The sequence below is a fragment of the Vigna unguiculata genome, chromosome 10 (genome assembly GCF_004118075.2).
Source record: "Vigna unguiculata cultivar IT97K-499-35 chromosome 10, ASM411807v1, whole genome shotgun sequence".
Lineage (NCBI taxonomy): Eukaryota > Viridiplantae > Streptophyta > Magnoliopsida > Fabales > Fabaceae > Vigna > Vigna unguiculata.
In genome coordinates this window covers 5,705,636-5,757,577 of record NC_040288.1, presented here as the reverse complement: position 1 = coordinate 5,757,577, position 51,942 = coordinate 5,705,636, and the positions used below count along the sequence as shown (strand labels likewise).

Genomic DNA, 51,942 nt, shown 5'->3' with positions numbered 1-51,942 from the left:
TTTAAAGAGTAAAATCAGTATTTTAAAAAGTGGACACAAAAACGGAGATCCCCTTTATATATTGTTATAGATTATAAAAATTAAACTTTTGATTGCACACTAAGCTAATCAGGCCGTTACTCAAGAATATCATAAAGCACTTAACAAGTGACACTTCTAATTTGCTATTAACTACTATTAAACACTAATTGGGTTTCCAATATCTAATTTGGTATTTTTTTTTCAATACAAAAGTAATATAGAAATCAAAATAGAAGAGCATAATAAAATTATCATAATGTTTTGGATTATCATAACAGAGCGTGAAAATTGGAATGGAGACGACAATGTGAGTGATAGGATCAATCACTCCTCACCCAACTCCTACTCTGTGTCTCAGTCACCATCATCTATCTCCATGCATTCATTTACAAACAGGATCGATGGAAGCCGCTGCAACAAACTTGTCTGGTTCCTGCAGCAAATGCAGAGTTCGTATGTTACAGCAAATTGATAATGCAACATGTGAGACAAAAACATGTATTAAGTGGAGTTATTGCACCTGGCCAATCAACTAGGTTGTCAGAAAACCACCATGTGAAATGCCCAAGTTGATGACATGATCTATGGCAGAGAGAACATCATTGAAAAACTAAAACTAAGGTCCCACTCAGAAAAGGTAGTGTGTATATATATGCCTAAACTAGCTTATAAGTTAAAGTTTTGTCACGTGCAGGAAGTGACAATAAACCCTAAATCCTAAACACTAATGTTATATTTTCCTTTTTTTATTTCCAACATCACAGAGCAAACATGGGCGTGGAATTATTTTTTGTAGAGATGTACGCTTGAAAGATAGAATATTATATATGAGCATCTCAGTTTGAATGGTTTTGTGTCTGCATCTCTTTGACCGTGTTGCTTTCTCTTCCAACTCTTCATGGCCTCATCAATTCCTTCCATGGAATTCACCGCTTTATCGTCCTCACTCCCACGGAACTACGATGTACTCATCAACTTTACTGGAGAAGACATCCATAGAAAATTTGTTTCTCATCTTGATTCTGCTCTCTCTGCTGTTGGATTCACCACTTTCCTTCATCACCAGAATGCAGTGAAGCCAATGCACATCCAAGAACCTATTGTCAACCTCTGTCGGGTAGCAATTGTTGTTTTTACCAAAACCTATTCTGAGTCTGCTTGGTGTCTTCATCAACTTCAACAAATCGTGAAATGGCACGAAACTTGTTGCCAACACGTTCTGCCTGTATATTACGAAATTGCGCCATCTGATGTACGTCTTCAGCAAGGTGATTTTGGAAAAGCCTTTAAAGCAACTGCACACCAAACATTTTCAGAACAAGAACTGGAGCATGGCATGTCCAGGTGGAGCCACGCACTCACCAAAGTTGCAAATTGCTTTGGATGGGATGAGAGCAATTACAGGTAAAATCACTCACTCACTCACTCAACCAACAATATTTTTAGCTTGTACTTTAATCTTGTTAATGCATGACTTCTTCCATAATTGCTATTATACTTGAAGGAGCGATGCTGAAGTAGTGAACAAAATTGTTAAGAGCCTTCTTAATTTATCAGTCTTCTCTGCTACTAAATTTCCAGTTGGATTACAATCCCGCGTGGAAAATGTGATTCGAACTATCAAAAGTAAATCCACAAAAGTTTGTATAATAGGGATATGTGGAAAGGGAGGATCTGGTAAAACCACTCTTGCCAAAGCCATCTACAATCAAATTCAAATTACATTCAGGGACAAAAGTTTCATTGAAGATATTACACGAGTTAGCGGAATAAGAGGGACTCTTCCTTTACAAGAACAACTTCTTTTAGATGTCCTCAAAACAAGGGTGGAGATACCGAGCCTTGATATGGGAAGTAGAATGATTCAGGAAAGACTTTCTGGGAAAAAGGTGCTCATTGTACTTGATGATGTGCCTGAATTTTGTAAACTTTTAGACCTACTGAAATGTCGTAATTGGTTTAGTGGAGGAACTGTAATAATCGTGACAGCAGAAGATTTAGAGCTACTGGAAAAACATCGAGTTGATTATGTTTTTCGGATGAAGCCAATGAATGACAATGAGTCCCTTGAGCTTCTTAGTTGGCACGCACTTAGAGAAGCAAAACCAAAACAAAAAGAACACGATTACCTTGCAAGAAGAATAGCTATTTATTGTCTACGACTACCTCTAATCCTTGAAGTCATTGGAAGTAATTTATTTGAAAGAACGAAAGAAGAATGGTATGGGGTATTACGTGATTTAGAAAAAATTGGCTCACCCTCTGTTGAAAATAAATTGAACATATGCTTCAAAGGTTTACAGAATCAAATGGTAAAAGATTTATTCCTTTATGTATCTCGTTTCTTTGTTGGCAAGGGCAGAAACTATGCTACGAAGATCCTAAATGGTTGTCAAATAGACGTTGATATTGGAATAAGAGTTCTCTTGGAGCGTAACCTCTTAAAAGTCACGAAGAACAACAAATTTGGAATGCATCCTTTGCTACAAGAAATGGGATTAACAATTATTCGAGAAATTTCAGAAAAGGATCCTTCGAAGAACAGGCCATGGTTGTTTGATAAGGATACAAAATATGTAAGAACTTTTTTATATGTGGTTTGAAATTTCTTTGAAATAGTTTACTTTTTCCTGTGCAACATTTGTTTTTCTTTGCTCCTTTCATGACAGGGGACAAAAGCCACGCAATTGTTGCTTCAGAAACTGGATCAAGTCGAAATGTCGTTAAATCCAGAGTACCTGTTACAGAAACTGAGATGGATCAGTCCGTATGGGTTTTATTCAGAATACCTTGATAACAAATTTTGTGCAGATGATGCAATAGCATTTGATCAGTTCGCACCCCAGGTTTTCATTACGAGCCATTTTTCATTAAGACACAAAGCTTAATTAAAATAAATTACTATAACTTGTACTACTTTTTTTTTATTTCGTTTATAATATTTGTCCAAAAATCTATCTTGGTGTAGGTTTTGAGGTCGCTAAAAGTCCTTAACCTCAGTCACTCCAACTATCTAACAACAACCCCTGACTTTACCAGACTACCATGTCTTGAACAGCTTATTCTGAAATGTTGTCGAAGATTACGCAAAGTACACCAATCTATTGGATGTCTCTGCAATCTTTTACTGCTAGATTTGAAGGACTGTACAAGTCTAAGCAATCTCCCGAAAGAGATATATAAGTTGAAATCTTTAAGAACACTGAATCTTTCTGGTTGTTCGAAGATTGACCTAATGGATAAAGATATAGCACAGTTGGAATCCCTGACAATTCTAATCGCTGAAAATACAACTGTCAAACATGTTCCTTTTTCAGTTATAAGCTCAAAAAGCATTGGATATATATGCCTACGTCGATTTGAGGGATTGTCTCATAATCTTTTTCCTTCTATCATTCGCTCTTGGATGTCACAAAATATGAATCTCATATCTTACATGCATTTGTTTTGCATGGATAAGGAGGATAATAGTTGGGATGATATTGTGCCATCAGTTAGTAGTAGCCTTAGAAATCTTCGAAGTGTTTTGGTACAATGTAACACCGAGTTTCAACTATCTAAACAAGTAAAAAGTATTCTGGTTGAATATTTTGCAAATACTACAGAATCAGGAATTTCAAAGCATCGCGTAAGGTCTTCTTTGATTGGTGTTGGAAGATGCAATGAATTCTTCAACAGTGTCAGCTATAGCATATCTGAGGTTCTTTTCTAGCTTTCCCTTGTTTATTTATTACCTTCACTATCATTTTATCTGTTTAGAGAATATAAAATAATCCTAATGAAGTATCTAACTGAAACTACAATAATAAATTTTAACACTCTTCACTTCTATTGCCACACAACCTCGTCTAGAAGTTTCTGATTTTGGTAATCAACTAACCAACAAGTGATTTTGCTTTTATTTCAACACTTTCTTACTATATTTCCAATCGTGGTAGAAATATACTAAAAGAGAAAAAAAAATAGAAATGCATTGTAAATCACTAATGACAGCGATGATACATACAAAAAAACTATTAATCAGATTTGTTTAGATTAATTAGCATTGGTATGTTTTGATTATGTACTAAATTGTTGTTTCTTTGATAATAAATCCCCACTTTGTAATTCTAAATTTAAAATAATGATTACAGAAGACGAAGCCTTTTATCTTATGATGCAGGTACTGAGAAGCAGTGAGTGGTGTGAAGTTTCTCTCCCAACTGTCAATGATCCTTGTTGTTTGGCCCATATGGGTGAGGGACACTCTGTTTCTTTCATTATGCCTCAAGATCGTGACATGAAGGGAATGGCTTTGTGTGTTGTTTATTTATCAACTCCTGAAGTCATTGAACCTGAATTTACTACTATCTTAATTGTTAATCACACAAAGTGTACATTCCATATACACAACCTTGACACAATAATTTGCTTTAATGATGAGGATTGGAATGGTATAAGGTCAAATTTAGGATGTGGAGACAGGGTGGAGATGTTTGTGAGTTTTGGTAATGGATTGGTGGTCAAGAAGACTGCGGTGTATCTGATATGTGGTGAATCAAAGAACATGGAAAAAGCGTCTGAGCCAAAGAAACATTCTCTCACCAGATTCATAAAGAAAGTTGTAATGTGACTTCTAGTAAGTCATTTATTTTCTGTGACAACAGCAGGATCACTTTAGTGATGGAAATAAGTGTTTTCGATTCCTAGTTATCTTTCCCATACTTTCCTTCTTTTTCTTTAGTGTATGGGTTACAGTTAAGAAATTCACGTTTATTTTAGCCGTGCTTCTCACTACTCACATTGTGTTTCCTTGGCTTGGCTTAAGTTGTTTATTATATGTTGTAAAAACTTATCTAAAACACCAAAAGTTCTTGATTCCTAAGACGTGTATAATCATTACCTTAAGAACTTATACGTGATGTGTTCTGCAAGTTTTTCATATTACAACAGAACTTCTCAAAATATTTTAGGATTCCGAGACTAACAAGAAACTCTGAAAAAGAGTACATAACTAAATCCAAGATCATAAAATAAAGAAAGAAGAAAAAGAGACAAAGATTACGCGAGACAGAAAAGCTCAAATGTGTGTTTTTGGAAGTGTAGAAGAGGATCTATTTATAGACGGGATAACTCCAACATTTTATTTATTTTCTTTTGATTATTTTTTAAGAAAAATAATATTTTGATTACTAAATTTTAATAATATTTTAGATTATTAAAAATAAAAAAATAAAAATTATTTAAAAAAGATCATCTAAAATTATAAAAAAATGTAAATAAAAATTGTTAAAATTTAGTAATAAAAAATCATTTTCCTTGTGTCAATTCTTTTTCCTTTCGGCGTATAATATCTCATCAACAAGACACAAAGGCAGATGATGTTCGGTTTTTTTGTTATGTATTTTGCTTTGTTATCTTCTAGGCAGTCTCTGTTTTCGTTTCACTGTAGCCTCATCCCTTTATTTAAGACTAAATGTAACAAGGTTTAATTTCACTTATCGTTTTTACACTTATTATTTCTTTTTATATATCACTTAAATATATCGTTTTTTTCTTCAATTTACTTTTGTATATAAGTTCCATTATAATTTTTCAATTTTCAGTTTTTAACTAAATATATTTTTTACATAATAATGAGAAACAAAATACAAGGATTTTCAATTTATTTTATAATAACATCATCTAATATTAATAAATATTAAAAAAATATAATAAAAAAACTGATGAAAACTATTAAAGAATAGAAAATATAATATCATTTTATACTGTCTCCTGTTCGTTTTTGTTATTTTGTTAAATATATGCTTTTTGTAACTGCAGATCGTTGTTTAATTTTTTTAATTAGTCAATCGGTCTTCCTAAACTATAGGTGCAAATATGTTTGTTATTCACGTTTCCTGAAATCATGGTTATGTGGTTACTGTCAGTTTTATTTTTTTTATTATAAATGTACTGCTGCTGCGTTGAATAAAACAAGCCATTTCTTCACATCAATCTCATAATACTGTACACTTTACCTGGTTCTGTTTTTTCCTTCTCCCGATTAAATTATTTCCCTTTCAACTCCAACAATCTGGTATCCAGAGCTGTTTTCTTACGGGCCTGTGAAACAATGGACGTTGAATCAAATTTCTCCCAAGTAGCACCTCCGGTCTTTGACAAAGAGAACTACGATGCCTGGGCGATAAAAATGGGGGCTTACCTAGAGGCTTTGGATCTTTGGGAAGCCATTGAAGAAGATTACGAAATCCTTCCGCTGCCCGAAAATCCCACCATGACCCAGATGAAAAGTTACAAGGAGAAGAAAACTCGGAAAGCAAAGGTGAAATCATGTCTCTTTGTTGGTGTTTCGGCAACCCTCTTCACTCGAATCATGACCTTAAAAACAGCAAAAGAAATATGGGAGTATCTAAAGAAGGAGTATGCAGGGGATGAAAGGATTCGAGGTATGCAAGTGTTGAATTTGATGAGAGAATTTGAGCTTCAAAAGATGAAGGAGTCTGAGACCATTAAAGAGTACTCAGACATATTGCTTGCCATTGTTAACAAGGTAAGATTACTTGGCACAAATTTTTTGGATTGCAGAATTATCGAAAAAATTCTTGTAACTGTGCCAGAAAGGTATGAGGCATCCATAACCACTCTAGAAAACACAAAAGATCTGTCCAAGATTACCTTGGCAGAGGTGTTACATGCCTTGCAGGCCCAAGAGCAACGGAGGCTTATGAGACAAGATCAAGTGGTTGAAGGTGCATTACCGGCAAAGCATCACAGTGGAAAGAAAAACTTCAAGAAGCATAAACAAACAAGCGGTGAAAACACGACATACAAAGGCAAGGGCAAAAAGAAAAATTACCCACCTTGTGAGCACTGCGGAAAATTGGGTCATCCACCATTCAGGTGTTGGAAAAGACCAGATGCAAAATGCAACAAGTGTAATCAACTTGGACATGAAGCTGTAATTTGTGGAAGCAAACAACATGAAGTCAATGCCCAAGTTGTTGAGCAAGATGACGAAGATCATATTTTCTCTGCTTCAACTTTTTCAGCAAAGAGTAACTCTGAATGTTGGTTGATTGATAGTGGTTGTACCAACCACATGTCGTATGACAAAACTCTATTCAAGCACTTAAAGCCTACTAAAGTCTCAAAGGTCAGAATAGGAAATGGTGACTATATTTCTGCAAAAGGAAAAGGAACCGTAGCAATTTCAACGAGCTCAGGTACAAAAATAATCTCCGATGTTCTTTATGTACCTGACATTGATCAAAATTTGCTAAGTGTAGGACAGTTGATGGAAAAGGGATTTAAAGTGTCCTTTGAACATCAAAACTGCCTTATCTCTGACATTGCTGGCCGGGAGGTTCTAAGGGTTAAAATGAGAGGTAAAAGCTTCTCATTTGATCCAACAAAGGAGAAGAATGTAGCCTATTACACTCAAGCCAATCTCACAGAACTTTGGCACAAAAGACTAGGTCATTGTCATCTTGAAAGAATGTTGAAAATACAGAAGAATGACATGTCTCCAGGTGTACCAACAGTTTCTGAAAATCTTTCAAATTGTAATGCTTGTCAATTTGGTAAACAAAACAGAAAGTCTTTTCCCAAATCATCTTGGAGAGCCTCTCAAAAGTTGCAACTAATTCACACTGATGTGGTAGGACCTCAAAGAACACCATCACTACAAGGTAGTCTCTACTTTATTTTGTTCATAGATGATTTTACAAGAATGTGCTGGATTTTTTTCTTGAAATTCAAGCATGAAGTTGCTGGAGTATTTATGAAGTTCAAGAAAATGGTGGAAACTCAAAGTGGCTACAAGATTCAATTTCTAAGATCAGACAATGGGAAGGAGTATACATCAACAAAATTTAATTATTTTGTGAAGAAGCAGGAATTGCGCATCAATTGACAGCTCCTTACACTCCTCAACAAAATGGGGTAAGTGAAAGGAGAAACAGATCTGTGATGGAGATGGCTAGATGCATGTTGCATGAGAAGGAGCTGCCTAAAACATTTTGGGCAGAAGCGGCTAATACAGCAGTTTTCTTGCAAAATCGGCTTCCAACCAAGGCCTTGAAAGACAAAACTCCATTTGAGGCTTGGTATGGGTATAAACCTTCTCTAACCTTCCTTAAAGTATTTGGTTGTGTCTGTTTTGTATATATTCCTCAGGTTAAGCGTGATAAACTTGACAAGAAGGCTACTCCAGGCATCTTTGTGGGTTACAGTTCTGTTTCGAAAGCCTACAAAGTGTATCATCCTCAAACCGAAAAGATGACTATCACTAGAGATGTACATTTTAATGAAGGTCAGAAATGGGATTGGAAGAACTCACAAAGCACAACAGAATTCTTTCCAATTATAGAAGATAATCATCATGGAGAACAAACCACATAACTGTTGCAAGATGAATTGGAAGATGATCCTCCAATCAGAGGAACTAGGCTATTGTCTGACATCTATCAAAGATGTAATGTAGCTATTTGTGAACCTGCTAGCTGTGAGGAAGCACTAAGACTCCCAAAATGGAAAAATGCAATGGAGGAGGAGATGTCTATGATTCAAAAAAAAACGTGGGAGTTGGTTGACAAGCCTGAAAACAGAAAAGTCATTGGAGTCAAATGGGTTTTTAGAACAAAGCTTAATGCAGATAGCTCAATCAACAAATACAAGGCCAGACTCGTGGTTAAAGGGTATGCACAAATCTTTGGTGTTGATTATTCTGACACTTTTGCTCTTGTGTCTATATTAGATACAATCAGATTGGTGTTAACTATAGCTGCGCAAAAGGGCTGGAAAATATTCCAGTTGGATGTCAAATCAGCATTTTTAAATGGAGTTCTAGAAGAAGAAATATATGTGGAGCAACCAGAGGGATTCGTGAAGCATGGTGAAGAAGATAAAGTTTATCTACTAAGAAAGGCCCTATATGGCCTAAAGCAAGCTCCAAGGGCCTGGTATAGTAGAATAAATGATCACCTATTAAGCATAGGCTTTACAAAAAGCTTATCTGAATTCACTCTCTATGTGAAAGATAAGGGAAATAGTTTTCTCATAGTTTCACTATATGTTGATGATCTTTTAGTAACTGGAGATGACACAAAGTTGATTGAAGAATTCAAGCAAGAAATGATGCAAGCATTTGAAATGACAGATCTTGGTCTCATGATCTATTTTCTTGGAATTGAGATCAAACAAGGTGAAAATCAAGTGTTCATTTGCCAAAGAAAATATGCAAAGGAAATATTGAGGAAATTTCAAATGGATGAATGTAAAGCAGTTAGCACACCAATGAATCAAAGAGATAAATTCATCAAGGAAGATGGTGTTGATAAAGTTGATGAAGGATACTACAGGAGCTTGATTGGATGTCTAATGTACCTAACTGCAACAAGGCCAGACATTATATTTGTTGTAAGTCTCTTATCTCGATTTATGCATTGTGCTAGTGAGGTGCATTTAAGAGCAGCAAAAAGAATATTAAGGTATGTGAAAGGCACTCTTGATTATGGTGTCAAATTTGAGAAGTGTACAAATTTCAAGTTGTGTGGATTTTCTGATAGTGATTGGGCTGGATCTTATGATGACATGAAAAGCACTTCAGGGTATTGTTTCAACTTAGGTTCAGGAGTTTTCTCATTGTGCACAAAGAAGCAAGAGATTGTAGCACAATCCACTGCAGAGGCTGAATTCATAGCAGCAACAGCTGCTGTAAATCAAGTTCTATGGCTGAAAAAGATTCTATATGATTTACACTTTCAGCAGAAAAATAAAATTGAGGTTTTTGTTGACAACCAGGCAGCAATTGCAATTGCAAATAATCCAGTATGTCATGGGAAAACAAAACATTTCAACATCAAGCTCTATTTTTTGAGGGAGATGCAGCAAAATGGAGAAGTGAACTTAGTTTACTGCAAGTCTGAAGATCAGTTGGCTGACATGTTCACAAAGCCTTTGCCTGTCAGCAAATTTGAATTATTGAGAAAAAGAATTGGAGTGTGCAGCAGTTCCTAAAGCAAGGAGGAGTGTTAAATATCTGCTTTTTGTAACTGTAGATCGTTGTTTAATTTTTTTAATTAGTCAATAGGTCTTCCTAAACTTTAGGTGCAAGTATGTTTGTTATTCACGTTTCCTGAAATCATGGTTATGTGGTTACTGTCAGTTTTATTTTTTTATTATAAATGTATTGCTGCTGCATTGAATAAAACAAGTCATTTCTTCACATCAATCTCATAATACTGTACACTTTACCTGGTTCTGTTTTTTCCTTCTCCCGATTAAATTATTTCCCTTTCAACTCCAACAGTTTTCATTTAAAGAGTAAAAGTTATAAGAGATGAACTTTCTTTTTATTTCTCACATCTTTTCTTTCATTACTAAAAAAAGAAAGTAAAAACAGAAACATATTCTTGACATACTTAAAAGTAAAATATTAATTTCGTAGTATATTTTATTTTATTTTCAATTTTAATTATGACTTATTTATTATATATTTTCCTTTTATTTATGTTTATATTTATTTATATATATATATATATATATATATATATATATATATATATATATATATTAAGTTTTAGTTTTAATTTAATTATTGATGAGTTGAAAATTTTAAAGGAATAAATGACTATATTTCAAATATGTGTGATTTTTTTTTACACTTATAAATTATATACTCATTTTTTTATTAGTGAGAATGATAATATATATATATATATATATATATATATATATATATATATATATATATATATATATATTATGTCTACTTTTACGAAACTTCTTTTAAATATTTTTATTTTCAACTATTTTTACACCCTTATACAAATAGGCCTAATCAACTATATTCATTTGACATGGGTCTTTAATTCTACTATTTTTTTCTAGCGATTATAACCTCAAAACATAAAGAGGGAAGAACCTACTCTTATCATTCCATAATCAATTTTCTCGTGCAAAAATCCTTTTTCTTCCATGTGATGGCTTCTATGGAATGGCAAATGTGGAATTCCATACGCATGATATGTCTGTCACCTCTCTTCTCATCAAAATAGTGAGGACCACTCCTTTGTATCCAACAAATCTGCACTCAAAATCAATATTTCTTTTATCAAAAAGTATCTTGCATAATTATGTGAAAAATCTCACTATACTGATCTACTTTAATATTTGTGCACTAGTGGCGAAGGATTTTTAAGCTGGTTAGAAAAGATTTTTATGCTGATTTCAATATCGAAATAGATACTGGTAGTATATAAAGTTTTCATTTTCTATGTAAGCTATGCGACAACCAGCATAGAAAGTCCACTCTTATTCCATTCCCAAATTTTTCACAAAATCTTAATTTCATTATAAGCAGCATAGCGAGAATGAGAGCTACCATAGAGGAGATACGATTTTAAATTAAAAATAATTTAATAAACTTGTAAATTATAAAATCTATCACTACTTCAATTTACTATGTCGGTTCCAAAGATAATTGATACAAAAAATCATCTACTTTATTACAAAACTGTCATCATCTCACTTTTTATATCGATTTTAGGTGTAACTGACATAAAAAGTCTTCTAATTTATTACGAAATTGTCACTATTCTTACTTTTTATATCAATTTTTATGCTCATTCTTGTAATAACTAATATAGACATGATCATATTTACAATTATTTCACTGTGCTTCACTTATGACAAATAGATTATAATTGTTATAATAAATCGTTATAAAATTCAATTTTTACACTAATAACAAATATACGTTAGTTGATTATGAGATACTTCATAAACAAGATTTTATGCTATGATATTTTTTATGTTTGTTGAGTTCCTTTTTACATGAGTTTTGATATAATTCTCTCATGTTTGTAGTTTTCTTGTTCTTTTTTCTTTTAATTTTCTCTTTCACATGCAACCAATAATAGGTGATTCAGAGAGTGTAAATTTAGCTAGGTTGTGCTAGACAATGATACTTAGTGTTTATAACTTTTCCTTAAATAATTCAATAATTCATGTAAGCGTGAGGTGTCAAAACAAAGTATTCTAAATTTGACTCCATAAATTGTAGATATATCTTCTAAGCTAATCATGAGATATCATTATATGACCAAGAATTGGGGCAATTGAAAGCCCGTTCAAGCTGTTACTTCAATCTTAAGTCCCCAATCAAACAATCCTTATACTCTGTAATAGTGGAAAACACGCCAAAGCACGTCTATCAGTGAGATGTAAAGTAAATATTGTTTATGAATTTATTATAAGTAGTTTTACAGTAAATAGTTTAATTAAAATTTAAAAAAATTATAAAATTATTTATATTGATAATGATAAATTACTACACCAAAAATGGTTATAAAACAATTAAAAAAAATCAATCTTCTTTATTAATAGGTATAGATAATTCGATAACATATTTCATGGCTAAGGTTTTGGCTACACTTTTTAAAATAGTTACTTATAATGTATTATTGACGATATTTAACTTAACTTACTCAAGTCTTAATTATAAATTTACCTAGATCTTATTCAACAATAACTAAATATTAGATTGAATGAGTTTGTCATTTTAAATTTTAAATGTTGAATAAAATAGTACAAATATTCATTTGTTAAATTTTCATATTTTATTAATGAAAATAACAAAAATACAAATTATATCAAACAAAATTTTACATATAATTATCGTCTATGACCTTAACTTTTAGGTAGCAACATGACATGAACATGAACAATTTCTAAAAAAGATATAACAAAAAAGTGTGCATGAGAAAGATTCAAGAAAAGAAAGATTAAGAATATTGAAGTAAAATACACCACCCAACAGGTTGGATATTTATAGCTTAAAGACTTGTATTCAAATTTTCAAGGTAATTTACCAAGAATGCTACTCCCTAATTGTGATGACCAGGAATAAGAAACTAGTCCATGCTGACTGTTGGAAGTAAGAAAAAATCAAATGAAGAAACTTTACAAATGGACAACTGCAGATACAAAATAAGACATAAATAAGTGTTTTGGTAAAAAAAAACAAGTCAGGACCAGAGAACATGAAATTCTTACTTTTATGATGGTATTTCAAATTCTTCAAGTTATAAGAAAATACTTTTAAAATTCTACATATTTATGGAAGGAAAATGATATAATGCCTCAGTTATTTGACCCCAATCTTACCCGCCTACGTGGCATCCATTATTTTAATATTTTTAAATGAAAGAGGAGCAGTGACACGTGAGAGAAGCTCGAGTGAATGTTGAGATTATGATACACGCGCACGTGAGGAAAAGTAAGAAAAAAAAGAACTGAACGTTGCAGTTTAAACTAAAGGCGAGAGTGCAGTTTAGGGAAAAGCGACAGTGCTCTTTTGGGAAAGAATAATAGAGGTGGATCGTTGTCATAGCTTCGTGGACAATTGGAAGCCCTAATTTTGGTGTTCTTCTTCTGCAAAATATATTTCTTTTTGCAGGTTGTAAGTTTAATGGATATAACATTTTTTGGTGGATAGGACACTCTCCACATTGAAGTCCAATGACATTGACAAACACATTCTAAGCTTTGTTGTTGTTGTTTGTCAATGACATTTGATGCTTTTTGCAATGAACAAAAAACCAGAATTATGTATTTGGTGCAGGAATTGCATTTCTTGGATTCAATATTTGTGTTGTTCATCAACATTTTTTGAACAGAAAACATCTTAGTGCAAAAAGGCATATTGTGCATTTTTTGAAGTTATTGGCTTGCAAATGTGTGTTGTTTATGAACAACTTTTTAAGAGATGTTAGTGCAAAATAGGATATTCCAATTTTACCATACTCATTACTAGGAACAATGAACGTCTAACATTTCTGAACTTAATTGGAACTAATTGGAATTGAAGATTGAATTAGAAACCAACTTCTTTTCTAGTTCGAGAATGAAGTGTCCTTCTGTAATTCCATAAGTGTCTTTTTACGCTGAACTTTTTGTACAGGCAGTACTGGAACTGCTTTTCAAGTGTATTATTACATAATTTCTGGTTTGGACACAATCCAAAGGCCATACAAATATTTCGATCATTATGAATCATCACCACACATCTCAAACAAGTCATTGGAATTGAACATTGAAATATAAACCAACATTTCTAGTTCGAGAATCAACTGCCCTTTTATGATTCCATAAGTGTCTTTTTACATTGAACTTTTTGTACAGGCAATACTGCAACTGCTTTTCAAGTGTATTTTCACATGAAATCTGGTTTGGACACAAACAAAAGGCCATCCAAATAATTCCATCTCCATGAATCACCACCAAACAACTTAAATAACTAATTGGAATTGAAGATTGAATTAAAAACTAACTTTTCTAGTACAAGAATAAAGTGTCCTTTTCTGATTCCATAAGTGTCTTTTTACACTCAACTTTTTGCACAGGCACTACTTTTCAAGGGTATTTTTGCATGAAATTTGGTTTGGACACAACCCAAAGGGCATCTAAATAATTCCATCTCCATGAATCATCTCCATGAATCATCACCAAACAACTTAAATAACTAATTGGAACTGAAGATTGAATTAAAAATCAACTTTTCTGGTACAAGAATAAAGTGTCCTTTTCTGATTCCATAAGTGTCTTTTTACACTCAAGTTTTTGCACAGGCACTACTGGAACTGCTTTTCAAGGGTATTTTTGCATGAAATTTGGTTTGGACACAATCCACAGGGCATCCAAATAATTCCATCTCCATGAATCATCACCAAACAACTTAAATAACTAATTGGAACTGAAGATTGAATTAAAAACCAACTTTTCTGGTTCAAGAATAAAGTGTCCTTTTCTGATTCCATAAGTGTCTTTTTACACTCAACTTTTTGCACAAGTACTATCGGAACTGCTTTTCAAGGGTATTTTTGCATGAAATCTGATTTGGACACAATCAAAAGGCCATCCAAATAATTCCATCTCCATGAATCATCACCAAACAACTTAAATAACTAATTGGAATTGAAGATTGAATTAAAAACCAACTTTTCTGGTACAAGAATAAAGTGTCCTTTTCTGATTCCATAAGTGTCTTTTTACACTCAACTTTTTGCACAGGCACTATTGGAACTGCTTTTCAAGGGTAGTTTTGCATGAAATCTGGTTTGGACACAATCCAAAGGGCATCCAAATAATTCCATCTCCATGAATCATCACCAAACAACTTAAATAACTAATTGGAATTGAAGATTGAATTAAAAACCAAATTTTCTAGTTCCAGGATCAAGTGTCCTTATATGATTCCATAAGTGTCTTTTTACATTGAACTTTTTGTACAGGCAGTACTGCAACTGCTTTTCAAGTGTATTATTACATAATTTGTGTTTTGGATACAATCCAAAGGCCATCCAAATAATTCCATGACCATAAATCATCACCACACAACTTAAATAACTAATTGCAATTGAAGATTGAATTAAAAACCAACTTTTCTGGTTCGATAATCAAGTGTCCTTTTATGATTCCATAAGTGTCTTTTTACATTGTACTTTTTGTACAAGCAGTACTGAAAGTGTTTTTTGAGTGTATTATTACATAATTTGTGGTTTGGATACAATCCAAAGGTCATCCAAATAATTCCATGACCATCAATCATCACCACACAACTTAAACAAGTTATTGGAACTGAAGATTGAAAATAAAAACCATTTTTTCTGGTACGATAATGAAGTCTACTTTTCTAATTCCATAACTGTCTTTTTATACTCAACATTTTGTACAAGCAATACCGGAACACCTTTTGAAGTCTACTAATACAATCGAAAATAACACAATTGCCTTCCCAAAATTAAGTATATTGATGGTTAGATTACCATCAAATCATGAATATATCTGTCAATGTACAAACTACATATTAACTCCAACAAATGATTCAACAATATATATAATTGTGCCAACATAAGTGACTTTTTCAATCACACTTTTACTTCTAAGACTGCATGACACATTGCAAGTTAAATAACATATTCCAATGTATCAGTTCCTATTTTATCCAAGTTTCCAAAATACATATACAATGACTACATTCATTATCCTTCGTCTACCTCAATCTAACTATCCCTATCTAAAATTATCTCAAAAATCCTGTTATGGCATTCTAACTTCTACATTTACAGCAGCTATTTCTTCAACAGCAGATCGTAGTGCTGAATAACTTCATCGCGTTGGACATTCAACCAATAAGCATTTCAGAACTAACCGCGTTCGAAAAGGTGTTTTGGACGATAACCTACCAGCCAAATCTTCGTTGTGTGAATGACCTTTAATCAACCAACAACTACGCCAACAAGAGTGCGCCCAAGTAATGCACCGAACGGAACCCACCACTTTCCGCGGAACCCGCCGCCTCCAACAACCCAAACCACTCTCGAGAACTCTGCTATTCGCTTCCACTGCGACCCACAACACCAACCTTTATGGAAGGATAGCCTTTTGGGGAAGAAAAAACTCTTGCAATACAAATGCCTATGTGCTTGTGTGACCTGCTCGAAGAAGAAAGAAGAAACTTACGAGGAAGAAACGAGAGAAAAGAACCAACGCACTGTGTTTTTTTAAAATGTTTCTCCAATTCACCGTGCGTGCACATGACACAAACTCACTTGGGACACTGCCTCCAATTACCGTTTCATTTAAAATTATTAAAATAATGAATGCCATGTAGGCGGATAAGATTGGAGTCAAATAACTGAGACGTTGTATCATTATCCTGAAAATACTTAACACCTTTTTCCTAATAAACAACAAATAAGAACCAAACCACCTTTGCAGTTGTACCTAGATAAGCCCCGGTTGCTTAACTTTTAAGTTGGACCATGTGTCAGTTTTCAATCAAATTAAAGAAGCATAAAACTAAAGTGCTCTATTTATGTATTCATTCATAGGTTACCATTTTGGAAAATAAAGATGTAGTCAAGAAGCAAGCACTTATACTAGGACAAAACAAGGTTCAAAAAAAGAAAAAGAATCTTTTTAGAATATTAAAGAAACAAGGACTTTGATATGTCTTTCATGCTCTCTATTTAAGTTCCGGAATTACACGGTCTCAATTGTGATGTTACAGTTAAGGAATGGAATCAAGTATCATTATAGAATTTGCTCGGTAATTACATTATATTTCATGGCAAGGAGTGAAGAAACTATTTTGAGTGAAAACAGAACTGTACACAAAATATTAATTTTCAATAAATAAAAAGTATTATATGCATATGATAAAGATTCCATATCATACTGCTGGAGTTCAAAGTTGAGTGATTCAAAGGCAGTGGCCGCGCTGGAAGGGAGAAGACAGTGCCAAAAATGGTGTAGTTAAGATGTTAGGCTGCAAAGGCTGAAAAGAAAATCCCGTAGACTGTGGAACTCCAATCGGCGGATGTTGTTGCACTGAACTGGAAACAGTAAAACAATATCTCTATATTCAGGTTATAAAACAAATTATAATTATAATTATAATTCAAATTTTATTTTTATTTTTATTTTTTCCTAAATTTAACTTGGTGCTAAAATAAGAGATAAGAAAAAAACAAAATATCAATGGACAATGAACAATATGAGAAAAGGAAAAAGGCATTTTTACCTGAATGACAGTGACAGTGAAGTCTCTGCGGAGTTAGCAACACCATTTCGATCAGGAGATAATAAGGTCCAGAATACTATATCACGAAATAAATATAACTCGTCATCATCATCGAGTTTTGAACAAGAAACTCATGTCATCAAAAGATTAATAAACTATATCATGTGGCACAGGATTGTTTTACTTAGGCGTCATAACAATGCTCAGTTAATTTGGCCCTTGCTAAAGAGGTTTCAATTGGTTAAATGTATCATCATTGCGTTACACACCTACGCTTTGTTGTCCCATCATAAATCCTATGAGTTTGAGTTCTCATTATTGAGCCAAAGCATGGTTAGGAGTTATTCTCAACCCCATGTAACGAACACACTAAACTTGCTTGTGAAAATAGAATGATTTCTTCTTTATACTAGAAAATTATTCTTTCACCATTACCATAGTTCATATATTGGAACAAAACAGAGAAAGTAGAATGAATATTTCCTAAAATATAAATCAGGCCTGAATATCTTTGTAAAAATAACAAAACTTATCAAAGATTACAACGCAAATAGAAGGTAAGAAACTGATTATCACCTGACTGGTCTGAATGATCATTAAAATCTGAGCAAAATAGCATGTTCTGCATGTTCATATGGTGGATTAAGTCAAAATAGAGGTAAACAACGGTTGTATTAGGATTGCAAAACATTAAATATAACATGCTGCAGGATTAACAGCACCATATACCAACCTCTCTTACACCGTGCGATACATTTTGGACCACATCTGCAGCAAAAAGACAAATTAATGGTCAGCAAAGGGCATTTTATTGATAAAACAAGGAAAATAAAAAACCTTTGAAATGTAAAAGGCCAAAGGGTTGCACAATTTACTAAGTGAAGAATAATAACTGTAAAGATTTAAACAACTCAAATAACTACTCAACATATCAAATTGAAAACCATTTTCAACAAATTGTAACTGACAACAGATGCAGGCCAAGGGTTTCCAGGAAATCAGAATATTTCTCCGGAGAGAATACAGAACTTGTAAATTTCAAAACTCCCGTAAAAGAGTAATTAGGGCCATATCAATTCAAACAACCAAAGTAACAACTACTTTACTAATGAATATTGCCGCAAATGACACCTTCAATTGACATACATTTGGATAAATAAACAATCTAGCATATATTTGCATAAATAAACATTCGAATTAACGATGACCACTATTTTCTCATCATACAATTGAGCCATTAAACCTCTTTGTAAGAAAGCATTACCCTTTTTCAATTTTATCCACTAGAATATTTAGAAGACGACATAATTATATCTCATAATAATTTAGATTATGTTAAATGATACATTGGAAATAGTTTCATATTTATATTACAGTATTTCGTTTGCTATTTAATACTTTATCATTTGCATCACATGACTTTCAAAAAGAAAAAACAGATCAATGTAGACAATATCATATAATTCAAATCTGTTACTTTTACTATGGTTAAATAATTAGTTAAGGTTCTATTTACCTATGTTTGAAACACTGGGCTTTACAGCTAAAGTCAAGCCAAGAAAACAATCATCGGGATCAGGGCCAAAATCCTGCAGTTTCAGCTCGAGATTTGGCTTTGCCCCTGTAAGTAGTGAAAGAAGAAAACAATAAACAGTAGAGCCAAATACCTATAACAGTGCAATTAGCATTTTAAGATGAGACAAACTGAAATGTGTAAAGATAATACGAGGATAAAAAACACAAATAAAAGATAAAATTCCCTACTCTTGCTACTCAGCTTCAGCTCGAGTGGATCACTGAGTGGACAAGGAACCCATGCATTCACCTATATAGAATATATTAGTAAATTGAAGAGATTAAGTGAAGAAGAATAGGCTTCAAGAGAAACTTACATGGAAAAATGGATGTTGTAATGACTGATCTGCATCTGGCCTTCTTGATGGGTCCCAATGTAGCAGTTGCTACAGATTTTGTAGTGAATATTAGAGGATAGCAGTATTTACAAGGTCAGTGTGTGTATACTTGCACAGAGAAAAAAAGAGATTCAATTAACTAAAACATACTGTCATCAAGTCTATAGCTTCCGAACTAGCATTTGGAATGATGTTAGAAAGTTTCACAGGTGGAACCTGCACAAGAATCGGGGATTAAAAATAATAAAGAAAAAAAAAGAATAATAATACAACTGGTACATGACTGAACTCCTGCTACGTGAACACATACAATTTCATGAGAAACCAAATCCAATAATTGAGAGTTGTTTGCCCCGATGGTGAAAGCAGAGGAATCAGGCATCCCAAGAATGCCATATATTTTGTACAATTGATCTATTTCACTGTCAATGAAGAAAAGTAATTTTATAAGATGCAATGAAACAGCATAATAATTCAATCTTATGAATAAACATATACCATCTGAATCAATATCAAATACAATTTACATTGAACAAAAGTTCTATACATGTGTGATAAGTAAAGAAAAAGGAAAATAAACACACCAAGATGAAGTATATTTAAGAGGTGTGAAAATTTTGCTTTTAACAAAAAAAAATTATTTCATATGAAGAAAAACATCAGTACACAAATGCCTTGATCCATAGAACAAAATTTCTGTACATTTCAAATATGACTTCGAAAGTTAGATATGTATAATTAAGCCTTAAAAACAATCTGGCCCACAAGTATATTAGTCATTGAAATCAAAATCATTAAACATTTCATCTAGGACCCGACAAAATGTTTCAAATTACAGAAAGTGAAAATATGCCAATGCACCTTGATCTAGTGGTTACTTTGAATTTCCTTTGAACATGATTGCCCTTTATTATAATATCACAGGTTTTACCTTTGGTAGCAAAATTTTTTAATGCCATCCACATGCAAATGCAGAGAGCATAGCAAATTGACATTTTGTTTATGGAAAATTGTTCAGTAAATGCACAAAGGGCTCAAAAAAATACATTCAACGGATCAAAGCTAAATGTATAACTAACAAAATACAATTATTAGTAACTTTACAGTTAGAGACCAAATGCATAAAATCCAGGATAAAAACATACCTTTCACCAGGAAATAAAGGGGTCAAAGTAAAAAGCTCAGCTAATATAGCACCAACTGCCCACATGTCTGCAAATAATTTAAGAAAGCAATCATACCATCATCTTAGAGTTACAGAATAAATAATGGTAAACAAGTTTGGCCACAGAGATTGTTCACATTCATGTAAAATCCCTTTCTCATTAATTTCTATTGTTGAAGTTCCATGTCAAGTGAGCATAGCTTAAACTTCATTAAACAGTAAAATAAGGCAAGGAAACAAGGTATTTTATCCACAAATAAGCCATATTTGAAAATACTCTAGATAGTACAGACAAACTAATCATCCCCAGCTAATGATGTCTGGATTTGCTTTTGGCAGATCCCATGGAAAAACAGATTGAGGCAGAAGAAACTACATATCTAAACTGTTTCCTCCAAAGCCATTCCATCATAGTTTCCGAATACAAGCACCAGCCCACTATCTATACAAGAAACAAATACAACCAGAAAAATTGAAGTTAAAAGGAGATTTAAGCCTACCGACAGCAGGAGTATAAGAAGGGGCTCGCAACAAAACTTCTGGAGCTCGATACCTTAATTACAAAGATAAAAATACATTAAATTTAATAATGATGATAAGATTATGAGAATAAAAAAGAAACCTCAGGACAAAATGTACACACAACAGTGGATAAAGACTTTTAAGGTGACATCACAAATTGTACATTGAAAAATGTATACTGACATTATAAATGTGCGACAAAAGAATATGACTTACCACCGTGTGGAAACATATTGAGTATATGGAGGCATCGATGATACTTCTCTAGCCAGTCCAAAATCAGCAATTTTCAAAACATCATTTGTTACCAGCAAATTCTCTGCATAGCAGAAATCATTTTTCATCAGTTAAAAAGCCATATCACCTTTTAGAAAGATTGAACTGAAAAGTTTAAACAAAATATTATGCTGTCCAAAATTTGTTAAATGAAATTATATGCCTTACCAGGTTTTAAATCCCGATGAAAGAATCCTTTCTTGTGCATATGACTAAGTCCTTCCAGCATTTGCCTCACAAAGCACCGTATCTCTTCTTCTGAAAAGGGTTTTTCTCTCTCCTTTATTAATTGATAAAGATTACAATCCTGAACAGATGAAATCTAGTCACTGTCAAGCAAGTGTCAATACAGAACATTCAACCTTAATTATAGAGATTAAAGAGTTTTGGATAAACTGCATAGTAGTGTAGTGATAAAACATAAATGACCAGAGGATGACTTTCTTTACCATGTATTCAAAAATGAAAAATAGTTCATTATTTTCTCTAACAACCTCTTTCAACTTTATGATATTTGGGTGATTCATTTTACGGAGGGCCTGCAGAAGGAGCACAATACACATTAATGAAGGGAAAAGCCATCTATAATTTAAACAAAATCTGATTACAGTTCAAGGAAGGGAAAAGCCATCTATAACTCCATAAAAACAAATGCTACAGAACATACCTTAACTTCTCTTAAATTTGTGTATTCTTCCCAGAAACAAAACTTTCTTTTCAACTTTTTGACAGCAACCTGATAGACAAAATCACGAGCATAACATCAGAAGATACTAAAAAATGTAACATCAGAAAGTGCAGGTTTAAACAACAATGAAAGAAGCCACTGCCTAAATGAGTGCAGTAAGTGTACCTCTCAAAGGAGCATCCCAGAAAACAAAAGCAACGTTTATAAATTAAAGCAAAAAGAAGTGTATCCATTTCAATATACAATGTAAACATGATGAATGTTAACATTGTTATCACATTAGTCTAACAGAATAAGTTGTTATCCTTAAAAGAATGTCTTACAAAAAATAGAAATTGTAGATCAGCCTTTTTTTTAATTTTATCAGAGAATCAAACAGATAAAAGCATGAAAGCTTGGAGGGAAAAAAAATCACCAACAAAGTTAATACTCAAAAAGAATATTAAATGGACAAGGGAACTTGAAAAGGCCATTTACTATATAGGACGAATCTAACAACAACAAAAGATAACTGCACAAGAATATTAAAGAATATGAGTAGATAAATACGCTAAATTCGAAAAGAATTGTGCTAGCTAGCAAGATTTTCTTACAATCTCGTATGTTCGCATATCACGGGCTTTATATACATGACCGCAAGAACCATCCCCGAGCTCTCTCAAAATTTTATATCTGAAAAGAAGAAAAGAGCAGACAAGGAAAAATGTAATTTAATGAGAGAATTGAAGGACCAGAAACAATGTACAAGTCAATGGATAAGAAGAAACTAACCTTTCCATTGCTAGAATTACAGCACTATAAATAACACTTCAGAGAGACTGGAACAGATTCCATAAAGAGATGGCTAACTGTCAACACAGTGTCGGCACTTAGTTTGCAGACATGGGTTAGAGTTAAAATATAGCATGAAGCATTTAGTATCATCAACAATCCACTTTTCATTGTAGAAGTTATCTACAAAAAGGGAGAGGTCCGTCAACATGTTGCAACCTTCAGAAAACCCAGTGTCCGGGTGAAGTCTTTATCATTTTAGATGAATATCCATGTTCAGTTTGACTAAACCGACTTCAAACTGAGCCCATACATTGGAGAACAAGTGATAACCTGCAGTACAAAATATAAACGTCCGTGCTTTGAAAATTACACAAATTAGCGAACAATACTTGCACTTAAAAAGTGCATTAATAGGAAAATGCAGTATTATATTATTTCACTGTGCAAAATCAACAGTGAAAATATCGCTCAATTGTCAGACAAGTGAAAGGTTTGTCTTTCAAACCTCTAAAGGGGGGAGGGGGGCCTAAGCCCAAAGAATTCGTGGAATTTACTCCACTAATCTACCCAGCAATAAAATAAAACATTGATCAGAAAACAAAGCTTCCCACGCACACTCGGATCCTAGCAACACAACAGTAATCATTGCTTGTTGCATAAGAATTCTAACGGATGCCTACCCTCTACGCCGGTACAATATTATAACCAACAATTAAACTCATATCACTCTATTTTATCTACCCACAAAAACCAAAATCTATTGGTCGACAATCCAGAGTCGCAACCAGCAAGTAAATCAGACCAAAGAATCCATATCAGACAAGACAACAAAGAAATTAAACAAAAAACGAAAGAAAGAAAAAAATGTAACTTTAACGTGCTTTGTTTAGCCTAAAGTATGGAAAACGATTTTTTTTTAAAGTTATATAAAGAAACCAAAGAAATATAATATAATATATATATATATATATATATATATATATATATATATATATATATATATATATATATATATATATATATATTTATGTACCCCAAATAAGTAAATCCAAACAAGGGCTATAAACATAAACACAAGATATGTATGCATATGTAAAAAAGACTAAGAAGAAGTTTTCTTCACAATCTAACCATAAAAAGTCTTTCCCTCAAAATTATAACAGTTTTGCACAAAGAATACGCGCGCTCAATACAACCTGGTCCGAAACAATTCAGAAAACACAATTTCGGGTATTTTCCATTGTGATGAATCCATAAAGTATTGTTTGAACTCAGAGCAAGTAAGAAAGAACTCGGCTTTCTTTTCCATTCCTCATTCTCCTATGAAATAAACCGATCGCAAAGGAAAAACAGACTACAATTCAAGCTGCATTTGAGTTTACGTGGCAGCTACAAACCAGAGGAGACGAAAGCAACACAAAGAATCGAAATTTGACGTAACGCACGAAGAAAAATTTGGAAAAAGAAAATGAAAAGACGAAGAACTCACCGCGTGTGAGAATTCGAAAGAATCAGAGCGGAATCAAGAGATAAGCAAGCACAGATCGGCAATGTGAATGAACTTTCTCGGTAAAGAAACGAGAAAAATGAATTCGTAGGGAGAAAGAGAGAGAAGAGGAGAGAGAAAAGTTTTAGAGAGAGGAAATTCGGATTTGCGAAGAAGCCATATGAGTGAGAGGGGAAGGATTCCATAGATGAAAAAGGAAGGAGAAGAAACCAAAGAAATAAATAAATATAATATTTTTTACTTTTGTTAAAATTTAAAAATACAAATTTATTTGTAAGTTGACAAATAACATTTTTAAAATATTGGATATAAATGTAAAGTAGGTCGCGCAAGTGTTTGAAAAATAAAAGACCTAAATCGAGTTTTTTAAATATAATTTGATTTAGTCTCCCAAAATAAATAGATATATAGTAATCGGACTTAGTCCACACATTTTATAATTTAATGTCGAATTAAACCTAAAAAATATATGTTAATTCAAATTTATTTTTTAAATTAAGTTTTAATAATAAAATAATACGATGAAACTTTTCAATCCACCTAATTATTTTACTTTTTACATTCTCACAGATTAAATTAAGATTTTCATTCTTTTAGAATCGAATTTGACAAACCTATACAATCATATATCTTAATTAAAAAAAAACTAATTAATTAATAAAATAATAAATTGAAAAAGGTTGATTGTCCCTTTTTCATTTTATTTCAATATTTAAAAAAATTATAACTTCATTTTACAGAGAGATTTTTCAACTTATTCAAATAAGTAATTGAAAGATAAAATCTCAATAAAAATACTCTGTCATACTTCATTGATTATTATAAAAATATTAATAACATAATTATGAAAAAAATATTAAATGTTAAATTTAAAGATAGAATAAAGTTAGACTATTATTATTATTATAATAATAATAATAATAATAAATATTTATATTAATAGAATGATTAAAAAATAGAGTAATATAAATTAAAATTGGTGAAAAATAGAAAGTTAAATTTACAAAAATAACCATGATAAATAAAGGAAAAATATAATTCTGAAACAAAAATACAATAAAGCATAATTAAAATATGGGAGGGAAGAAATATTCTAAGCATTTATTTCATTATTTTATTCCTTTAAAAGATTTAAATAGAGATTGCTTGGCTGTTAGTGGGGTGGGGGCTGTGGTCCCCACATTGATATGAAAATGTTTCCTTGATATTACGCTTTTGCCCTCCAACGACTTCCATAATTACGGAAATACTTCATTGTCGATTTTGCCCCTCACTTTAGCCATTGAAAAGACGAGTATACCCTCAATATCCGATCGCGAGACAATTTTACCCCTTGTGTTGGATGGATAAGGATAAGGGATGTCAAAGTCATTAACAATAATTTTCTGGTTTTATCGTCTTTTCATACAATTATTCCTTAGCATATCCTGTTTCAGATCCGAGGGCTGGATTTGGTCGAAGAATAGTTTCTTTCTAGAATGTTGATGACATCTTATAAATTATTTTTTTATTAATTGAAAATATAAAGTATTTACATTTTTAATGAATGAAAATTTTTATTTAATATTTATTTATAGTCAGAATATTAGGAAATATAATAGAAATTTTAACTTTTCCCTTCGCGAAACAACATTATTTATAGTTTCTTCTGTTGCAATTTTATTTTTTAACATTTTAAAAATTATAAGCTGATTTCGTTCACTGTTGTTGGCTAAGCATATATGCAGTTTTTGTTAGAACTGTTTTTAAAACCCTTTTGAAAGATTTTTGAGTTTTTATTCTTTTCTCTAACGTCTAAACTGGTTGTTATTTAATTGGTTTTAAAACTGAAAAATAAAAACAATTTATAGATTGTTCTTGTTTTCACTTTTGCTATTCTAATTTTGTAATTATGTAAAACAGGTAACATATGGAAAGGAAAAAGAGAAACATATTTTCACAATAAATTTTGAATAATTTTGAAAGCTACATATATTATCAGTATAAATTTCATATTTTCAGTTAATCAATAATTAAATTAAGCGGGACTTTAAAGTAAATATTATGAAATTATTATATTTGTCATATATGATTATTTATATTTAGATGATAGTATAAATTATTTTTACAGTATTACAAATTTAATTAAAAACCTTTATAGATATTTTTAAATTTCAAATTGATTTTAGAATAGTTTATAGGAATTAAAAGACAATCAAAAGCACAGAACCTTATTGTTCGAACATTTTATTTTATACACTCAGATGGCACATTTAGCTTTAAATGTGAAAAATAAATAAAAGACTTAAATATACATTTGGTCTCTATTTTTGTTATTTTTATTCAATTTGATCCCTATTTTCGTTTTATGTTCAATTAGGTCCTCATTTTCGTTAAATTGTGGTCAATTTGGTCTTTTTCACTAACAGCGTTTAAATAGTTAACATCTTTGAACAGCAAATGTCACGTGTCAGCTCCTGATTTTTTTTAATTTTTTAAATTTTTTTTTAAATTTTTTTAATTTCAAAAAAAATTGTCCACGTGTCAAATCATAATTGTGTCACGTGTCAAATCATAATTCTTTTACAACTTTTACTTTTAATTTTTAATATTTTTAAAACATATTTTTTCTTTTACTTTTATAACTTATTCTTTGGTAACGTTCAATCGACTCTACGTCATGAAAACGCGTTGTAAATATATCCTGTATCCACTAATTTTTTTTTCTTTAATTAAGTCTCAAGTTTTATTAGCATGACTCAATTAAGTTTTTTTTAGTTAGTATCTAACACTCAAGTTAGTTACTTACAATAAAATAGTAAGATTATAATAAATGATATTACTGACATATCTCATGAACGGTATATATATATATATATATATATATATATATATATATATATATATATATATATAGTGGTCAAGGACACCTTGGCACATCCTTTGTAGTGAGCATGTTGTGGTCGAGGACACCTCAACCCAACTGTTGTAGTACACATGTTCTAGTCGAAGACATGTCGACCCAAAAAAGAGTAAAGACAGTCCGCCCTATACCAAAAAAGGCCGAAGAGGCAAAGATTGACTCTGCAGTAAATTCACATCAGTAATAAGACAAATCATATCAGAATGTAGACTAGATTAAGGATAATTGCACTAATTAAAAAACTATAAAACGAGGTAATCCTACGAATCCTATGTATTGGACTTAAGATTCGTAGGATTACCTCGTTTTAGAGTTTTTTAATTAGTGCAATTATCCTTAATCTAGTCTACATTCTGATATGATTTGTCTTATTACTGATGTGAATTTACTGCAGAGTCAGTCTTTGCCTCTTCGGCCTTTTTTGGTATAGGGCGGACTGTCTTTACTCTTTTTTGGGTCGACATGTCTTCGACTAGAACATGTGTACTACAACAGTTGGGTCGAGGTGTCCTCGACCACAACATGCTCACTACAAAGGATGTGCCAAGGTGTCTTTGACCACTATATATATATATATATATATATATATATATATATATATATATATATATATATATATATATATATATATATATATATATATAGACACACACACACACATACTAGCCCCACAATCGAGACATGCTAGTTAAGATACTCGGTATGCTTTCAAGAACTAGGTCGATGCATCCTCGACCATGACATATACACTAAAAGGGGTGGGTCGAGGTTTCTTTGACCATGACATGTATATTACAAGAAATATTCTTTTATCTTGGTTGTAGGACCTTTTTAGGTTCGATTGGCATAGTAGCTCCCCAAGCTCGAAGCTTATAAAGGGGATGAAGAGTTTTGAAAGGCGTGATGCATAAGTGGGTCTAGCCCAAAGGTGATATGACGTTTCATGGGGAAGTGAGACAATCACTTGGATATGGACCGATCTGACAGTTGGGATGCAAAGAGGCGTGACCTTCCTTATCATAAAAGATTTTATATAAATAGGCTTATGGGACTCATGGGCGAGCACCTTTGCTTACTCTGGTTGTAAAAGATTTCTATGTTCATTTTGTGCTTGTGTCATGTTTGTCCTCATCCTCATCTTCTATGTTTGGTGGTTCTCTTGATAGGGCCCATTTAGAGTGTGTATAGACATCTTTGACCATTTCCTCTAGCAATACCACTAGTGTCGATACCTCCTCGTTAAAAGAGGTATTGAAAGATTCCCTCTTGTTTACTGGGTATGAATGGGTTGATAGTGGTGTGCGTGAATACTTTTCAAAATACAAATGGTCGTCTTTTGTCTGTAGGTTTGTCGAGGCTTACCGATTTTAGATAAGGATAGTCCAAATGATGTTGTGTCTTTAGACCGGGTTAGGTAGGTAGGTAATGCTTGTCATTGGCAGGAGGAATACTCTGGCGATTTCTTTTATATATACTCCATCTTTTGAACTAGTTTACATGTTCAACTGCCCTTTGATGACTTCATTGTTGGAGTGTTGGGTAAAGCCTAGGCTGCCTTATAGGCGTTTAGAATTTTTTGTAGAGTCTTAGGTCTGAAGTATTCTCCTCTAGTGTTATTACACCACTACAACATTTGGCCTAAAGAACCAGCTAGTTGGTTGTCTTTGTTTGGGTTGCCTTCATGCCCCGTATACACCCTCTTTTAAAAGTTTTAAAAATACCTTCATTACGGTAGTGATAAACCCTCATGGTCACTCTTATTTCTTTAATGGCGATAAGCCTAAATTTTCTTTCTTTTGGACACGTTATATCTTGCATTATGATGAGTGGCGAAGGACTATGAGGTTCTTAGTCTCTTGGACACCTTTCCTCAACGATCATTGTAACATTCTATTTTAATAGCATAATACTACTAAAATAAAATATTTCGTTATGAATATTCAAAAGACAAATAATCCAATGTGTATCACATATTACTACAGTCTTACAAGATAAGACTATAGTAATATCACCAATATACATTTTTAAACTATTAGACAAAAATCCTATTACAAGATTGTACCTAATATGTTCTAAAACTGTTGCACCGCCCAGACAACTGACTCATCAACATCAAGAGGTGTCTCTACACCTACTACTTTATCTACTCGCACTAATAAGATGATCATTGCAAAAGAAGAACATATCACATAACAGACAAATAAACATGAGAGAATAAGCTAATTAAAAATATAGTATCATATTTTAATAAAAACAAGTTGTATCATAATACCATGCATTCCAACTAATCATACAAATACAAAACTATTAATCGATGAATCTTCTCAACTCAATCGTTCAGACACACACACTGATATTGAATCTCGAGAGGTTTTATAACATATGATGGATAACCTCCACCCATAAGGTTAATCCTATACAGGCCACTAGAACTTCAAAATGTTCTTCAGACTAAAACCTTTTGCCACTCTCAACACCTCAACCATTCCTCTCTATATGCTTGAATGCTTAGTTGAGTATCAAGATAACCTCCAACCCTGGACTCTCATATCAATGCATATTGTAAGACACGAGGAATTTAAATAATTGTTTAATAAATGCGGGTAGTGGAAGCCTTTATGACATTTAATGTTGACCTTTATGATGTGGAATAGTACTAGCTCAATTTGTAAGACCCGTGAAATTTAATTAATTAAATAATTAATTAATTAATAAATGCGGGTAGGAGAATTAATTATGACATTAATTATGAGTGGGATGACGTGGAAAAGTACTAGCTCAAGTGGTTGAGAGTACTTTGATTGTGTGAGAGTAATTGGGTTCAAGTCCTATGTATGCCAATTATGTGTTGTTTGTATTATTATTAATTGTTATTTTAATATAGCATTATCATGTTGTGAAATAATATGATGATTGAATTGTGATTGTTAGCATGAAACATGAATTGGCATGATGGTTTGATATTGATTTAGCGATTGGTAGGGTGAAGGGTTCAAGTATTGGTGAACTCAAATTGAACGTTTTTTTTAGTCATTGTTTTTGGTTTTGACATGAAGGTGAAAGGTTAACGTAAACCCTAGAGAAATGGAACCCAAGAGGGGGATGGGAGGCTGAAAACAGATCATAAAGGGGTCCATGAATGGCAATTAAAATCCCAATTAAATTTAGGTTCGTTTTTATGTTATCACATAGTTTTTAGGGCACCTTTAAAAGGCCATAGTGAGGTAGAGAGAATGGTTTGGCAATCTGGAAATTTGACTTACAGAGAGAGCACGAAAATTTTGGAAATTGGGAGGTTTGGCAGAGATTGAGAGGCTGAAGAGAGAGGAGCCAAGGAGGGCTAGTGTGCGAGGGAGAACTATCCAAATTTTCAAGGGTTAAAGCTTAAAAGGATCTAGGTTAGGGGAGTTTACCGCGATTATGTTGTTGTTTGGTGTAAATTGTGTGAAAATAATATTGAAGTTATGCATGCACTGTGATCATTCTGAGTTTCTGTTGAATTCTGGAAATTTTCCAGAAACCGCCTGGCGGGCTATACATAGCCGCCAGGCAGCTCATCCATTTCTGCGCATATTGTTGTGTTTCTGGGTGCAGTGCCTGGCGGTGAATCCCTATACCGCCAGGCAACTCAAAGTCTGGATTATTCTGGGTGTTTCTGCATGAACCGCCTGGCGGGATTGGTTGTGACCGCCAGGTGGCGCGGGTTCAAGACTCGTTTTAGGGTTTTCCTGAGCGGTTGGCATGAATTGTTCGGAGGGAAATCAAGGGGTGGGTCATGGGAGTTGATTTGGGTAGAAATTCTTGGATTTCGAGTGTGATTGATATTGAAATTTAATGGAACAGTGACCAAGGGTTTAGGGTTGAACAATTGGGGTTTTGATGCCGTGAGTATTGCCAATGATTGAAATGCTTTGGAAAATTCCTAATGGAGGTGGGTGTAGACTACTATGAATATAATATATAGGTGAGATTGCGGGAGTAGTGATGGAGATTATTCTGGAATGAAAAACAGGGAAGAGTTGGGGTTGCATAGGTGTGGAATTCTGGAAATTTCCAAGAGGCTGATGCACCGCCTAGCGGCACGAGGGATGGATCGGGAGGTGCATTCAGGTGAGAACATTTAATGTAATTCTATTCGGGCTTAATAATGATACATTAGAAATTGACGATTTGATTAAGAAAGAGTATGACCAGGTGGAAAAAAATCAGTTCAGGGGATAAAGATGGCATTTAAAGTAGATTGGGAACGACTGACATGTAAACTGTTTTGACATTAGGGATTTAACACTTTGCCAAGCTAAAGTATGATGTATTACAAATCTGGATTTGGAATAAGCACGAGTGTGACTTTGGTGTTGAGGCAATTGTGACATTAAGAAATAGGTACTGTAAACACCTTGTGTTATGCAGCAATGAATGGGGTTACTTAAGCAAACAAATTTTGAAGCAATTAGATAGTTAAATCTAAATGGAAGATTAAACTGTGGATAATAAGTTAACCACTAAGGGTGAATGTAAGAGACTTAGGAGAAAATTTTGTAGGGAGGTCCAGTAATTAAATCAGAGCTTAATCTGGTCGGGTTGCCTGGATGACAGTATAGTGCAGGTCGCTGGTGCAGCGCTTGGCGACGTAGCAGCAACCACCAGGCGATAGCAGGGAAACAGAGGGGTTCTGGTGCGAGTGCCGCCTGGCGGAAGGCAAGACCCCGCCAGGCGATAGCGGCAGAAACAGTAACCCACTGGAGCACGTCCTCCTGGTGGTAGGAACTGTCCCGCTGGGCGATGGTTGTTAAGTTTGAGGGTTTTTTAGGCGCTTAGCGCCTGGCGGTACGTGTCCCCCGCCAGGCGGTCTGGAAGCTGTGGCGCCTAGCGGTACGTGTCCCCCGCTAGACGATTTGGATGTTGTAAGTCCTAGTTGTTGGACTTTGTAGGGTGTTTTACAAGGCTTTTAGTGGTGCTTTAAAGGTAAGATTGCTGGGTTCCTTGAGTTGAGCTCGGAACGTATCCCTTGAGTTGAGCTTGGGATAGGGGTTAAGCACGTACATTCCTCGAGTTGAGCTCGGAATGGCATCCCTCGAGTTGAGCTCGGGATGGCAGATGAACACGAGGAACCCTTGAGTTGAGCTTTGGTTGGCGAGTGTTGCCGGTGTGAGTGTGCTGGTTGTGGCCAGTACGGATGGGTCCAGTTAGATTGGCCTCCTCAGTTGTTGACTAACGAGTTTGGTAGTCTTGGGACATTGCGGACTATGTTCGTAATTGGGAACTCCACCTGGCGTTGCGGTGTGTGATCCGTGGCATGGGTTCTCGCACGTGCTCTGTCGGTTGTGACCGATAGGTTTGGTAGCAAATTACCTTGAGGTAATCACTAGAAGAGGTAGAACCCGAATGGTCTGGTTATGGCCAGACGGTAGAGAATTGGTTAAGAGATGGAACTTTAATATTTTTGGAGCTTATATTTATTAAATTGATTACATGATATTTATGATGATGTATGTTGTTTTCATAAGCTCACCTTATCTGCTTGTGTGTGGCGATGATCGTGTACGCGGTACACGTGAGCAGAGAATGTTGATGCAGGTGGAGCCGGTGATGCTTAGACGAGAGTGGGGGTTCTTCTGGGGGGAACTTCTTATGTTTACTTTATTTGTTTTTAGAAACTGTTGTAAACCCTGATGGGTAATTTTATAACATTATGATTTTGGTATTCATAGACTTTATTCGATTGTTTAATAAAGTTTTAAATTTCCCGCATTTTTGGGAAATGAGGTTATTCATAAATGCGATGTCTTTATATTTTTAATAGTTATAGTTATTTAAGCCAGTAATATCCTAACGGGATGTTACATTTGGTATCAGAGCATTGTTTTCTAAATGATTTTTGGGGCTAAGGGGAGTGAGCTCATCGAGTCATGAATTGTGTGACAAATTGATTGTGTGCTTTCATGTTGATTTAATATTAGATGTAGAATTCTGATTTAAGCTGTGTAATTTAACCAGCTATAAAAATGTGGCGTGCTCAGGCCATGGCTAACAGGAGGAGGAGGAACACTGCTGGAGCTGACGAGATCGCTCAGGCGATTCATCGCATGGTGGATGCGATGCATCCTATTGCTGCTCAGCCCTAAGCCGTGGTGGCACCCGTACGTCCCGTGACGATGGAGGATTTCATGAGGCATAAGCCCTCGAAGTTCTCTAGAAAATCTACCCCTGACGAGGCAGACGCACGGTTGAGAGAGTGCGAGAAGATCTGCAGGGTGATAGACTGCATTGAGGCTGTCATTTGTCACTTTCCTCTTAGTGGTAGATGCAGAGTACTGGTGGGTCGGCATGCAATAGTTGATGCAAACTCGCGACGAGGAGATCATCTGGACTTCCTTCAGGACCAGATTCCTGGAGAAGTATTTTCCAGACTCGGCGAGACATGAGAGGGAAGCTGAATTCCTGACTTTCCAGCAGGGGAACCTGACTGTACAGGCATACACAGATAGCTTTGAGTATCTGGCACGATTCTATTCACCTGCAGCCACTGAGGAGTGGAGGTTCAGGAAGTATGAGGGCGGGTTGAAACATGAGCTGCGCCGGTTCATAGTACCACTCCGCATCAGAGCGTTTCCAATCTTGGTGGAGCAGGCCAAGGCAGTGGAGCAGCTAGAGACGGGACCTAGTGGTGGGACTTGACCATAGAGGACCACGATCGACCCCCGTCAGCAGAAGAAACCATACACCAGACCAGGATCTTCTTCTAGGAAACTACAGTGTTTTAACTGTGGTGGTGAGCACTTGCGGAGAGACTGCCCAAAACCCTCTGGCAGTGCTGGAGGCAGCAGCACTAGCAAGTGCTATGTGTGTGACCAGACAGGACATTATGCCAAACATTGTCCTAATAAGAAACCAGCTGGAGGTGCACCAGTCAGGAAACCAGTGGGTGATAGGCCCCAAGCACCAGGGCGTGTCTTTGCGTTGACGACCACAGAGGTGACTCAGTTAGGTAACCTAGTACATAATACTTGTTTGTTGTTTGGTAACCGTGAGGTAGTGTTGTATGATTCAGGAGCTACCCATTCATTCGTGTCTAATGAATGTGTGAGGAGGCTCAGGCTTGTGATACGGGAGCTAGGGTGCGAGTTAATAGTCACCACACCAGCGTCAGGCGAGGTGTCCACCAGTTCTGTTTGCGTGGGATGCCCTATGGAGGTGGCGGGTCGCAGATTTAAGGTGAATCTAATTTGCTTGCCAATGGAGGGTCTGGATGTCATTCTGGGCATGGACTGGTTGTCGAGCAACCATGTGGTGATCGGATGACGCAGGGTGGTATTCCCTGAGACAGTAGGGTTGGAGCTCATCTCTTCTAATCAGGCTGTGAAGGAGATAGAGGATGGCGCCACATGTTACATGATAGTGGCTCATGCAGAGAAGTTGAGTACTGTAGAGAGAATCAGCAAAATTCCTATGGTGGAGGAGTACGCAGACGTCTTTCCGGATGAGATCCCGGAATTACCACCGAGCCGGGATGTGGATTTCACTATAGATTCTCATCCCTAGGGCCGGTCCAGTGTCCATGGCACCTTATCGGATGGCACCAGCTGAGTTATCCGAGTTGAAGAAGCAGATTGAAGATTTGCTTGAGAAAAGTTTATACGTCCGAGTGCCTCGCCTTGGGGTGCACCGGTGTTGTTAGTGAAAAAGAAGGATGGCAGTTCCAGACTGTGTGTCGATTACCGGCAGTTAAATAAGTTAACTATTAAGAACAAGTATCCACTGCCGAGGATTGACGATTTACTAGACCAGTTGAGGGGAGCTGTAGTGTTCTCAAAAATTGACTTGAGATCTGGGTACCATCAGATCCTAGTCAGGCCGGAGGATGTCCAAAAGACAGCTTTTCAGTCGCGCTATGGTCACTACGAGTATGTAGTGATGCCATTTGGGGTGACTAATGCGCCGGCCATATTCATGGATTATATGAATCGGATCTTCCGGCCATATTTGGATCAGTTTGTAGTAGTGTTTATTGATGACATACTGATCTATTCTGAGAGCCGAGAGGAACATGCAGAACATCTGAGAGTGGTTTTGGGGATTCTCAGAGAGCATCAGCTGCATGGGAAACTGTTGAAGTGCGAGTTCTGGTTGGAAGAGGTACAGTTCCTAGGTCATGTGATTTCAGCCCAAGGAATAGCAATAGACCCGGCCAAAATCGAGACAGTGGTGAAGTGGGAGATGCGACAAACAGTCACTGAGGTACGGAGTTTTCTGGGCTTAGCCGAGTATTACAGGCGTTTTGTGGAGGGCTTCTCCAAGATGGTAAGTCCATTGACGTAGCTTACCAGGAAGGATCAGCCTTTCTCCTGGACTGATGAATGTGAGGCTTACTTCGAGGATATGAAGAGGAGGTTGACTACTGGACCAGTGTTGGCGATTCCTGATACGACTAAAATGTTTGAGGTATATTGTGACGCCTCTTATCAGGGATTGGGATGTGTGTTGATGCAGGATAAAAGACCTGTGGCCTATGCATCGAGATAGTTGAAGGTGCATGAGAAGAATTACCCGACTCATGATTTAGAGTTGGCTGCAGTGGTTTTTGCTCTCAAGACCTGGCGACATTATTTATATGGGGCTCAGTTCCAGGTATTCAGCGACCATAAAAGTCTAAGATATTTTATTGATCAGAAGGAGCTGAATATGAGGCAGAGGCGCTGGATGGAGTACTTGAAAGACTACGACTTTGAGCTTTTGTACCATCCTGGTAAAGCCAATGTCGTTGCCGATGCTCTGAGTCGGAAGAGAGTTTATGTGGCAGCTATGATGATTAAAGAGCTGGAGTTGCTAGAATAGTTAAGGGATATGAACCTGGGACTGGATATGGGTGAAGGTCAGATACGGTGCAGTATGCTGAGGATCACCAACGAGTTTCTAGATGAGGTCCGGGTGGAGCAGGGTAATAATCAGGAACTGCAGCAGATCATTGGTGAGTTGGGGACTGAGAAGAGGAAGGACTTCAGAATGGGCAGGGACGGTATTCTACGGTTCAGAGAGAGGGTGTGTATTCCCAATAGTAGAGTTTTGAGGAAGATGCTCTCAGATGAAGGGCATAAGAGCCGTCTTAGCATACACCCAGGTATGACTAAGATGTATAAAGATTTGAAAGCTACTTTCTGGTGGACTGGTATGAAGACCGATGTAGCTGATTATGTCGCTTCTTGCTTAGTGTGTCAGAAAGCGAAGATTGAGCATCAGAGGCCGGGTGGTATGTTGGAGCCTCTGGATATTCCTCAGTGGAAATAGGACAGCATTTCCATGGACTTCGTCACACATTTGCCGAGATCAGTGAGAGGACACGACTCCATATGGGTAATTATAGACCGATTGACGAAGTGTGCGCATTTCTTGCCCATAAATCAGAAGATGTCCTTAGATAAGTTGGCAGAATTGTATGTCAAGGAGGTGGTTCGACTACATGGTGTGCCTGCCAGTATAGTATCTGATAGAGACCCAAGGTTCACGTCGAGGTTTTGGCAGTCTTTGCAGAAGGCCTTGGGTACTCAGTTACGGATGAGTTCGGCGTACCACCCTCAGACCAATGGACAGTCTGAGAGGACTATCCAGTCATTGGAGGATCTGCTGAGGACGTGTGTGTTAGATCATCTGGGCACCTGGAGTGATATGCTGCCATTGGTGGAGTTCACGTATAATAATAGTTATCACTTCAGCATCGGTATGGCACCTTACGAGGCATTGTATGGTAGGAGATGCCGAACACCCCTATGTTGGCAACAGGACGGAGAGTCGATAGTGCTCGGTCCAGAGTTCTTGCAGCAGACCACCGAGAAGGTGAAGATGATATAGGACCGTATGAAGGCCACTCAGAGTCGTCAGAAATCCTATGCAGATAAGAGGAGGAGGCCGCTTGAGTTTGAGGCGGGTGATCATGTATTTCTCCGTGTGACTCCCACAGCAGGCATTGGGAGAGCTCTTCGATCGAGGAAGTTGACTCCTCGATTCATAGGGCCATACCAGATCACGAGGCGAATCGGACCGGCTGCATATGAGGTTGCTTTGCCACCACACATGGCAAACTTACATAACGTTTTCCATGTGTCGCAACTGAGGAAATACATAGCAGATCCTACGCACATTCTGGAGGAGGATGATGTACAAATACGAGAGGACTTGACCGTTGATGCCGGAACAGTGAGAATCTTGGATTCTCAAGTAAAGCAGCTCAAAGGGAAGGACATCAGAACGGTGAAGGTGTTATGGGATGAGGCAACTCAGAAAATGACACAGGAGATGGAAAACGCCATGAGGCGGTCTTATCCTCATTTGTTCTCTGGTAAGTTCTCTTTTTCGAGGACGAAAAATTTTAAAGGTGGGAGTAATGTAAGACCCGTGAAATTTAATTAATTAAATAATTAATTAATTAATTAATGCGGGTAGGAGAATTAATTATGACATTAATTATGAGTGGGATGACGTGGAAAAGTACTAGCTCAAGTGGTTGAGAGTACTTTGATTATGTGAGAGGAATTGGGTTCAAGTCCTATGTATGTCAATTATGTGTTGTTTGTATTATTATTAATTGTTATTTTAATATAGCATTATCATGTTGTGGAATAATATGATGATTGAATTGTGATTATTAGCATGAAACATGAATTGGCATGATGGTTTGATATTGATTTAACGATTGGCAGGGTGAAGGGTTTAAGTCTTAGTGAACTCAAATTGAACGTTTTTTTTAGTCATTGTTTTTGGTTTTGAGATGAAGGTGAAGGGTTAACGTAAACCCTAGAGAAATGGCACCCAAGAGGGGGAGGGGAGGCTGAAAACAGATCATAAAGGGATCCATGAATGGCAATTAAAATCCCAATTAAATTTAGGTTCGTTTTTATGTTATCACATAGTTTTTAGGGCACCTTTAAAAGGCCATAGTGAGGTAGAGAGAAGGGTTTGGCAATCTGAAAATTTGACTTACAGAGAGAGCACGAAAATTCTGGAAATTGGGAGGTTTGGGAGAGATTGAGAGGCTGAAGAGAGAGGAGCCAAGGAGGGCTAGTGTGCGAGGGAGAACTATCCAAATTTTCAAGGGTTAAAGCTTAAAAGGATCCAGGTTAGGGGAATTTACCGCGATTATGTTGTTGTTTTGTGTAAATTGTGTGAAAATAATATTGAAGTTATGCATGCATTGTGATCATTCTGAGTTTTTGATGAATTCTGGAAAATTTCCAAAAACCGCCTGGCGGGCTATACATAGCCGCCAGGCGGCTCATCCATTTCTGCGCATATTGTTGTGTTTCTGGATGCAGCGCCTGGCGGTGAATCCCTGTACCGCCAAGCGACTCAAAGTCTGGGTTATCCAGGCGGCGCGGGTTCAATACTCGTTTTAGGTTTTTCCTGAGCGGTTGGCATGAATTGTTCGGAGGGAAATCAAGGGGTGGGTCTTGGGAGTTGATCTGGGTAGCAATTCTTGGATTTCGAGTGTGATTGATATTGAAATTTAATGGAACAGTGACCAAGGGTTTAGGGTTGAACAATTGGGGTTTTGATGCCGTGAGTATTGCCAGTGATTGAAATGCTTTGGAAAATTCCTAATGGAGGTGGGTGTAGACTACTATGAAAAAGAATGACTATCAAACGAGTACGGACTCAACATGATAATTAAAGTTATAAAAGAGGATGACTATCAAATAAGTCTAAGACTTGACATGATAATTAAAGTTATAAAAAGAATGACTATCAAATGAATATGAGATCGACATGATAATTAAAGTTATAAAAAGAATGAATATCAAGTCAGTCTGGGACTCGATATAATAATTAAAGTTATGAAAAAATTATAAAAAGAATGATTATCAAACAAGTTCAGGACTCAACCTAATAATTCATAAAAATTTTGATTATCAAGCAAACTCGAGACTCGATATAATCCATGAAAATTTATGAAAATTAATTCTTATAAGTTGGTAGAAAAAAATGTATTTGCAAGTTAAAGTAGGCATTTGAAAATATGTTTCACTGCTAGCGATCAACATTGTAATTTTAGGGTCTTTACAAAAAGTGTGGTAGACATAGGATAATAATATAAAATATTATGTGAGCATGCATGCTAAGAAATCTAGACTTAATTAATGATATACTGTGATAGCTTAAAAAGGCACCAGAAATAGGGTTTCTCTTGAAATGGTAGTTTCTCGTTTTTCAAAGACAAAAATGTTTATCTTCATTAAACATTAGCAATAAAAATTCGTTATATATTTTTTCTAGATTGGTCTTTGCCAATAAATTAAGTAAACCCCAAACTTTCTTTGCCTTTTTAGTAGGAAAAGAGATTGTATTATTATTATTGGTATACTTCTTTTTATCTATAGCTTTTTCGAATGAAACAAAATAATACACAAGTTTGCATCAAATGTTCTCAACAAATATTCTTAGCATTGAAAGTATTCTAATCATGAATATAATATACTGAATCTAAGCAAGAAACATCACTATATTTATCGTTCACTGTTGCACGTCTTTATTACTAACATAAAAAAGTCTTATAACGTCACCCATATAACGTCTGTCCAGAAAAAGTTCCATGTTAAAAATGACCGGTGGCATTTTTGTAAATTATTTGACTTTTTTAACGTTTGCTCATTCCAACACAGACGTAATTTAACGTCTGACCCACAGTACCCCGACGTTATGTAAAAATTAACGTCTGAGCTCTTTGCCCCCGACTTAATTTAACGCCTGACCCCCTCTGCACCGACGTTAAGTAACGTCTGACCACGCAGCCCCGACGTCAATTTTTAGGTTTTCTCTACGCGAAACGCATAAACCCTAATTGTTTCGTCGCGCCACCAATTTTTCGCGAAGCTTCTCCGTCGGCAACCACCATTCCGAGCTCCTCCAGGTAATTTTTGAATGTTTTTCACCACCAAACTTGTTGGGATTTGATTATGGATTGATTTTAGGCGTTTTGAACCGAATATTTTCCGTTTTCATCCTCATTTGCAGTGTTTCGCGATCCTTCCCGTCGGTGACCATTATTTCGACCTCCTCTAGGTGAGTTTCGAACATTTTTCACCACCAAACTAGTTGGTATTTGATTATGGATTGATTTTAAGTGTTTTCAACCGAATATTATGCGTTTTCATCCCCATTTGCATCGTTTTGAGATTATTTTGCTTGTTATCTCTTTTTCATTGTATGTATGTAATTGCTTGTATTTTTTTATTTGCAATTATAATTTTTATCTTAGACTATTTTTTTTTAGTTTTTTTGGCCTGTTTCTTTTTTTAATTGAATTTTTATAATAATATTTGTAAAATTACGAAATAAAATTATATTTATTTATTTGTAAAATTGGACTAATTGTATTTGATTTTTTAATATTATTGTTGCATTAATTTTTATTTTATGTATGTAGATTTATTATAGATTCATTGTGGACCAAGGTCGATCTGCCGTATATGGATTCATTAAACCTCAAACCATTCAACCTTCGAGAAACTCACATGACCACAACAAACTTTATTTGAAAACATGGATGGTTGAGTCAAATAGAGAGATCTATTTTGCGCCATACATTGATGCGTATGTTTTTTTCTAGTAATATTTTATGAAGTATTATTAATTGTTTCTGCTAAGTACTTGTGATTGATGGTAGGTATCATTGGCAACTATGTGTCATCATTCCAAGACAATGCACGGTTGTATGATTTTATTTATGCCATAGGAAGATTCTATTTGCTTTGAAAAACATGTTACAAGAGTAAGTATTAATTTTTTTCAATCATAACCTATGTATCTACTTAGTTATAAAAACTAACATATGTTTTATGTTTCCAAAATTTCATTAGAATTGTGAGTAAGGCCACGAGAATGAGGGAAAGGCCACGAGAATGAGAGAAGTCAGTTATCAATAGCCGTCCTCCATAAATGTTCGTAGGTGCTTTAGATGTTTTGTATCATTCTCCCCTTCTCTCACCGAGGTTGCTCTTCCATTTTTTAATTGAGTACTCGCTTCTATTTTGTTAGAGCTCTCTGTTTGATGCCTTTTTTTTTCCTCCTAGAAGTCTTTTTCAAGGTCTTTTTCTTTTGTGTTTGGTACCATGGTGTGCAATCCCTCAATGTGAGTTGTTCTATAATGATTGTTAACGAAGGGTGATGAGAGTGACATCCAAAAATGATATTTTTTATCTTGAGAAGAAGATGACAATGGATAAAGGAGAAATGTATCGTTATGTGTTGTGTGAAAAACCTCTCTTTAATGAAGTAGAGAAAAAAAAACGAACTCGAGGAACGAGCCTTAGAGACTATGAGATCCTGATATCCTTTTTTATTTTTGGCTTAAATATACATTTGGTCCCTATTTTTGTTGATTTATTCAATTTGGTCCCTATTTTCGTTTTATGTTCAATTAGGTCCTCATTTTTGCCAAATTGTGGTCAATTTGGTCCTTTTCACTAACGGTGTTTAAATAGTTAACGTTTTTGAACAGTACATGCCACGTGTCAGCTCCTGGTTTTTTTATTTTTTTTTAAATTTTTTTAATTTTTTTTAATTTTTTTTAAATTTTTTAATTTTTTTTAATTTGAAAAAAATGGTCCACGTGTCAAGTCACAGTTGTGCCACGTGTCAATGTTAGTGCCACATGTCAGTTTGTGGTAGTATTATTTTTTTTGTTCAATTTAGTCCCTATATTCGTTATTTTTATTCAATTTAGTCCCAATTTTTGTTCAAATAAGTCAATTTTTTCCCTTTCAAATTGACACTAAATTTAATATCTTTTATACAAATTATATTAATATCTTTTATAAAATTGACCTTTGAATTTATTATTTTTTAAATTCAATTATAAATTATTAAATTTAATTATAAATTGAATAAATTCTTATATTTAATTGCTAAATAGAATATAATTATTTAAAATATTATAAGAATATAATTATTAATTTTTTTTCTAATATTTATATTCTAAAATATTTTTAAAATTGATATATAAAAATATTTTAGAAAAATAAACTAATATTTGTAAAATTAACATTTACATATAAAATATTTTAGATTTTAATATCTAAAATGCAATAAAAATATTAAATATTTTAAATTTAAATGTGAATTTTATAAATGTTAATATATATTTTTAAAATTTTAATAATTATATTTTAATAATATTTAAATAATTATATTTTGTTTAAAATTGAATCTAAGAATTATATTCAATTAATAATTAAATATTATAATTTATAATTAAATTTAAAAAATAAGTAATAATAATGTCAATTTTAAAAATTGAATGGTTTTATTTTAACAAAATTTGGGACTAAATTAAACAAAAATAACGAATGTAGGGACTAAATTGAATAAAAATAACAAATGTAGGGACTAAACTGAACAAAAAAAATAATACTACCACAAACTGACACGTAGCACTAACATTGACACGTGGCACAACTATGACTTGACACGTGGATCATTTTTTTCAAATTTAAAAAATTAAAAAAAAGAGTAAAAAAATTTTAAAAAAAATCAAAAAAAATCAAAAAAAAATCAAAAAAAACCAGGAGTTGACACGTGGCATGTACTGTTCAAAAACGTTAACTATTTAAACACCGTTAGTGAAAAGGACCAAATTGACCACAATTTGACGAAAATGAGGATCTAATTGAACATAAAAACAAAAATAGGGACCAAATTGAATAAAATGAACAAAAATAGGGACCAAATGTATATTTAAGCCTTTATTTTTTTAGCATTGTCTAAGATATTAACTATGTGTGGAGGTTGAGAGAAACATAAAGAGAATTTTGATTGTGGGAGTATTAGTAGGATGTAGTTGAGTAACGGTAACATATGACAAATTATTTAAAAAAAAACTTTTTTTTACTTTTCCTAATTTTAATTTTATTTCTTTCTTTAGTAGAAATTATATATATATATATATATATATATATATATATATATATATATATATATATATATATTTTTTTTTCTTATTTTTATTAGTTTGTATTATATACTTATTAGCTTAATATATTTGTTAAAAACAATATTTCTATAGTTTTTTTTTACCGTTATCATTTCTCCATTTTTTTATAAATTCAAATTTATTTTATAAAACTATTTTGATTATTTAAAAACTATTTTTCTATTTTCAATTTGTTATTATTATTATTATTATTATTATTATAAAACTCTATTTTTTTAATTCTTATTCTTATGCATACAAATTATTTTTATGTTTTTGATGTTTATTTTTTTTAATTTATTTTTATTATAAAATTTATTTTTCTTATTTTTCTATTTAGTTTATTTTTCTATTTTAAAACTTTTGGTTAATGTATTACATATTTAAATTAGTTGTCTATGAAATAAGAAAAATAAGATTATTATTATTAAAATTTATTTTTATTTTTATTTTATTTATTATTTAGTCATCCGGGTAAAATTGGGTGTTTAAAATTGACCAATTTTGTCCTTATCAAAGATGTCCTTATAATGATATGAATTTTAATATATTATATAAAAATATTTAATAAAAAATGTGAATTTTAATATAAAAATTAAATTTGGTTTCAATTTGGAGAGGGACAAAATTTGTTCATGTTAATAAAAATTAGGACTAAATTGAACAAAAATAACAAATATAGAGACCAAATTGAATATAGAACATTGACTTTGACACGTGACACGATGCTTGGTTGACACGTGGACATTTAAAAAAAATTAAAAATTATTTTTTAAAAATTAAAAATTGTTTTTTAAAAATTTAAAAAAAAATTAAAAAAACCACAAAGTGACACATGGTAGTCACTATTCATGGTCATTAATGATTTAAACAGTGTTAGCAAAAAAAGACCCAATTGAACAAAATTGACGAAAATTGAGACCTATTTGAAAACAAAAACAAAATTAGGACTTATTTGACAAAACTTGTCGAAACCAAAAATGTATTTTAACCTTATAGAAACTTTCAATGCATAGAGTACAAAATTCTATGATATATGAAAAAAATGACAACCTAAATACTATCATAAAACAGAATATTTGACCATAATAAAATATAATATAATATCTATATGAATTTAAAAAAAAATTTGTTTATCAACCAAGAATTTGTTTTATCCCTCGGACTATGTTATATATATTTTGCTTTTAAAGCTAATAAATGCTTACTAAATTAATATGTTAATTATCAGAATTATAATAATTCATTAAATTTCTCTTCAAAACTAATAACAAAAGTATGAAATTGATATACATATTAATTTAAATCTTTGCATTATATTAGATAGTTACTTCTTTATTAATTACATTTAAATATCTCATTTTGAAAATTTTATACAAACATTATTCGAAAACATTGTATAGACGACTACTTATGGCTAGAAAATTTAAATGGTGTACTTTAGATTTAGATTTAGATAGTGATTAGATTGCGGAGAGAATTTGAGGAAAAGTGAGTGGATAAATTTGAGGAATAATGTCTACATGTAAAAACAAAATTGATTCGTTACTCGTTTCATTAGTTGTCGGATACTCGTTTAAAAAATATTTACAAATGTTTTAAAATTCGTGGATATCCACGGATATTTAAAAAAAGATAGTTAATAAAATTTTAAAATAAAATTTAAATAAAAAATATATAAATTAAATTAATCATATTAAATGTTAATTTTAATTAAATTTAAACTAATAAAATATAAATTAAATTTTAAGTTTAATTAAATTTAACTTAATAAAATATAAAGTAAATTTTAATTTTAATTTTTTACAGGTAACGAATACTCACTGATACGGATAGTATGATATCCGTATCCGACCCGTTTATAAATGAGTATTAAAGTACCCGCTATTTGCGGGTAATAAATAGTGCAGTTCAGTTCATAAAAAGTTAAGTTCAATTAAAAAAATAATACAGTAGCAGCTCAATTTATATTATAATACAATTCAGTTCAATGCAGTTCAATTTATTAGAAAAAAAATAGTTTAGTTCGTTTGAACTATATTTTGAGTTCAATGCAATTTTTAATAATGCAGTGCAATTCAATTTATTTTGATCAGCCTTAGAGTTTTCTTCTTGTTAAAGCTGGCTATGAGCTTGTGAATTTACCATCTAAAACCTTTTTAGAAACTATTAAGGATAATGAAATCAATTATGCACATCAATACTTTTATGAAGGTATGTCATTCTACTTGTTTTTCCATGACAATACTATAATAATATTAGCTTGTTGTTCTCTTGATTTCATTTTCTAACCCTTATTCTTCATGTTGTCTATAAAAATTCATGTTGTCTACAAAAAATCATATAATTTGTTGGTCTTAAGCTTAGAGTTAACATTATCAACCTTATACTATTCTTTGACACATAGTATAAAATTTTTGGCTTATAAATCATTTCAACCACATTTAAGACACCATTTGTATTAATAATAAACCTCTTGAATATAAACATGTAAGACATTCAATAGTTGAATGTCATGAAGGAAGAAATGAATTCACTTTATCTGAGTGTCTCTACTCTTTATGAAGGAAGAAATGTATGTTTCTAGGATATCCTATTCTCTCTATGGAAGTTCTATTAAACATCCTTACTAAGTCCTTCTATAAAAAGAGATTCTTATTGTATGTTTTACTATGTCATTTTATTTGCATAAACTAACAACTTTAAACAAAATTAAAACCCAATTTTTTTTATAACCTCTTCATAGTATGACCAATTTGATTCATTCATCATACATTACCCATTTTTTATGATTTCAAATTAAAGAGAATTTTACATTAAAATAATTGTAATTGAATAATACATTACAAGAAAATGTCTCATTAATAATCAATTTTAGTGATCAAAAGTTGTTAGTCACTATAATGACCAAATTAGATACCAATTTACAAAATAAAAAATTATTCGTTACTAAAATAGTCATTATTATGAATAAAAATTATAATTGGTCGTTAAATTGGTCACTAACTAATAGGAGACTGATTTAGAAACCAATTCCTTTAGTAGAAAAAATCTTAGTAGCTAATTTTTAGTAATCAATTTCATTTGGTAGCTAAAACCTTAGTAGCTAATTTTAGAAATCAATTTAGAGACCAATTATAATTTTTTATTCATAATAGTGACTATTTTGGTAATCAATTGTAAATTGATATCTAAATTGGTCAATATAGTGACGAACAATTTTTTGTCACTAAAATTAGTTACTAATGAAATATTTTTTGTAGTGAATAGGTTTTAAAAATATATTTTTAAATTAAAATTATTGAACGTATATAGTTAAGGTGTAAGTTTATATATATATATATATATATATATATATATATATATATAGTTTTTTAAAATAAAATATACATCTTTCGAAAACTAGTATATCTTAAAATAGATTTTAGAAAAATAAGCTATTTTATTCACTTGCATATACGAATTATGTTGTCGAGTTAACAAACTATAATAAATCACCTTACAAACTTAAAAAATGAGACATTTTATTTAAGATTTATATTTTGAGCTTTTTTTATGAAAAAATATTTATTAAATTATCATAATTAATTCATTTAATATTTCTTTTTCAATAGATAATAAGGTTAATCAAATCAATGTTTCTTGAGACATAGTTGACCCACTTGTATTTTCTAATTCATTTTTCTTATCTATTTTTATAAATTTATTCATATCTCCTTCTTGTGGTCCAATTAAATTCTTAATTCTTCTCTTCTTTTGGATTTTTTTAATAGTCTGATCCAAATTTTCTACTTGACATATTTATCTAAATATTTTTATATGAAATAAAAAATTATATAATATAAAACACTACTAAAGATAAGTATATAAAATAAATGAGTTAAAATAACAAAATCTTGTTTTGGTTGTCAATAAAGTAAACTCGATAGTCGACTTGTAGTATCTTGAAATCTCAAGTCTCTCTCTCCTTCTCAAGTCCCAACTTTTTCATAAACCTGTAGAGCTTATTTTAGGATCAATCATTAATAAAAATAATTAAAAAAATTATTGTTCTTCTCAATGTAAGTTTTTTTCCCTCAACTTGAATTATCTTTCCATAGAAAATTCAACTTTGAATTATACTCCAATTAATCTATTATCCACCAAAAGACTAAACCATAATCTAATTAACAGTTTTGTAGAAAAATTATAGTCCCTCATCAAGATATATGCAAAAAAAAACATTCAAAACTTGTAAATTGAAAAGTATCGAAAAATAAAATCGGGCAAAAGAAACACATTTCTAATTCTAATACAAATCTAAAACAGAATAAAAACAACACCAACACAAACAAAAAGAAAAAACATACTTACCAGAAATAAGGATGAAAAAATTGGTATAGACAGGCAATATGAGATTCAAGGAATATAATTTTTCAAAATCCTACAAAAGCTAAAAAAGGACTATTAAAAGAGAAAAAAGTAAGGAGAGACAAGAGAAGTTGTGACATCCCATTCAATAAAAAATTTCTAATAAATAATGTTGACATGTGAAACCAAGGTGGTGTGGTTCTTGAAGATTTGATGAAGATTTAATGAAGCTCTTTTGAACTATCTTGATCCATTACCATTGAAATAAAGCCTACATTGATGAAGGATAGGAGATTTGATCGTATTCATTTTGATCAATGTAAGATCCGCTAAATTTAATTAATTAAATAAATAAATAATTAATAAATACGGGTAGTGGGAGCCTTTATGGAATTAAATATTGATTGATATGATGTGGAAAAGTATTAGCTCAATTGGTTGAGGGTACTTGATTATGTGAGAGAACTTGGGTTCAAGTCTTATGTATGCCATTTATGCGTTATTTAATTATTACTATTTTTAATAATATGCTTGATCATGTTGAGTGATAATATAATCTTAGAATTTTATGATTTATCATGAAACATGAATTGGTTGGGTGGTTGTGCATTGATTTGACATTGGCATGGTTATAAGTTTGAATCTCAATGGCTCCAAACTAAACTTTCTCAAGCGAAGTTTTATCAGGATTTTTATATTTTATGATTTTAAATAAATTGTAATCGTTTATATTATTTAACTTTTGATAATTATAATAGAGTTTATAATTATGGATTTTTTTTAGATTATTGTTGATGTAATAAAAGTTTTAATTTTCCTGCGTTTTTGGAAAAAGTATTTCATTAAATGAAGTTGATTATTTACTTCTTTATTTTTTTTTAAATCCGTAATATCCGGTCAAGATGTTACAATCAAGGTTGGAGCGTGTGCTCTCCACATGGTTACATCATTAAGAAAGTGTATTTGAAGTTTGTAATTCATATTGTAGACCTTGTAGCATTAATTTGATGTGTTTGGTCTTAGGTGTGTTTTTTAATTTGTTGAATGGTTTTTCAATAGGTTAAAATGTCTCTTTTAATTTGTTCAATGGTTTTTCAACAGGTTAAAAGGTTGGTTGCAGTAGTCTTAAACTGCAACAAATTCAATCAGTTGATTTATTTTTTAATCGACTGATTTCACGTAAGTCAATTGAAATCAACCTGTTGAATTTCGTAACAGTTTGACTATAAGAGCTGTGATTTTCGAAAGAGAGTTATTATGATCATTTTTTAGCGCGAAATTGTTCCAGAAACGTGTGGAAACTCTCTTTCGTGATCATTCAGACTGTATTTGTTGAAGATTGATCTTGGATAAATTCTTGGAGCTTTTGGCTTGGTTTGAAGCTTGGATAAGGTGATTTGTGGTAGGTTGGGTTGTGCTACCACTCAGATTTGATCTTTCTCAAACTTTGTGTGTGTGCCTGCTAGTTTTCCAGGTCTACAAGAAGGTTCTTGTTGTGTTGGTGTGACTCTTGTGTGATTCAAGAGTCTTTTGTGTGGTTTTTGCATATTTTGAAAGTGTAAGGGTGGATACTTTGCAAAGTCAAGCTCAAGTTGCCTTGATAAACTAGATGTAGCTCAAGTATGAGTGAACCAATATAAAAATATTATGATCTCATCTCTTCTCTAACCTTTCTCTCTTGCATATTCATTTAAAGTTTAAAGAACTTATGTTTTGATAATCTTTTTCATGTTCTTGCATGTTTTCATAGCATTTGCAGCATTAAGCATGTTTGCATAATCATTTAGAACCTATCTTGATCATTCGTTTGCATTGTTCCTGGTTTAAAACTCAAATCTGCATTTCTGCATTTTTTCCAGTTTTTCAGTCGACTGTTTTTTTGTTTAATCGGTTGATTATACCAGAACATAATCTGTTGAGTAAAATCAATCGATTAACTCTGTTTTTGACCGATTGAAAGTATACAGTCCAATAGCTTTTGCATCCTAACTTGGTGATCTAATTGATTCAATTAAAGGTGGTTTTTAGCTTTCAAAGATAGCCTAAATTTTTAACTAGCCAATTCACCCCCCCCCTTTTGGCATTTCAACCATTTCAAAACTAATAAATAAAACATCACATAAATATAATATAATAGAGCAAAAGACAGGAAAGTATACTAGAAATAACCATTATAGTCATCCAAAATATACTAGAATTAACAAAAGTATTGTGGGCATAAAACAACCCAAGAGAAACACCACTAAAGACATAAAAAGTTGTGCAAAAGATTGCTCATTAGAGCATAAAAGACATAAATAATTCTTCAAAAGATGCTCAAAAGAGCAAGATTCAACATGCCTAATCTAAACGGTAGCATCTCCACCATCCTAACGATCATTAAGGGCTCCCTCGTCTGCTCACAACAAAATTTATGATCATTACAAAAAAAGAAAACACCACAAAAAAACAAAGCACAGAAAGGAGAAGGGTAATAGACTCGTCTAATTTATATTGATAAATTAATAGACTTTTCTAATTTGGGTACAGACAGACTTGTCTAATTTATATTGATAAAGCCATCTTATTAATGTATGTTATTGGTAGACTTGTTTATGTTAAATTTTTTTATGTATCAAACGTGTTTCATGCTAGCATTTGAGTTATTTGTAATGTTTGACTCGTTCTCGCTTTAATGTCAGTTGGGAAATGCAAAAAAAATATTATATAATTGAGTTAAAAAGATTGTATCCATTTATATTTAAAGTTTGGAATCAAAATGTATAAAAAATTCAGACAAAAATGAATTTCAATAAAATTCAGGAACTAAAAACATATTTAATCTTAAAATATTTAGAATAAGATAAAATAATTTCTACTCTTAAACATTTGTTTGATGTACGTTGATTATGTCCCTGCAAAGTAAAACATCACTAAAATACAGCAAGAACAAGTGGATAAGTTAATCGATTTCAATATTTTCATTTTTATTAAGAATTTTCAACCCATTTTTTTCTTCTATGTTTATGCTCGATGTCATTATATACTATGATTTCAATTAGATTGATATTTTAAACTTCTCATCGCATGAAAATTTGCTAGAAAGAATTAAGAAAAGAAACATAAGCATGAGATCAAACTAAATCCATGTAAATAATGAAATGAAACTTCATAAAAAATTAAACTTCCTAAACAAACCCATGTAAATTAGTATGAGAAGATGAAACCAATTATAAAAAATAAAGTAACTTATAAATTAACTAATGACGGTTACAATTATTTGCTTTTCTGCAGAGACATCGGGTTATAACTTACAATTATTTGATTTTCTTTTATTTAAGTTATCAGCGAAAATATTTGTAGATAAATTATTTATAAAATATGGAGGTAAGTTATCTACGAAAATTTTTGTGAAAAAGTTTTCAATAAATATTTTTATAAATAATTATGAACACTTCGAATTCATAAATAATAATCGTAAGTAAATTATTTACAACTTATTTTCATAAATAAAATTAGCTATTAACATGATACTTATAAAATTTATTCGTAAATAATTCATAAATAAATTCAAATTATCTAAAAAAATATATTTATTACCTAATAAGTGCTCGTGTAGATAATAAAGATATTTATCGTAGTAGATAAACTAATATATTAACTATATCTTTCTCTTTTCACTAAAATCAAAGTAACCGATTAATGAATGATTACCTTTAAAAATAAAAAACTCTATACAAATAGAATTATGTACACTTGAAAAAACAAATCAATATATTCGTCTTGACTGTTTCTCAAAGCTATCACAGCAGCCCACTGCAATACTGTATGAGTCAATTTTCTTTTCAAATTACTAAGATTTTATTTATTTTTATTTCATAAATCAATTTTATTATGCCTAAGAATTATTTACGGTTCTAAATACACACTAACTAATGTGTCGTGTTTAGAATGTATTAGGTCATATTCACATCCACATTGTCTACGACATAAATCTTATAAAGTTTTTCTCCTTCTTTTCATAAACCAACCACAATTCGTAATGATGCAGTGATTGATGGGTCGATTTCCAGTACTTCTCGTATAAAAAGATGAATCATTTGCTCTCATCTTTTAAGTTACATGTTTTCATGATCCTTTTTTCTGGATAAAAGGAATTTATCATTCTCCTCGTTTCATTAAAATATTAACAATTTTATAGCACGATCCTTATTTTTTATTATTTTACCATTTCACAAATCAGTCCTCTTCCCCTTTCTTAAGCAACAATTTTCTATAAAAGTGACAAACCACATTGAAGCAAAGCAAATATAATGTT

The 51,942-nt window shown here is 32.9% G+C and overlaps 4 protein-coding genes across 5 annotated transcripts; 3 read left to right on the top strand and 1 right to left on the bottom strand.

The window, feature by feature from the left end:
- The first annotated feature begins 815 nt into the window (after window positions 1–815).
- Window positions 816–4,781, top strand: LOC114166214 (protein SUPPRESSOR OF npr1-1, CONSTITUTIVE 1-like). The gene is made up of 5 exons (XM_028050908.1): window positions 816–1,425; window positions 1,526–2,597; window positions 2,691–2,867; window positions 2,990–3,721; window positions 4,184–4,781. The coding sequence occupies exons 1-5, from the start codon at window positions 920–922 to the stop codon at window positions 4,631–4,633; spliced, it is 2,937 nt and encodes a 978-aa protein (XP_027906709.1). The 5' UTR covers window positions 816–919; the 3' UTR covers window positions 4,634–4,781.
- A 12,202-nt stretch (window positions 4,782–16,983) lies between these two features.
- Window positions 16,984–24,615, bottom strand: LOC114167158 (serine/threonine-protein kinase MHK). Of its 2 annotated transcripts, XM_028052144.1 has the most exons (19): window positions 24,418–24,615; window positions 23,145–23,258; window positions 22,926–23,002; window positions 22,748–22,826; window positions 22,134–22,202; window positions 21,916–22,005; window positions 21,635–21,773; window positions 21,407–21,509; window positions 21,169–21,221; window positions 20,649–20,715; window positions 19,814–19,925; window positions 19,654–19,719; window positions 19,483–19,551; window positions 19,355–19,415; window positions 19,107–19,211; window positions 18,324–18,358; window positions 18,167–18,212; window positions 17,591–17,666; window positions 16,984–17,402 (listed from the first exon to the last, which is right to left on the bottom strand). In XM_028052144.1, exons 3-19 carry the CDS (start codon window positions 22,931–22,933, stop codon window positions 17,270–17,272), a joined length of 1,311 nt encoding a protein of 436 aa, XP_027907945.1. In that variant the 5' UTR covers window positions 22,934–23,002; window positions 23,145–23,258; window positions 24,418–24,615; the 3' UTR covers window positions 16,984–17,269. The 2 variants fall into 2 exon arrangements, with proteins under 2 accessions (XP_027907945.1, XP_027907947.1); XM_028052146.1 differs by lacking the exon at window positions 23,145–23,258.
- Window positions 24,616–33,492: 8,877 nt separating this feature from the next.
- On the top strand, window positions 33,493–34,879 carry LOC114165135. Its single transcript, XM_028049802.1, has 4 exons — window positions 33,493–33,735; window positions 33,812–33,973; window positions 34,022–34,627; window positions 34,694–34,879. The coding sequence occupies exons 1-4, from the start codon at window positions 33,493–33,495 to the stop codon at window positions 34,877–34,879; spliced, it is 1,197 nt and encodes a 398-aa protein (XP_027905603.1).
- Window positions 34,880–37,189: 2,310 nt separating this feature from the next.
- LOC114165134 lies at window positions 37,190–38,908 on the top strand. The gene is made up of 2 exons (XM_028049801.1): window positions 37,190–37,670; window positions 38,847–38,908. The coding sequence occupies exons 1-2, from the start codon at window positions 37,190–37,192 to the stop codon at window positions 38,906–38,908; spliced, it is 543 nt and encodes a 180-aa protein (XP_027905602.1).
- Window positions 38,909–51,942: the final 13,034 nt, after the last annotated feature.

Bases quoted from the DNA above. Each gene is read 5' to 3' on its own strand.
- LOC114166214 (XM_028050908.1), top strand. From the start codon at position 920: ATGGCCTCATCAATTCCTTCCATGGAATTCACCGCTTTATCGTCCTCA. The intron at 2,598-2,690 runs GTAAGAACTTTT...CTTTCATGACAG, and splicing joins TTGATAAGGATACAAAATAT to GGGACAAAAGCCACGCAATT. The intron at 2,868-2,989 runs GTTTTCATTACG...ATCTTGGTGTAG, and splicing joins TTGATCAGTTCGCACCCCAG to GTTTTGAGGTCGCTAAAAGT.
- LOC114167158 (XM_028052144.1), bottom strand. The intron at 19,720-19,813 runs GTATGTGTTCAC...ATTCTTGTGCAG, and splicing joins ATTTGGTTTCTCATGAAATT to GTTCCACCTGTGAAACTTTC. The intron at 18,213-18,323 runs GTTGGTATATGG...ATGAACATGCAG, and splicing joins TATCGCACGGTGTAAGAGAG to AACATGCTATTTTGCTCAGA.
- LOC114165135 (XM_028049802.1), top strand. From the start codon at position 33,493: ATGGAGGATTTCATGAGGCATAAGCCCTCGAAGTTCTCTAGAAAATCT. The intron at 33,736-33,811 runs GTATTTTCCAGA...CTGACTGTACAG, and splicing joins AGGACCAGATTCCTGGAGAA to GCATACACAGATAGCTTTGA. The intron at 34,628-34,693 runs GTGATCGGATGA...TCTTCTAATCAG, and splicing joins GGTTGTCGAGCAACCATGTG to GCTGTGAAGGAGATAGAGGA.
- LOC114165134 (XM_028049801.1), top strand. From the start codon at position 37,190: ATGAAGGCCACTCAGAGTCGTCAGAAATCCTATGCAGATAAGAGGAGG. The intron at 37,671-38,846 runs GTAAGTTCTCTT...TTAATGGAACAG, and splicing joins TTATCCTCATTTGTTCTCTG to TGACCAAGGGTTTAGGGTTG.